Below are 72,089 nucleotides of genomic sequence, written 5' to 3' on the forward strand. Positions count from 1 at the left end.
CGCTCCCTCCCCCCCCCCCTGCCCGGCGATTGCTCCTCCCACTGCCTGGCACTCCATTTCCGCTAACTGGCACTCCCTCTGTGTAACCCGGCCCCTGTTGCCCAGCGCTCCCTTTCTGTTGCCCGGTGCTCAGTGGCGGGCTGGGCCAGGGGGCAGGGTGCCATGTGCCCCCCGGCCAGTGCAGTTATGCAGCACTGGGACCACTATTAAGACCTTATGAAATGGTAAGCAGATAATGTACCATTTATGCATTTGCTTGTTTCTGACCATTGTCTTCAGTGGTATATTCTGATTTCATGCACCGTTGATATCTAAGCACAATACCATCAAAGTAGAGTAAGTTTGGTCTTAATATATGCATATACACAGCAATTTAAATTCAGTCAGTGAACTATTTTTACTTGCGTTGTGAGATTTTAATTATAGTTGACTTCTCAATTGTGCACAAGACTATTACATTATGTCACTGAATAAATGGAGAAACAGTTTGTAACTTTCGGTTGTGGAAAATACAGGGGGGGCACAGGAAACTTCTTTGGCTTGGGGGAGCAAATTTTATAGTTACGCCACTGCTGTTACAAACTCCCCTGAGTTAAAGAGAAGCCAAATTTGACAGGTGATTGCACTGGACACAAGATTATGTTTATTGCAGCCAACACAGGAAACAGATGTGCAGACAGACCAGTGATATGGAATTATTTATACTTGACAAAGAAGGTGATCACGGGAGCAGGTATACTTGAAATTCAGATACTGATATTATAGAAGACTTGTATACACTGTAGAATCAGCAAGTCCAGAATCACAGCAGAATGCAAAACAAGCTTGATCATGAAAGGATATAAAATTCTGATAAACAGGAGTCCTAGGCAAACAAATAGGAATAATGATTTATTTTGTTCATCTTTAATCCTTCTAATTTTACAGTAACGTAACCAGGCTAATATGGTTTATATAAATACAGTGTTACGATATTACAGAAAACCTATTCTTCTGATTTAATTGTTGATTATTAATTAACCACACTGGGGTTTGTGATAAATGTGTCTATTTTATTGAATAGTATTTATTTATTTGAACATACAGTACCTCATTGTTCCATTTCAAAACTAGATAAAGCATGTAAATCTTATAATGTAGAAAGGGTGCTTGTTCTTTGGAAGTGATAACCATTGCTTTGTTTTATGGCTGCTAAGCAACCTTGTTATTTACATGCTAACTTTTGCCTTCTGCAATAATGTTCCCCTCATGTGCTGAACTCCTTCTGTGCCCCATCTCCGGAGTTTTATTAATTCATTTTTTTTGTAGAAAGGGATGATGTTAGAGATCACATACTGTATGAGTGAGCAAATGTGATTGGTTTATTATTGACTGCTTATTATAAAGTACTGTAATAAATATTGTTTAAGTAAATAAAAAAAGAATATCTCTAAGTGCTTTTTGGCAGAGCTGTTTCTAGGTTTTGCTGTCTGCATTAAAAAGAGAAACAGAAAGGTCGATATTTCTTTGAATAAAATGCACAGTATAAGATTTACAGTAGGTTGGCAAGTGCTAAAAGAAGTTATTGCTAATGATTGTATAATGCCTGTAAAAGTATCCAGCAGAAAACATTCTGACTAGGACAATACATATCCATAAACCATTCAGTCTGCACAATGGCTTCGACTTTATTATGATGTTCAATATTTGTTAACATTATATATATATATATATATATATATATATATATATATATATACAGATGGAGCCAGGCTCTTCTTTGCAGGGGATGGCTATGGTGACACCATCCACCATCCCCCGCCACCCGCCATCTGTATCTGTGAGCGTGCGTCCCCTTCCGACGGCTTCCCCCCGGGTCCCTGCCGGCTTTCCGGCGGTCACCCGGGGTCGCCACTGCCTCCCCGCACCCCCCCTAACCCTAACCCTGTCCGTCTCCCTAAAGCGGAGACGGACAGGGTTTTGCCGCCGCCCAGAAACTGAGACTCGCGTGTGCGTCTTAGTCAGATGAGAGCTGGGCTTCTGGCGGATCGCCAGCGGTGACGTTCTGGCGATTCGCCAGCAAGAGGGAGCCCGGCTCCATCTGTATATATATCTGGAGTGGCAAAGAAAAAGCAATATCTGAGACTGGATAAAAACAGAAAAACAATAATATGGGCAAAAGAAGTCAGACACTGGACAGAGGAAGATTGGAAAAAAGTGTTATACAGATGAATCAAAGTTTGAGGTGTTTGGATCACACAGAAGAACATTTGTGAGATGCAAAACAAGTGAAAAGATGCTGGAAGAGTGCCTGACGCCATCTGTCGAGCATGGTGGAGGTAATGTGATGGTCTGGGACATCTTTAGTGCTGGTAAATTGGGAAAGTTGTACAAGGTAAAAGGGATTTTGAATAAGGAAGACTGTCACTCCATTTTGCAATGACATGACATACCCTGTGGACAGCGTTTGACTTTGCCAATTTCCTCCTCGAACAGGATAATGACCCAAAGCACACCTCCAAATTATGCAAGAACTATTTAGGGGAGAAGCAGGCAGCTGGTATTCTATCTGTAATAGATTGGCCAGCGCAGTCACCAGATCTCTACCCCATTGAGCTGTTGTTTTAGCAGCTTGACCGTATGGTATGCAAGAAGTGCCCATCAAACCAATCCAACTTGTGGGATGTGCTTCAGGAAGCATGGGGTGAGATTTATTCAGATTACTTCAACAAATTAACAGCTAGAATGTCAAAGGTCTGCAATGCTGTTATCACTGCAAAAGAAGCATTCTTTGACGAAAGCAAAGTTTGAAGAACAAAATTATTATTAAAAATCATTATTTCAAACCTTGCCAATGTCTTAACTATATGTTCTATTAATTTTGCAGCTCATTTGATAAATAAAAGTCAGTTTTCATGTAAAACATGAAATTATCTGGATGACCCCAAACTTTTGAACGGTAATGTATATAAATGTCTTTTATGTATATTTGTAGTTGAGTATTTGTATATTGAAATTATATCTGATTTAAAATATAAATTGCTGGAATGGTCTAATGTAGACAGTATTATAGAATAATTTACCAAGTGACTTTGAGCTGGTTGCACATTATAATCTCTCTGCCAGCAATCCATTTGACTAGTTGTATTGTATGCATACTGTCCATGCTGTGAGCACTAACTTTTTGCTTAGTAAATGAGTAACTGGAAATAATTATGATGTCATCCATGTTCCATTGAGACCTACTATGGGAATGCCCAGCTTTTTAATGGGAACGCCCAGGAAATTCTGGGAGTTCCCATGGGTGCAACCCATGTCTGCCACTCCACGCCCCTGTCCACACTGCTGCGTGCGAATGGGCCGGTGAATAATCAATTTGCCATGCTGGCTCCTACAAAATGCTTATGCGCATGCACAGTAGCTAAACATCGCTCTCCTGTGCACGGGAGGATGCAAATTAAAATGACCTCCATTGTGTGATAAAGCGGGATACTCTCATTGGGTCGACCCTATTTAGGTCAACAAGCATTGGGTTGACCATTGAATTTCCACAGGCCTTAGGTTGACACCTGAAATAGGTCAACAATGGCAAGGTAGACAGTCAAAAGGTTGACATGAGTTTTCTCCTTTTTTGAGCCGACATGTGCCAACAGGCGGTATATTGTGTCCTACATCCACTGTGGTAAGCGCAGTGAGCTATGCGAGGGGACGCAGTACACTTTGACAGTGTCCATGTCGACTATGTTGAAATTCGAAAATAACAGTGAAAAACTCATGCAGACCTTTTGGCTCCCCCTTTATATTTTGCAATAAGTGCTACTTGTTCCATCTGTTCCTGTGCCCAGTTTTTCTTGTCATTGATTCCTTTTAAAATATTTTATATAATAAAAGTCATTTTTATCCCTTATACTGAGCCATATACACATTTATTGGACACATCAGTGAGTTCTGGAGAACCCAGGATCAGGAGATCCATAAAGAAAACGCTACGGGAGTGACATCATATATATAGAAGCGTAACTTGGGTATGCCCACTTTATCCCTGAATTTTCATATTTACAGTTGATGATATCCGTAATTCATGATAAAAGAAGATAGAACGTATGTGTAGAGGAATCCACTTTTTTGAAGTGTGAGTATGGTACGCATAAAGAACTTCCTACCCGTTATAAAAGATACCGTTATACGTAGTATTTACTCCACCTATGTGTGAGTACGGTACGACAACGAATACACAGTCCTCTCTGCAATAGAATTTTTCAATTATTTAGGACTACTACACCATATTCTCTTTCCTTTTCTTTCCCCTTTATATGTGGACATTCAACTGATATATGGAGAAAGAAGGAAAGAAGAAAGGAGAAATTTCCCTACAGAAAATATAAGGACTGTACAGTATCTACGAGCACTGTTTGGTAATAGTGATCATTTTGTGGTAGTCTTTTGACTGTCGACCTTGCCATTGTCAACCTAATGCTTGTGTTAACCTTCGAACCCTGTAAAACTTAGACATGTCAACCTATTTCAGGTGTTGACCTAAGGCATTAGGATAGAAAAAGATTTTTACTGAACCACCCACAGCGCAATTAGTGATACTCTGCCCAGGAAATACAATAAAGCCTTCACCAAAAAAGCTCAAACAGACATGGAATACAACAAAGTTTTGTAGATCCACTGGCGAGTTTTCACACAAAAAAAGTATATATCCCTTACACAATGGTTAATATACTCAAAAATGGAGTTCTTTTGGATCTAAAAGAAACTCAAATAAGAAAGACGACCATAGTGCATAACCGGGTTTTTAGCTGTATCGCCGCTGAGGACCGCTGGTCGGTCACCTAGAGGGTTATACTAGATGCTCCATGGCACAGTCTGAGGATCCTGTCACCCTGAGGGGTATTTTGCCTGTTTTTATCAACCACATGTGAGTGTAATAAAGAATTGTTAATTTTAATATAAACAAACGGTGTTGCACTATATAATTTTCATTGAGTCCCTAGGGAACATATATGTGGAGGATCATGTTGGAGTGAAAAAAAGAAAAAGAACCATTGATATGCGCATTTTATCCTATGGAATGTGAGTGCACTGAATAAATATTATCATTGCTCCACGTTTAAAACATTGCTGCACTATGGTCGTCTTTCTTGTTTGAGTTTCTTTTAGATCCAAAAGAACTCCATTTTTGAGTATATTAATCATTGTGTAAGTGATATATATGTGTTTTTTTGTGTGAAAACTCGCCAGTGGATCTACAAAACTTTGTTGACCTAAGGCATGTCAACCTTTAGTGGTCAACTCAATTCATGCCAACCTAAATTGGGGCTACCCAATAACCCATACCTGATAAAGCAGCCTGAAAAAATGAAATGAAATGAAAATCCAAAGAAAAAAAACAGGAGCTAAATCCTACAAATCGACCAATCACAATCATATATATATATATGTAACAGTGATGGTTGCCGCCTCTATAAGACAGTATGGGAAAAAAGTAGGATCATAAGATGTAACAAAACATTAAAATAAATAAAATCTCTGCCAACGATTCATTAAACAGTAAATGAAAAGCACATCCTTAAAAAGACAAAGTTAGCAATTCACATGGCTGCTGTAAGTAAAAAAGATCAACAGGGAATTAAAATTATAGTAATAACTGGCACATGGTTATCACCACTTGACCATGAACACTGTATATCACCTTTTTTAGGATTGCAACAAGACATTTTTTAAAAACATTGCACGGGGAGCAATGTTTGGCCTCTGCGCATTTCTGCACATGTGCAGACACCGAGTGTGAACATTTGCACCCACCAGTGTGGGTGGGGGATGTGGGGCAAAAGTGGGTGGAATTTCATGGCTGTTCCCATGAAAATGCTGGGGGTTCCTATGGAAATTCAGCAGTGACGCAGCTGCCGGGGACGGGCAGCTGACATCACCGGATGTCAGCTGCCCACCCTGTTCACGTACAGGGTGCTCGCATAGCTAAGGCACCTGAGAGTATGCTCCAAATCATTCAATAGTTGGTGACCACCGAATGATTTGGTCCCTGAACCTAAGGCTATGAATGGATGTTTAAAAACATAACATCCATTTGCAGCCTACGGGGACCTGGCTAAGCGAGTGTGTGTGTGTGTGTGTGTGTGTGTGTGTGGGGGGGGGGACATTATTGCAAGCAGTGGGTGGCGTTAAAATCACATGCAGCGCTGTGAAATTTGCAGTGCTGCGTTTGGACTAGAACAGCAGTTCTCAAACTGTGGGTCCTGACCCCCAAGTGGTTCCCGACCTTCTCAGTATGGGGTTGCAACTATTCAAAAATCTGTTGAATTGTTTCTTTTAGACTCATCCCATCATTTTATGCCTCCACAATGCTGCCATGCAGGTGCTCTCTGATGACTACACATGTTATGTGATCTTCTGCAGTAACTTTCTGGGGTCCCGTAATTATTTTTATTGTCTGATGAGGTCCCAGAGCAAAATAGTTTGAGGACCCCTGGACTAGAATAACCTCCCTAACCTCAGTATGCCATGAAGCGTCAGATGCTTGGTGCAAGTGAAATGCTAGTTTATATGCAACTCTGCCATCATCGGTCATCCGCTGTATACGGAGCAGAACAGATCTTGAATTGGAAAAAAAGTTGTGGTAGCATTTCCTATGCAGATGCCGAGACTTATTTGCACACAGATGTATTAGTGTGATACTGTATGTCAAATTATTCTGTACAGTCTCCTTGTGCATCCTAGATGCATTGCGTTGCGATGCATTTTTTTAAACAAAAGAAGCAAAAAAGACAATCAATGCTAGAAAATTCTCATGTGACCTTGCATGTCAAGAGGGTTTTTTAGCATGACCGCAGAAAAGAAGAATGAGGACATACTGTATCTGTATTATGGTTCCCAATAAGCCTAAATCACCTTTGTCATGTCAAGAATTGATCTGGGTTTTCATATGTAGTCTCCTCTCCTTTTCGTAGTCTAAAAGCAAAACAATGGCTGTAAATGTCACCACTTTTGGATCCCATGTAACTTGTGTAAGCTAAAATTTTCTTATGGGTTTTAAATACAGATGGAGCCGCACTCATCTGTAGAGTTGCGCACCAGGACAGGGACTCGCATAAGTGTCTCAAATGCAAGCGTTCCTCATTTGCACTGTGGGTGCGCTGGGAGCAGCTCAGGTGAGTGTGGATCCATTTTTACATATTAAACATATTAAAAACTTTTTGTTTTCGACAGAAAGCTATGAACATGTTTGCACATCTAAAATATTAACATTATATATATATATTTATTTCTTTACAGTAATTTCTTCTAAAACGTGTTTTATACATTTAATTCTCAACCCAATCCCAATGTTTTGAAATACAAAACCCTAAGGCAAAAATATAATTGTCCACATGGTGGCGCCCTTTAATCACTTCTCTTTTAACAATAGTACTGCAGACATTCCAGAAATTGAGAAAGTTGAATGTTGTTTAAAAACTTAATTTATGATGCTTATATAATATTGACAGATAAGTTACTTAAACTAGGAATACTTTAAATTTTAGCTAGCTGGTCATTTAAAAAAAAAAATATACATATATTTGGGTAAAAATTAAATAAAAAATAACCCCCATACTGTAAAGTGGTCATTATCGCATGTTAATATATAGTCACAAACACACACATGCATGGACACCTGCACATATGCGTTATATTTTTTATAATATATACATAAAATACCATCATTATCGTCAATCCCCTACTGGTCGTGCCTGAACAATGTGTTAAAATATGTTTATCAAGATAGTTTATTATTTTTCACCTTCTTGTAAATGTCTTTGCAAATATTATTGACTCCGGAACAACATGTTCTAAGCATATTATCTAGGGAGGATCTTGGTGATCTACCCACGTAATTGTGGAGATCTCACGTCATTTTCTGTAAATCAGGGGAAAAAAAAGAAGGATAACCAGAAAGCAATATTTAATGTTCAGGCTGCCTAATAGAGGGATTCCCTAAAGAGTTCCATATAAAGTCAACAGTTGTTCCATAATCTATGTTTATTCTGACACAATACCAATACAATGTATGAAGCCAACCATACTGATGCAGAAAATAAATATATGTGTTATTGAGTTGCAATTTGCTGTACAGCATATATATATATATATATATATATATATATATATATATATATATATATATATATATATAATATTTTTACAAAAAGTAATTGTAATAGATGTATAATGGCTCCTGTATTGTGTGCAATCATACCTAACAGGACAGTTGTCAAATCTATGCAGAAGGTGTGCTACAGTACATTTGGAGCAAATATTCAAATAAAATAATACAGTGCTTTTAACCAGCAGCAGTTCAGCACCACCAAGCGAACAGCTCCTTTAAAGAAACCCTTGAGATTTTCAATACATACAGTAGGTGAAACCTTGTAATACTATTTAGGTTATAGAAAAATAAACATTTAAAGGAAACTGCAGATCTTGATAATGCTTTCCCAGTGTAGTGATTTCATTTAATCATGCCTATTGAATCTTCATACATATATACAGCACATATGTCTATAGAAAGGCTTCAGTATACAATTATTCTAACTGTTCATAAATGTTTTGTCTAATCATCTATGGCTTTGTGGGTTAAACTTTTTTTTATAAATATTTTAATTGGAATATAAAATGAAAACTGAATTGTTTTGCATGTCACCTGTGCTGTCAGAAGTAATTAATGGGAACATTTTGGCAAATGAGAGAAAAAAAAAATGGATGTGTGGTTAGAATTAAGGGAATGTGTATGTCAGAATATTTATGAGAAAACTTATGAGTGTGATCGGATCATCTGTGAGGAAAGATGAGAATTGCTATTATGTTCCTAGAGGAATTGGCTTGATGACGTCTTTTCTGATACCGGATCATTACGTGACTTACACTGTGAAAAAAAAGGAAGCTGTTTGATCCATGGATAAAAATCCGAGCGCCACAGAATCACAAACAATAGCTGCTATTTAAAGGTAATATGCAGACAAACATTTGCAAAGCAACCTCTTCCTAAAGTGGCGTTTGCACCAAATATCTTCACCTATTGCATGTGTGTATATATATAAATATATGTATATACATACAAGAACGGAGGGCTGGTCAACTTGAATTGCAGCACAAGAAGGAGAAGAAAGCAGCCAGAGAAACGCCTCAGGAGAAGTATCTTAGAGAAGATCTGATCTCATTGTCAGCATCTCAGCCCAAGACTCCTAACAGGCTGCACCAGACTCTCGCTGCCTCCCTGGCTCACAGTGTTTTTTTTTCTTTTTCTTTTTTTTTTGTTATCTCACTCCTATCTACTTCACAGCAGTTTCAACTTGTTTTTTTCATTTACTTTTTCAGCTAGGGAGGTTTATATTTTATCCTTCATTTTGCTATTCCCCTGCTTGTTTTCTCACCTCAGCCGGAATCCACCTTTTTTTTCCCCTGGAACTGTGGCTTGCATCAAACTTTTAATCAAAATAGCAGAAACCAGTCAGTCATCGCAACCCCCCAAACTGCCAGGCAAGGCGATGCAGATCACATTCTAACAGAGAAGGTAAACTTGCAAGATACTTGGCTCTAACTTGGAACACAGTATCTCTGTTTCTGTGGCACAGTGGACTTATTTTTTATATGGTAAGAACCTTGTATGCATCCATATGATTACAATATAGTTAAGAATTGTGCCTGCTTTGTAGAAATAAACTAAAGGGATTGAAAACATTGTATTTCCTTAAATATTATGCCTGCTCCACTTGAATATGCATTGATCTAATTAAGGTCAAATCGCACATCGATCTAAGCTAATGAGAAGTGTTTGTTGAAAGTGTTTCCTTCACTTCTCTCACCCGCAGAATGACAATGTACAGGAAAGCACTGCTCGTCTGGCTGTTGGTGTATGGGATAATGCGCTGCACTGTCCACTCCTCACCTACTGCGCTCAAGTACCCGGCACTTAGGTATGTATGAGAGTAAAGGCAAATTATCAGGACAACAATCTGCTGTTATCTGATTCTATTCAACCTCTAGGTATACTGTGCCCTTTTGGACACTTAAAACAATCTGCATTTCTGGATCTCTGCAGTCTGTATTTGCTGTTTTTTTCCTATTATGCCCTGTGTGTATGTTTCCTGATGTACTACAATACAATATACTGTAGCTTCGGAGTGGGGAGTAGGCTAGTTACATATGCATTTATATGCAGTCAGCTTGAATATGATATTGCTCTTTAATAAGATCTAAGTATTCTCCAGTCACTGAGTACAGTTGCTGCAACAGAAATTCATTCTTAAAATCCTGTTCCTGTTCCATCACAATTGTTGCCGTGCTGTGTGATTTCTGGTCACACACACAGAATCTTACACTCTCCTTTAGCTTTATTTTGCTCAATTTATTCCTAAATATTTAGCCCCCTCTTTTCTTGCTTTCAGAAAGCTTCTTTATAGAAATGCTTAAGTATCAATGATAGTTCCGCTTTAAATGACAAAGCATGACAGCTGGGGAAACCCTCAATACTTCATCTCTTTGATGCTTCTCTGGTTGTTACGCTTGCTACAATTAAACAGGAGTTTGTTTTCCATTGTATTATAAAAATGAATCAGTGTTCAAGATGTTTGAAAAATGCTGATTCAACTTTTAAAATAGTTTTTTCTCCTGACAAATGCATTTATTTATTTTCCTCTAGAGCAGAGTTTAGTTTATGGTATCTGTACTGAATAATGGGAAAAGTACAGGGATAAGAATGGAGCTATGCCTTATTGTATTGGCATTACTGCACTTACGTTTCTCTTGAGTATATTTATTCTATCTCTGAGACAGTTGCTTGTGCCTTCAAAAAAGCCGGGGAAAATTCCGCCAGGAGCTCTAGCTTCCGAATTTGTCAGATACAAATGGATAGATTCAGTTATACTGATCTAGTTTAAAGACCAAGATGGTTGGTTTCAGAAATGCAAATTGACTGCTTTGTAGCTAATACTACTGCAGAGATCTCAACTGTTTGAATGTCATCCAGAAAACAAAAATAAAAAACAAAAACTTAAAAATTAAATATAACAAATCTGTTGTCCCAATTGAAAGATTATATAGCAGAAATTATTTAAACCAGATACGAAATTATTCCCCCCTTTTCAAATATGGAATTTTCCGTCAGGATCATAAAAACATAACCTCATTTTATTTTTTGTTTAAAGAATCAATGTCTTTATTGGCTTTGTCAGTCTCATTTTTTTGCTTAGATTTGCTGACTCAATTTCTTAAACAATTTGATTATTGGGTTATAAATAATTCATTGTATATTTTGATGACCTACACCTTTCACTATAATCATTCTTAACCTGAAATTTAAAAAGAAGCATTCTGAAGTGCAATTAAGGCCATTGGAGACTATGACATACCAATTTGCTAACAAAGCAATAGCAATAATTTTATTAAATAATAAACCAAAAGGTGTATTATTTTTTTATGAAATTATTAATATAACAGTAGCGACTTTAAAATTCTATCTAAATCACATTGCATGAAATGGTAAAACATAAATTGCAATTGTGGCTGACCTACAACTCCTATCATTAATGCCATATGTTCATGGGAGTTGTAGTAGAGCAACAGATGAAATGCCAAGAGCTGTTTATGTGTATTATGACTTCAGTGAGAGTGCTAATCAGAGCCTGTTTGGGTGTGCTATCTGTTTGGCTATGTTAATTCATATAATGCTCCAGACCATGTGCCGGTGGTACAGAGATTCTGACACTGCTAAACTGATCCAGATTTAGCAAGAGTAAAACACTTTCAAAACATCTATTATTAATAATGCTGCCAGAGCAAACTGACAAAAATAGCTTACGGTGACCTAGATCCCAGCAGATACAAAGTACTGAAAAAAAAAATTCTTAAGGAGGAACTTGGCATGAAAGCAAGATACACCCGTTAAAAGTCAGGACCTAGTCTGTCCAAATATACCCCTCCTTCTGCAGAGACAATCTGGGTAATGATACTGTTAAGTATTTTGTGGCCAATGCATAGTGCTCTGATTTAATGTTTGGAAGCTGATAGTGTATTTGACGGTGCTGTACTGCCAATAAAGGGAAGTTGGTTCCCTCATCCCCCAACCATTTCTCATCTCCCCCTTCCTCCCCTCCATCTCCTCTCTCCTTTCAGTTCCCTGTACTTAGGATTGTAGGATTTGGCAGCTAGCTTTGGCCCAGCCCCAACCTCAGGTCAGCTCACAGATGGGCTGCTCTTGTTATTTATCTCACGCCCACCTACAGATTGATAGGGTCTCAGGGGGTCTTTTTTCCATCAGCGTCTGGCATCTCATCTCTGAACAATATTCAGAGAAAAAGACCAGTAATATAGACACTAGATATGAACCTCTGCCAAGAATTGCCTTGCTCCAAAAAGGCACTGATCAAGTCATTATGCATTTTTGATTAATTAAGAGGCTTACAATTCATTCTCTTTTGCTTTTCTTTGCTCATTAGGCTTGAAGATGAAGTGTATGATGAGGATGGCAACACTCTTCCAGACTTTGCTTTTGATAACGATCCGATTGGTATTGGAAATCCTGCCTCGGTCTTAGATGATATGTACTCCTTTTATTATCCACCGGAAAAAAGGTGAATTCAGATTTTTCCCTAAATAATCAAATCTAGTTAAACTGATTTGTTGTATAGTCAGAAATAACTAAATAAAATCTGCAAACACAATAACCCTGTTTCTGTTTCATGTCAGACCATATTGCGAGTTCTGCAATATATCCAAATTATTTAACAGGAGGTGCTCATTTAAAGGGAAAATGCAAATTTATGGAGATTAATAACATTCAGTGCGAATTAGGTGGCATCTTGCAATTAAGCAGCATCCTGGGAAATAAATATATATTATATGTACTGTATAATGCAATGCATAAAACCTTGTTATACAGTGACTTCAGCTGCGGGAGGAAGGGATATAGCAGACATAACATGTGAACTAAAGTAAAACATGACCCTGTGACAAATTGGTCTGGGGATAATCAGGAAGCGATAATGGGCAGCTGCACCCACTCCTCCCTACACACATTCCATTGAGAAATGCTTCTTTCTGAAAACAACACATGTTGATGTCAGATTTCCAGGAATCATCTTTCCTTTTCATTTTTTTTCCTTGCTGTTATCAGACATGCTGATGATCTATTAAACAAAGCCTATAGGAATTTACTGGGGCAATTGTCTGCGAGGAAATACCTGCATACTCTGATGGCCAAACGTTTAGGGTAAGGCTGTGATCTTAAAAACCTAGTATTTGTACACATTCCAAACAGCAAACTTGACGTCAGGATGACATTGTAAGCATTATTAATGAAGATCAGACCAGCTTTATATAGAGAAACATATAAAGAATGTGCTGCCAGCATCAACCAGTGTGTATTTCTAATTTATGGAGTTTAAATGTCATGATATTTATTTTTAGCACCCCTTCTTCAATAGAACTTCACAATTTCACCCAAGCAATTCAATTATAATAGGCTGCATTATTTATTTAGCCTGGAATTAGCATTTTAATTTTTTTTGTGTGCTTAGAACCACCTGCTTTATAGTCCAATATGTCAGTGCTCTACCTCTGAAAAATATAGCAGTTGTGTACCCTAATGCAGTATAGATTTCTGGGTTGGATAGCATTTTAATAACGCTCAGGGGAATGCATCACATCATCATAATGAATAATTCATGTGATGAATATATTGTCTCCAAAACTGTCATCTTAAATTATCTGACTTTAACGTCACAGTATGTGAATTCCTTTTAGTTAGTAAAACCTGTGACTTCCTGTGTCAGAGCTGTTATATGTGTTGATTTTGTTAAATTGGCCTTCAATTTACCTATGGATGCAGTAAAAGTTGGGAATACAATTTAGAGTCCTCCATGGGTGGGGGCCATCTTTGACAGAAATGTAGTTTATTCCTAAAAGTTGATTTCTATCCATAACTATTTAAAGTCTCCATATTTAATTATATAAAAATATTTTAGAGTGCAGTAGTTAATAAAATTGTAAGTCAATTTTAGAACACCAGATGGGTTAAGCTCTTATGTAATTGCAATAGAATACAACAGACACAACCAACTACACATCCCAGCATGCCCTGCAACAGTTTTAGCATGGCAAAATGGCAAAACTGTTGCAATGCATTCTGGGAGGTGTAGTTCAACAACAGCTGGAGTGCCAAGGTTCCCCATCACTGCACTAGACCAATGTAGCATTATATATCATAAATAAAGACTTTTTCAATGACAATTTACTGCTCAGTTGGTTACAATAAACATTGTAAAAATATAATGCAATGTGTGCAATGATTGGGGCACTAGGAAGCCACAGCTCATCTTGTCCCAATCTCAGCATAGCACTATTGTACTAGAAATTTCATTAGAGCACATAACTATTTTCCTGTTGTTGACAGAAAGCCTCTAGGGACAACTATGGTAGCGAAAGGCAGGACAGCCCTGTAGTGATTGGTAATGAGATAGAGACTCTTGGGAGTTGTCTAACATGAAGATCAAGGCATAGGGTTGCCTAATAGAGCTTGGGTAAAAACCGTGGAAGATGTTTGTACCCTTTGTGCTGATCTTACAGAGCAATAATTGGGTTTGACATTAAGATTTTTTTTTGCCACCTAAAAGTGATAAGATTTAAATATGTACAAAAATAAATAAAAAAGCTGCTGCAATACACTGCTGATATTTTGACAAATACTTTACTACTGTACATTTAGGTGCTAGAGGTGATGACACAGAATCCTTTTATGATAATTGATAGCCTCTGTGTTCATAGCTGAGACATTTTCATAGTGATGCACATCTGTTTTAGGCTAATCTAAATCAGATTATAAACCTGATATATGTAGCAAATTACAAAACAAGCCTCTCTGTGGTAAGCTTTAATTATGGATTCACAGTATAACAGCAAGAGAACAGCTGATCCCCTCAAAGTGTCTGACAAAGGATACAAAGTCATTTTACATTCACAACGCAAGATATCACTTGCTCATGTGTTTAATGTAAAAAATGCAATGTACGGGATAAAAACGTTCTGCCCCATACCAAAAACTTGTAAATGTTACGGTTACGAAAATGGAAATAATATTCCATGTCCAGTGGCGCAGATGCTTTTAGGGGTGTCTTATAGTTGAATATAGAATAAGTATTACATAGATCATGTGGAAATAAGCCTGCCGCACCTTATTATTTATATGGGATTGACATGCCTGCAATTGTGGCACTACTGAAGTGCAGCAATTCACAGGCAGAATGGGATTCCATAAAGGAAAGGATGACGACTTATTTATGTTCTATAATTTACTTTCCCAATGATGCATTCAAGTCTTGTACAGTAACACTGGTCACTTTTATGTTTTACATATTATGATGAACAAGTTCAGAGTGATTTACTTTTATTTGTCTTTATTGAATGTTCAAACCTATTTTAAAACTGATAATAGGGAAATGGGTACTTATGTATTATCTGGACTCCCATGTTAAATGCACCCCATTTTTTCATACCCCTACTATCCAACTACGCATGGAGTTGATTTTATATAGTGTGGCGAGCGCAGCGAGCCACCGTGCCCGAAGCGTGGCGAGCGCAGCGAACCCCGCGAGGGGACGCGGTCTCATAAGAAAAACGGGAGTCCAGATATTACATAAGTACCGGGAAATGTATTAAACCTTTGAAAGTGATAGAGCAGAGAGAGAGAGAGAGGAGAGAGAGAGGGCCAGATGCACTAAGCTTCGAAAGTGATAAACTGGAGAGTGATTAACAGCCAGCCAATCAGCTCTTACTTGCCATGACACAGGCTGTGTTTGAAAAATGTCAGGCAGGAGCTGATTGCGTGGTTGTTTATCACTCTCCATTTTATCACTTTTGAAGCTTAGTGCATCTGGGCCAGAGAGAGAGAGAGAGATGAAGGGTCCAAACTCAGACCCATTTTCGATGGTGGGGGGGGGCCTGCATATTGCAAACCCCCTAGACGTCTGCCTTTGGTGAATATCATGCTCTTTGAGGTGTTTGCATAGTAAGGTGTGGGTGGGGGTGGCAGAGGGTAGCATGGGAACACTCAGTGTTTTATGGATGTCCCCATAAAAATGCGTACAGATAGGGGCAGGTGGGTGACATCACATGACATCACTGCCCACCCCGAATTTAGACTGCCACGGCCATCGGTATTGACTTACTGTTCAGACCGAAGGACACAATTATCTGGTGGCCACATGCAAGGGGATGTCTTTGCATACACATCCCCTTGCATGCTAGCGTTGGTGATTCGGGTGGCGCGTGCGCGGGGGGGAGGGACAGGCATTTGTTGGTGTGGCAGGTGGTGCGAACCTATTTGATATGGTGCGAGTTTACACAACCTAGCAAACAGGTCTGAATCAGGCCCAAAGTACCATCCAATCAACTCTCAACTGCTATTACGTAATGTTTTTTTTTTTTAAATGACAGGATTGGTTGGCTGGTACTTTATCTCTCTAAATTGTATCACTCTCCAAGGCTTAATACATGTGTCCCAATGTTTGGAGGTGGAGGGGCTTATAGTACAATGTGAACTCTAATCCAGTGCTATTGTGGTACACATGTACAAAGTGTAGAACTGTATAGAAAAGCAACACTGAGTAGACAGGGTCATTTAATAGCCACATTACTTCCTGTCTGCTAATTTAAAGGAAAACAATAGCTCCACAGGTGGTTCAGCTCTTGGTAAGGCTGTGTTACAGGTTTTTAAAGGTCAATGAACATAGTCATTTCTGTGTAAGTGTCGGTGCAGCATGCTCATTATCTTCAACCAGATATTTTAGATGCTGACCCTGCTTAAGAAAACCATGGGTAGATGCAGTGTAGTTTGCAACTCTTGCTTTTTGCCATTGCAGTGCAGTGAGTAGCAGCCTGGAAGATGACTCGGAACCACTATCAAAACGGCATTCAGATGGCATCTTCACTGACAGCTACAGTCGCTACAGAAAACAAATGGCTGTCAAGAAATACTTGGCAGCAGTCCTGGGGAAAAGGTATAAACAGAGAATTAAAAATAAAGGACGACGAGTAGCATACTTGTAGCGATGAGACACCAGCCACCCTGTGTATACAACCCCCAACAAAACAAAACAAAAAGTCATCTCCAAACTGACTGAACAATCATCGCTCCTGTGTTATCTAAAAACATGTATTTATGTATGAAGTAAAGCCATTAAATGAATATTTTGATAATAATATTGTTTTTCTTTTGTACAAAAGCACTAGAGAATGCACATATCTACTTTGTGGACCAATCAATAAGTTATATATATTTAAATATATATAAGTGATAGAGAACAAGTATAATGTGTGCACAAACTTATAATTCGCACGAGCTGTTTGTGTTTTTATATAAAAAGAAATAGAAAAAAGACAATCATTATTTTGAATATTTTTGCTCCTATTTTTGTAACTTGAAATTAAATGGATAGTATTTTTAGCCGCAACAGGGTTGAAGATATTCATTTTAACCTTTTGCTGATGGACATAGAGAAACATTAGTACAAGGGGATTCAGTTGCTAATGATTTGGCAGAATCACTGCAAGAGATTCTGTCATTGGTTTGATCAGAAGCCCCTTAAAACTTTGTAGGGTTGCTGACCCTCTTGTTAGATTTTCCAAATGTTGTTCTGTCTTAAATTCCACTTTTATATGTATTTATGTCTTCTTAAAATAGTTTCTTATAGACCCAACAGCTCTACAAAATTAACGGACTCTTTAATTCATCCCTCTTTGGGAGGAGTTCCAAATGCCCCATTAAATTGTTATTCTTCTTACTGATTGGACCAGGCCACATAGCAAATAAACCCGGGCAATAAATATCTGCCAGTAGGGTGACACTATGAACACTGGACATTGGTACAGCACAGTGTAAAAGGAACTGCCCAAAATGAAGTACATGGTTGTGGATCTGTCTTTAACAATGGGAAGTAAAAATGAATACAAGTCCCTTTGTAGGTCCATTACCCAACTGACAATGGGCAGCTTGGTATTGGAACGTGATACAAAGTACATTGTGTTTCTCTCCAGTGCTGTCCATGCTTCTCATCCTGTGAATCTACCAAAAAATATTTTCTTCAGCTCTAACTTTAAGTATTTCTTTTTTTGGCTGTCTTCTTGTAGGATTTTGCCCCTTCTACCCTGTCCTTCACCATTTTAGTCCTGTCATTCCTTAAGTCATTTATTTTACAAATTGTAAACAAAAATCTTGTTATGTTTATGCAAGCTCTAATTGTAAAGTTAGGAACTCCTGTTGTAGCTATTACTAAATAATTATGCACTACTACTAAAGTTTTGTTCTTTGTTTTTTGAGTCTTTAAAGGTAAAATGTATTTTTCTACATTATGGCTTATTGCTTAGTAAAAGTTCTTTCATAAAACAAAGTTTTGTCATAATCTAATGTGTAGCATTGAAAGAGTATTTATGATCAAATGTAATAAAAAAAAACAAAAAAAATCACAAGCAAGGAAACAGGTCTCTCCTGACATGCCGTACAGTACTTCTTTCTCATTACCATGCCTACTGTATGTCTACAGAGATGTCTAGAAATTGTAAATACTTTTTTTTCCTTTTGACCTAAAATTATCTAAAGAGAAACTTCATCTGAGTCACCAATGTCTAAGTCAAGAGCAAGACTGCCGCTAGAGAAAGTGTACCAAACCTTTCAGCTTTTTCTTCCACTCAGTCTGATCAGATAAAGGAAATGGATCAAAGGAGCTAGACTTCAGTTCTTTCTGTGGCTCATCACTGCCAGCTGATCCTATTGTATGCAGTAGCTGCACATAGGAGTTTGGTCTGCATCAACCTTCCTATTATTTTGCATATTCCTCAGGCAATGTGACACAGGATGCAGTTTGCAGCTTTTGTGCCTTCCCTCGCCTTTTAAATTGCCACGAAATCACAGATGGCTTTTTAGTGGCCCTACAATGCTGCAACACATCAGCTTGTATTTTAGTCTCATCTCTGTGTTCGTTTGTAGTGGCCAGGATTATTATATTGTGTGTTAGCTGTAAAGTTAATGTAGGGTTTCAGTTGCTTTTCAAGTTGAATATAATAGTTATCGCATCATCTACAGTAGTTAGTATCCAATCCTTTGTACGATTTACAGCAAAGCCAACAGCCTTACTAAATTAAGTAGATCTGTTATAAAACAATCTGCAGAGATGTAAGTCTATATTTTATGTGCAACATATTATTAATTAATATAAAAGTGAATATTATTACACAACTATCTAGAACTAAAAAATTGATTAATGTTATATAAAGTGTGCAAAGCTTGTGTTAATAAATTTTTGTAACCAATGCAATGTTGTCTAATGTTTGGAAAATAAGATACATGCATTAACTTAAAGCTTTAGTTCAATTAATTTTATTGTTATAAGTAATTTATTTTTATCTTAAACGTTGGAACAATAACATGTATTTGTGTGCACAGAATTATTGGTAGATATTTTGTATTTGTTAAAACTTAAATGATTTTGGGATATTGTAAATATTAGTAATTAATACTAAACAGATCTGTTAAAATACATTATGCCAAAGCAATCATTAAATATGCAGTTGCTAATCTTGATTTAAGACTTCCCCTGGTTCCACTACAGACACTTTATTAGTGGAGTTTTTGTGTGAAGTAGTATTGTGTGAATTTACAGTGTATCAGGTTACGTAAATTGGTATTTTTGTAATGTTACTACAGTATATGCTTGCATTTAAATCATAGTACATTCAATAATACTTATTGAAATAACAATTTTAAGTGATGTACAGGAATGTTTTTTTTTAATGTTTCTAAATATAAAGACGGTCATTGGAAAAGGTTTTCACAAAGATTCTAAAAGTTCCATCTTAACTGTCCTACATGACTTTATACAGTACTGGCAGTCATGTATCTGAAGATGGAAGCGGAATGACGTAGACTATGTATCTCTTCTCAAGCAAGACTCATGCAATTGCATATTATAGTTGAGTGATAATGGAAATATTAGATTCCATTTTTAGACTCCAAAGTCTACTGGGAAAAAGAGAAAGGCTGTCTGAGTAATCCTTGTGGGTTTAATGGACAAAACAATGCATGGACAGTCATATTTCCTCTCTCATCATCTTAATGATAATAAATGACCTAACTAGAAGCATGTCATACAGTAATTACATGTTAAGTAATCTTACATTTAACAAAATTAAAATAATTCTACACTATTTCACATTTATTCTAAATAGACATAAAGTGGCCACAATAATTTAAAAAATATATATAGTTTAACTCAATACAAATCTCAGATGAAGGATTAGATAGATTTATGACCTACACCTATACATGTATTGAAAAAAAAGACTTTCAAAATCATCTTGCAAAGCACAACCAGACGAGTTGCAGAGATTATAAAATATGTATGTGTTGTATGTAATGCATACTGTGTGCCTGCTTTCTTTTATAGTCAATTATTATGTTATTAAATTATTTTTCTAATTAAATGGTCACTTTCATCAAGAAGGTACATATATTTCAAACAGACACATTTTAACCTTTAACCATCTCTACATCTCACTAACACACATAAACTCTGGTAGCACCCACCATATTTAGTTATTTTTTAAAATGTTTCCACACTAATCTTTTGACACTTAGCAAGCAGTAGGGATCATGGAGAGCAATGTTGGTTAGGGGTGTCACAGAAAAGCTGGTCGGTACTTCTTTACTTTCACGGCGCCAGCATGGCGCCGCGCGTACTTCCGGGTTACGCTCGCCACTAATTAAGTAAAATAAACTAAGTTAACGCCATGCCAACATGGATAGTTCATACCTCCACTATCCATGTTGGCATGGAGTTGATTTTAATTAGCGTGGCGAGCGTAGCGAGCCACCGAGCCCGCAGCGTGGGCGAGCAAAGCGAGCCCCGCAAGGGGACTCTGACGCGCGGCGCCATGCTGGCGCCGTGAAAGTAAAGAAGTACCGCTGGTCTATACTGTATATTTAAGGTGTCCATATACTGGTTATAAGAAAACTGACAGCATTGAGGTTAGAGCCTGATAGTACAAGCAATCAATACACAGACATACTGTATAACAATCATATATGTGAGGATTATCCTATAGATTTTGATCTGATCTTTCTAGGGCATTGTGTTTTTTTGGCTAAGAACAATTTGGGAGACATTGTAATGTGTCAGCTGTACAATAAAAAGTTAGATTTACTTTACACAGTAAATCAAATTATTATCTCTTACAAACTAGTGTAATAAACTTGACTTAATAATGTAGTTGGCATTTAATCTCAGAACCCTAGGCTACATTCTAATCCACAAATCTACTTCCAATGTAATTTTCTATTTAGGGACTGATTAAACAAAAAAAAAAAACATCCTAAAATTACACGATTTGTAATACTTAAAACATTAATATTTAAATAATCTCACTGCAATATACAATATAGAAGGTGCTTTAAATTTAAAATCATAAAATTATGTTAAATATTTTGATGACTATTTCACTTTTATCATTTCTACTTATTTCTACTTATTGTTAGCTATTCTTAAAATAATAATATATTTATTACTTACATTTAACAAAATATTCTAAATAACCTTAGATTTAAAGTTGTGTGATTAACATGAACATGTACTGTATCATAAGGTCTGATTTATATAATTTCAAGTTCTGATTTCACATAATTACCAAATTGAAATCATTTTAGTACATTTCTGTGGCAAATTTGCTTTTAGATATTTCAACTTAAATGTCAGTATGACTTTCTTATGTAGTTTTTCCAAAAACCATGGTTCGTGTACAGAAAAGTGGTTTCAATCACTTCCACTACTGATAAGTGTCTGATTTGTTACATATACCAGGATTTCCCAAACACTGTCCTCAAGAGACCCAAACAGTCCAGGTTGTAAGGATATCCATGTTTGTGCACAGATATACAGATACAGGTATAATCAAACTGACTGAGGTACTGTACTAATGAAGTTGTTTGTGCATAAGCAAAGATATTGTAAAACCTTTATGGTTAGGGTGCCTTGAGAACCAAGTTTGGGAACCAAAGAAGTATCCTATAGCATAGACATTATTTGTTATGGTTAGTATATGTTCCATACAGAACATTTATACCTTTTTCTATCACAGATTTATATAAAAAGTATTGAAAAGAAAGTTATACAGTATAATACAGCTTTAAATATATCTGTGAATTATGATGATATTGCTGCAAAAATATATCAATGAGTGATATAGATTTCCTGGCAGGATACTCGAGTAAACATAGAGGATTTCTGGAACTATACTTTATAGGTACGGTGAGGGATAGAGGGAAAACTAATTGGAATGTATGAGAACAATTACACTTTTACACAAATTGAATGGACTTGAAGAATTCTAAAGATCAAGCAAACTAAACAGACCTTTATCACAGATGAGATGTATTGTGTCCAAAATAAACCGGTAGATATGAGCAATATTTAAAACAAACAATAATCTGTTGTACAGAAAATTCCACTTGAGGTCATACAATTTACACAAGTCTCAAGAAGAATTTGATAAGACATGTTACCCCCACATATTCTGATGAGGTCATGGGATTCCCCTGGCTGTTCTGGCTGGTGTTCATGGAATTTGACCAAATGTTGTGCCTACAGTTCACAGAATTCTCCCAGACAGTATATGTTCTGATTGGAGTTCAAGGGATTCTCTCACATGTTCTGACTGGAGTTCAAGGGATTCTCTCACATGTTCTGACTGGAGTTGATGGGATTCTCCCACATGATCTAACTGAAGTTCAAGGGATTCTCTCACATGTTCTGACTGGAGTTCTATCTATCTTATATCAATCTATAACACAAATTATTTTAATGTATATAGAAACTTTGTCTTTAAAAATACTGAGGGCCTAAAGAACAGTTAGACATAAACATCTTTATTTACTTAAAATACATATTTTTGCACCAAGCACGTGTACATAACATTTTAGGTGTTTACAGAAAGAGTCACATACAGGGGGTAGAGGTTCATCGCAGAACAGGGGGTAGAGGTTCCTTCCCCATTCTCAGAGATGGATGACGCAAATATAGGTCAGTCAAAATTGACTTATATTTCTGAACGGGGAAAATCATTTGATGGTCTGCGACCATTGAATGATTTTGCGCCGTACGCTACCAGTGCAAATGGATGTGCCCGCTCCAATAGTCAAATATAAGGCAGGGGGGGGGAAATGCAGCACTCCAGGCGTCTTTGTAAAAAACACTCTTAGGCCATCCTTATGGACAACGTTTCATTGCTTTTTTAATAAGCAATTTCTTCAGGTCATGGTATCAAAAGAACAATGTACATGTCTTACCTTATATCACCCTGGTGTGGCTCAGCGTCTTCCGGAAGCGGGACTGCACGCCCGGCCCTTCGGCGCTGTGTGATGACGTCACTAACGTGTATGTCCTAGTTGTGCTCACGTCACCATAGCAACCTGTAAACAGAAGGGCGCAGCGTTCCGTGCGCAGCCTTAACAATAATAACAACCACAGTTGCCGTCTTTCTTAATGCTTGTCTCAGTTATAATACAAAGCACTGGCTTCATATAAAACAGGAGAAGGGGTGAGAAATACATTAATAGCACAGACATTAATACAATAAGTGCCCTAGCGTGTGTCATAAATATCCAATTACCTCTGGATACACATATTTGTAATAACCTATAATATCAGACTGAAATAGGCCATAATAATAAAGAGGGATATATTTAGCAGAGAAGATACAGATTAGAAAATACCATACATACAGAAGTCATACATACAGAAGTCATATATAATGTATTTCTCACCACTTCTCCTGTTTTATATGACGGTATGTATGGTTTCCCTCTATTCTACTCTGCTAAATTCTCTAATCTTTTTGTATGGTTGTGACTTGTATGAGTGAATTTTTCCTCACTAACGTCTTCTCTGCTATATATATCCCACTATTTCCCATACTGTTCCGCTACTTGCCATGAACACACATGCCAGTGCTTTGTATTATAACTGAGACAAGCATTAAGAAAGATGTCAACTGTGGTTGTTATTATTGTTAAGGCTGCGCACGGAACGCTGCGCCTTTCTGTTTACAGGTTGCTATGGTGACGGGAGCACAACTAGGACGTACACGTTAGTGATGTCATCACACAGCGCCGACGGGCCGGGCGTGCGGTCCCGCTTCCGGAAGACGCTGAGCCACACCAGGGTGATATAAGGTAAGACATGTACATTGTTCTTTTTATACCATGACCTGAAGAAATTGCTTATTAAAAAAGCAATGAAACGTTATCCATAAGGATGGCCTAAGAGTGTTTTTTACAAAGACGACTGGAGTGCTGCATTTCCCCCCTGCCTTATATTTGACTATTGGAGTGGGCACCCGACGCAGCCATACCTGCTACAGGGAGAGCCGGATCCCCACCACAAAAAAAAAAAAAAAAAATATATATATATATATATATATATATATATATATAAAGATGCGGGATAACCGGCACTCCTAGATGCTGTGCTGGATCTGAATTGCCCCGGTGCCTTCTTGACACGGAAGGTGCATGTATACAGGGGAACAGAGAGGCTGCACTCGGAGACGATAGTAAACAGAAAAAACCTCCAAAGGTGGTTTAATGTGACATTTCAGCAACGTTTCGGGGCTGCGCCCCTTTCTCAAGCAAAGTCAAACAACATAGGCATTAGATGGCTTGCTAAGCAGCAAATTTACACTACTTAGAGAGTCGACCGGAATCAGGCCCAATGTGGGGGTTTCATTCCAATGCGACTGATGGAGACACTCTCTGCATTTCCTGTTCTGCCCGGGGGAAAGGGGGGGGGGTTTCAACCATAAAAGTGTGGTGTAACCTCCAAAAACGGCAATTATCAGCGAATACTGTATCTGCAGCAAACTTTCGACACTACAAACCCCATAAAATTGGATGTTTTACCACTGGTGGAAATACTCATCGATGACAATGAACACTAACAGCAAATTTAATTAGCTGAGTATCTCTTGATCCAACCCGCTTACACTACCCTGCTTATACTATATAAATCCGGGGTCCTCAAACTTTTTAAATAGGGGGCCAGTTCACTGTCCCTCAGACTGTTGGAGGGCCGGACTATGAACAAATTCCTATGCACGCTGCATATATCTTATTTTAAAGTGAAGAAACAAAATGGGAACAAATACAATATTTAAAATGAAGTAAAGTTAAATTCTCCCCCCTGTATAATAACAGGACCCCCACAGGCTGCTCTCCCTGTATAACAGGACACCACAGGCTGCTCCCCCTGTATAATAATGCAGCCTGTGGTGTCATAGCATTATTATTATACAGGGGGAGCAGCCTGTGGTGTCATGGCATTACTTATATTATACAGGGAGAGCGGCCTTTGGTGTCATGGCATTATTATATGGCATTATTATTACTATTGCCATGACATCACAGGCTGCTTCCCCTGCATAATAACAGGAGGACACAACAGGCTGCTCCCCGATAACACATTTAAAGAAGGACACCTCAGGAAACAGCAGAATTCTTTTTTTTGTGAGTTTGATCCTCACCTGCTACTGCGGCTCCCAGCTTGCTTGATGCTTCATGCGGCAGCGGTCCCCGACTCCCCGTCAACCCGTCCAACAGCCTGCTGCTCCTACTTGCTTCACAGACGCATGGGTGGGCGGCGTCATCGTCATGACGTCCACACCCAGTGTCTGAGGCATTAGAGGGAACCTCCATCACATAGACCTGGAGGCCGTCAGCCATGTTCCTGTAGCCGCGGGCATGTTTTAAAAGCCTACAGGAACATGGCCGCCGACAATGGAGGAGAAGGTGAGGGACCGCGGCCCGCAGCACTCCTTTTAGAGCTGCTTCCAGTCTGATTTTGCCATAACCCGGCGGGCCGCATAAACGTCCTCAGTGGGCCGCATCTGGCCCGCGGGCCGTAGTTTGAGGACCCCTGATATAAATCATTAGTGTGGATGCTGTGGTGTATTCACATTATTTAATGGATATCTGCAATTACTGTAATCTAGATGAAAGCCTATTTCTATTTAATATTTAAAGGGGATGATAATTGATTTTTTTTTTTATTTAGTCATTATCACTTACATCAGGCTGGGGCATGAATGCAGTGGTAGGGGGTCAAGCCTAGGGATGTAGCCAGTCTCCAGGATGGTTTGGTTAGTCACTATACAGGCTTGGCTTATTATTAGAGAGTGCATGGTCTAGGCCCTTTATAAATAATGGTACTGCATACATGATAATGTGCCTGGTTAATAATAGCAATGTTATCAATTAGTTCTGGGCAGTATAATCTTAAATATAAAGTTATTTGGAAATTGACTGGTCTTTTTATTTGTATGTCTGGTTATGCATTGACACACCTGTGCACTGATTAGGGTGAACCCAATGCAAGGTTGTCCAGTTGGATTCTGGCCAGATTTTAGGGGGTTTAGGGTTAAAGCCAGACCTTCCGATCTTGTACTCTGGGCAAAGCTTTGACCGAGGAAGCATGTTCTCTGCCTTCCCAATGGCCCTTTCTAGGCCTTTCACAGAATGGATTTGGATAAAAACTTTAATGAACTGTAATAATTGAAAGAAATAAACATAATTCAATGACCCGAAATAACTCACTGAAATAACCATAAATCATTGAACCAAAATAACTAATACAAATTGAGGTGTGTACCCAAAAGACTTGAAATAGCAACATTGATAACAAAAGGAAAATTTTAAAAGCTATGATTTAATCATGGGCAATGCCGGGTACTTCCGCTGGTGTATTACATGCATAATTAGTGCATAATCCGGAACACGATCCCTAGAGGATGAGGGGATCCATCAAGCAGTGGAGGTCGAGGACGATCATAAAGGTATGTAGTTAGTACAAACTTGCCTACTCTTCTGGAAGTTTTGGGAAATACCCAAAAGAGTAGGCTGCTCTGTAAGTAATGTTATACTCCTGAGTTTTTGAGTCAAAATGCATCCAACACTATTGTACATCAGCACTTCAGTTTTATGTAATTGCTTTAGCGTTCAATAAGAAATGTGTTATAGAGATCCAAGTACCCACAGCAGAAAACTATACAGTTGTTATAAATCAGCCTCAGATTTCTTACACTTGTACAAAAACACTTGGCCTTCAGCCAATCTATCTATCACTTTATATTGACATACTGTATTTTTCATATGATTTTAGTAGAGTTGATATCTGTAGAAAATGATATAAGTGTAGCTGCTGCACGAATACTGCAATATGCAATATGTGAGAGAGATTAAATTTATTCATAAAACACTGACATTTTATTTGCTAAACTCCTACTCACAAATATGACATTTGGAGCCCCCGATAAAGCAACAGGTGTTCACAATGTATCAGGGACACTTGGTGCTGTAAGTGGGACAGTGTGTGGTTCAATAGCCATATGTTAGGTGGCTGCATATCATAGTGATGTGACTAATTGCTCAATAGTAAAGGCTAATGTGCATATATACGGTGGTACAGTATGTTACAGAACACATGCCCAGTACTTTATCTAGGGGGTTAACATAGGTTTTCTTCCTCATGCTGTTTTTAAAACATATGCAACATTCAGGAGACAAGTCCTGGTTACATGTGGCAGAACCATGTTCTTCAGTGGAGTAACAAGGGAAATTGCACTCTATTCTAGTATTCTACGCAATGTTTCAGGGAAGCTATGCTAAAAAAGCAGATCATGGCATATTCCATAGTGTATATATATATATATATATATATATATATATATATATATATATATATATATATAATTACCACTGGACCAATATTTGTCTTCATTTGGCTCAAGGTGCGCTCTTTCTTCATTCTTTTAAGTTACCTCTGAAATGGTACTGTCCTTCCTGAGAGCTGCACACTGTAAGGATTTCCATTATATATATATATATATATATATATATATATATATATACTGTATTTTTCCAATGCACTCACGGTTTGGTATACTTTTTTCCGGAGGTGCTCCCGCCATTCTCACAAGCAAAGCTTATGGTCCAAATGCAAAGTCTCATAGAATCAGGGCACTCACCAAGCAGCTGTAAGGCAATGCTTCTTTTATTCTATTTCATAGCAAACAACAGATATGCCTACGTTTCGGACCTAACAAGGTCCTTAATCATGGCATCCTGAGTCCCACAAAAGAGCAACTGTTGCTCTTTTGTGGGACTCAGGACGCCATGATTAAGGGCCTTGTTAGGTCCGAAACGTCAGCTTATCTGTTGTTGGCTATGGAATAATAAAAAAAGCATTGCCTTATCGCTGCTTGGTGAGTGCCCTGATTCTATGTGACTTTATATATATATATATATATATATATATAAAGTCCAATGTAAAGAGCACTCACCAGTCTTCCAATCTTAATGCCAATAAAAGTTTAATACATCACCAGAGTTTCACAGCAGAATGTCGACGTTTCGAGCCACTGCGGGCCCTTTGTCAAGACAGTGCTGGATGGGTCACAGCCCCAGAAGTACAAATCACCATAGGAATCTACACAGTATAAATACACACCCGAAGCAGGAAGTGCCTGCCCATCGCCAGTTAATCAATTATCTATCTCTTCTACACTTTAGGATAGTGTCCACCCCTCACTCAGTATCTACATCAGTGCCATATTTGATACAATACACACGTTTATAATTTTTACCTCATATTTGAATCTCCATAGCGCTTTACTATCAGCCTTCTCCGGCGTGCGTTCCACCGCTTTGGAACGCAAGAGCCGGAAAGAGAACACCGCGCGCGTCATCTTCAGATGACGTGCACCTGAAATTGGCATGTGCGCTATCAGTATAGGTCCCCGGCAAGCGGCAGCAGGGATATGAAGTTCCTACCCATCAGAAGTCCCGCACTGAGGTTATAGGGGGTATAGCGGCGTTACACGATCTGGCTGTGAAACGCACAGCCATTTTGGATCGTTTGGAACGCATACAGACAAACCTTATGTCATTCACTGGTTTACTCATATACTGCTTCACATGTATAGCGCTTACTAGGAGGGGGGACAGTATCCCACAAACAGTACAGAACTGTAATTAGAAAAAAAACTATAATTAGAAAGAAACTATAATTAGAAAAAAACATATAAATGTCCCCAAGGACCTACTTGAAAAAAAAAAAAAAAAAATATACTCTGCAAAAAAATATATTTTGCTGGCGAGAGGGCATTCTCACTCACTGCCTCTGGTTTACAAAGTATCACAACTTAGGAATGTATCAAAACAGGACGAACAACATATACACACATATTAAAAATTACAGAGTGGAGTCAGGGTGCCACACATCTGGCTATGAAGCAGCCTAGATCGGGGCACACAGACTCCCACTCCCCATTTAAAAACAAATACCAATTAGGTCCCATTGATATTGCTTTTAGGCTCTGATTTCAGAACATATTTGCTATAGAACTTTTTTGTAAACAAGTCAATAGATGCCAGTTGTCCATAGATGACTACTCTATTATGTACCATGTGCAGTCATAAAAAATCTTTCAGCTCTAATACCAATGACTACAACTATTGTGCTGTCATTGGAAATTATTGCCATCAGTTACATGTCTCCTCACAAAAAGATACTCATATGGGTCTTCTCATTAAGTCCTCGAGGCCATACAGTGTCCAACCGATGGATCCACTGCGCCTCTTTTTTTAGAAGCATAAGCCCCCTATCACCTCCACGTGGTGGGGGAGGGATCCAGTCTATTGCCATATATCGCAGAGTGGACAGTTGATGTTTTTCTTTCACAAAATGTGCTGCCACGGGCTTATCAGTGGCCCCGGTAGAGTAGGCCAATCGAATCGAGGATCTATGTTGATTAATTCTTTCGCGTAGGGTTCGAATTGTTTTTCCCACGTATACTAAGCCACAAGGGCAGATCAGATAGTAGACCACATGATCTAATTGGCAGTATAAACGATGTTTCAAGTATATTTTTGTGCCATTGTGTGGATGGCAAAAGAATGTGCCAGTAATTAGTGCCCGGCAGGTGGCACACCCGAGACACTTATAGCATCCATTCTTTTTAGTCAGCCATCGGTCTTGATCTGCTTTTACTGGTTTCATGTATGGTCTCAAGAGGTGATCTTTAAGGTTGGGTCCCCTGTTCACACTAAGCAGTGGGGGGGCCTTGCCCATTTTCTTAAATGCTTGATCTGAAGTGATCATCGACCATTGTGATTTAATGACACGCTGTGTGTTCTTGAAATTGGCGTCACAGTGAGTATTGATGATCATTCTTGCATTCTGGGTTACACCTTTAGGGATCAAACTCTGTTCTTGAAACCTTCTTTTGGCTTTGGTGAGGCACTTATCAATAGTTTTGAGACTGTACCCCCTATCCAGTAATCTCTGTTTACACTCAGACAGTTGTTTTGTTGTTGCAGACTCTTCAGAGTTGTTACGCATAACCCGAAGGAATTGCGAAATGGGTAAATTGGACTTGAGAGAGTCCGGATGATGACTGGTAGCCCAAAGGAGAGTGTTCCTGTCTGTTACTTTCTGGTAGAGGGTATATCCCAAAAATGCTCCGTTTCTCAGGACAGTTATGTCAAGAAAGTTCATAGAACTAGGATCACATGCATAAGTAAATCTCACAGGAGAGGATAGACAATTCAGCGTATTGACCATCTCAACAAAGGATGCTTCGTCACCTAACCATATGAGAAAGACATCATCGATGTATCTTTTTAAATATTTGATCTGCCTAGAGTAATGCGGAAAAATAGATTTTTGTTCATATGCATGCATAAACAGGTTGGCGAAGGCCGGGGCCACATTGGACCCCATAGCGGTCCCCGCCAGCTGCATATAGTATTTCTCTTGGTATAAGAAATGATTATACTTTAATACTAAATCCAACGCATTTAGCACAAATTCAATGGGTGGACCCCCATAAGGCCCTTCCAAGAGTGCAGCTCTCACTGCCTCACTTCCCTCTTTGTGCGGAATAATTGTGTACAATGAATTAACATCCATTGTACACAGTAGACATTCGGGTTCCAGAACACCTATCCCTCTAATATCCTCAAGGAACTGTGAGGTATCCCTGAGGTATGTGGGGGTGACCTGAACAAGTGGTTGAAGATAGTGGTCCAACCATTTTGCAAGTGGCTGCAAAAGAGAACCCCTTGCTGAAATGATCGGACGGCCAGGTGGATTGACGAGGGACTTGTGGATCTTAGGCAACGTATATAGAATCGGACACACCGGATGTTCCACTGTTAAGTAATCCCTTGTCTCCTCGTCAATCCACCCTTGCGTCAAACCCATCCTCAGCAGTTCATCAATTCTATATTTAATTGCACTCATTGGGTTAGCGGTTAATTCAAGGTAAGTTATTTTGTCACCCAGTTGTCTCTTAATCTCGTGGTCATAGTCAGAAAAATCCTGTAGTACGATCGAGCCGCCTTTATCGGCGCTACGTATAACCACCGAGGTATCATCCTGTAACCCCTTCAGCGCTGTTCTCTCTGCTGCAGATAAGTTATCAAAAGCTCTGTTCTGTTTAGCTTGTTCTTTACAGTCTTTATCCACTACCCGTAAGAACATTTTTAAACTCGCATTGGTACTGATGGGATCAAAGGTACTTGGTTTTTTAAAAATCTTTTTGGGAGCCATATTGGGGTTTGTCATTGAAGTTTGTATTGGTTTATTATCAAAATGCTCTCGAAGGCGGAGCTTCCTCCCCATTTTATAGTGGTCAATTGACCACTGGAATGAATCAAATTTATATGTGGGTATGAAGTTCAAACCCTTCGAGAGTAAAGTATGCTCTGGCTGTGACAGGTTTTTGGATGAGAGGTTGAAAATCAATTCCTGTACCCCCTGTACCTTCCTGTTTGCCCTCTGTCTGGATTTCCCACCCCTCCGCGGGTGCGGTCTTTTGCACGTCGACTTAGGACGTCTCTGCGGGTGGGTCTGTTTCTTTGTTCTAAAAAAGATGAGGACGCTTGTTGATATGAGGAGCCCCGAGGGGGGGGTAAACTGTCACCTGTATCTGTCTCAGATGAAGAGTTAGAGATCTGGGATTCTGGTTCTCTGAAGCGTGGTTGCCGTGAGCGATACCCTCCTCGGTGTCTGTACCCTGATGGCTGTGTGGAACCTTCTCCCATCAACCACCTGTACACACCGTGTCTCTGGTAGTCACCCTCAACGGTTTCCAATTTCTTTCTTTTGAAGGCTATTAAGTCTGCTTTATATTTATCAATTTGGGATTGTATTCGACCCAACCAATCCTCAGTCTTATCAGCCTTCAAAATACTCAGTGATTCTTTTTCATACTCAGAGATTTCAACCTTAATTTTCTTTAGTTCTACACCAACCTCCTCCACAACCAGAGCTATCAAATCAAGAGAACATTTATTAAGTACTCCACACCATCGGACGCAAAAGGCAGGATTGCGGCGACCGATGGTGGGAGTATTACTAATTCTAAATCCTCTCGGAATACGTTTTTTTCTATAGTACTCAGAGAGGAATTGACCATGTAGCATTAAATCAATTTCCCTCCGTTTTAATCTGTGCAATTTATGGAAATGATCAACAGATGTTGCAGAGGGCAATTGAGCAAAATCCAACTCTGTGAACAAAATTTTATCAATTTCATCATCAGTTAAACTGATTTGAATATTTTCCGCATCACTCAAGGCAATTTCATCCAGTCCCAAAAGGCTTGTCGCCATTTAAGGAACACGCTACACACTCTTAATTGGTACACAATATTTCTGGCAGAGCTAAACACTTAAGTAAGCACAAACAATATCACTTGCAATATATCTTTCCGAATACAGAACCAAAAGACAATCACAATCTATACCTATAGGTAATATTTAGCCACTTCAGGAGTATACCACATGCACGTGTCACAAAATTTTTTGTAAAGCAGGCGATAAAAAAGTAGTCTCCAATCTCCAGTAGTTCACAACTTTTTCACAGTTATATCAAATGGGTGCATAGTCCAGGAAATGTTACCTTAGCAGGTGAATCTCCATATATAAATTTCTGTAGGGCCAGCACACGCAAATTTCAATTAGCAACTGCTGGGGTGCCAACTTAGGCTTGTGATCCCGGGGGTACAGCCAAATATAAAGTCCAATGTAAAGAGCACTCACCAGTCTTCCAATCTTAATGCCAATAAAAGTTTAATACATCACCAGAGTTTCACAGCAGAATGTCGACGTTTCGAGCCACTGCGGGCCCTTTGTCAAGACAGTGGTGGATGGGTCACAGCCCCAGAAGTACAAATCACCATAGGAATCTACACAGTATAAATACACACCCGAAGCAGGAAGTGCCTGCCCATCGCCAGTTAATCAATTATCTATCTCTTCTACACTTTAGGATAGTGTCCACCCCTCACTCAGTATCTACATCAGTGCCATATTTGATACAATACACACGTTTATAATTTTTACCTCATATTTGAATCTCCATAGCGCTTTACTATCAGCCTTCTCCGGCGTGCGTTCCACCGCTTTGGAACGCAAGAGCCGGAAAGAGAACACCGCGCGCGTCATCTTCAGATGACGTGCACCTGAAATTGGCATGTGCGCTATCAGTATAGGTCCCCGGCAAGCGGCAGCAGGGATATGAAGTTCCTACCCATCAGAAGTCCCGCACTGAGGTTATAGGGGGTATAGCGGCGTTACACGATCTGGCTGTGAAACGCACAGCCATTTTGGATCGTTTGGAACGCATACAGACAAACCTTATGTCATTCACTGGTTTACTCATATACTGCTTCACATGTATAGCGCTTACTAGGAGGGGGGACAGTATCCCACAAACAGTACAGAACTGTAATTAGAAAAAAAACTATAATTAGAAAGAAACTATAATTAGAAAAAAACATATAAATGTCCCCAAGGACCTACTTGAAAAAAAAAAAAAAAAAAATATACTCTGCAAAAAAATATATTTTGCTGGCGAGAGGGCATTCTCACTCACTGCCTCTGGTTTACAAAGTATCACAACTTAGGAATGTATCAAAACAGGACGAACAACATATACACACATATTAAAAATTACAGAGTGGAGTCAGGGTGCCACACATCTGGCTATGAAGCAGCCTAGATCGGGGCACACAGACTCCCACCCCCCATTTAAAAACAAATACCAATTAGGTCCCATTGATATTGCTTTTAGGCTCTGATTTCAGAACATATTTGCTATAGAACTTTTTTGTAAACAAGTCAATAGATGCCAGTTGTCCATAGATGACTACTCTATTATGTACCATGTGCAGTCATAAAAAATCTTTCAGCTCTAATACCAATGACTACAACTATTGTGCTGTCATTGGAAATTATTGCCATCAGTTACATGTCTCCTCACAAAAAGATACTCATATGGGTCTTCTCATTAAGTCCTCGAGGCCATACAGTGTCCAACCGATGGATCCACTGCGCCTCTTTTTTTAGAAGCATAAGCCCCCTATCACCTCCACGTGGTGGGGGAGGGATCCAGTCTATTGCCATATATCGCAGAGTGGACAGTTGATGTTTTTCTTTCACAAAATGTGCTGCCACGGGCTTATCAGTGGCCCCGGTAGAGTAGGCCAATCGAATCGAGGATCTATGTTGATTAATTCTTTCGCGTAGGGTTCGAATTGTTTTTCCCACGTATACTAAGCCACAAGGGCAGATTAGATAGTAGACCACATGATCTAATTGGCAGTATAAACGATGTTTCAAGTATATTTTTGTGCCATTGTGTGGATGGCAAAAGAATGTGCCAGTAATTAGTGCCCGGCAGGTGGCACACCCGAGACACTTATAGCATCCATTCTTTTTAGTCAGCCATCGGTCTTGATCTGCTTTTACTGGTTTCATGTATGGTCTCAAGAGGTGATCTTTAAGGTTGGGTCCCCTGTTCACACTAAGCAGTGGGGGGGCCTTGCCCATTTTCTTAAATGCTTGATCTGAAGTGATCATCGACCATTGTGATTTAATGACACGCTGTGTGTTCTTGAAATTGGTGTCACAGTGAGTATTGATGATCATTCTTGCATTCTGGGTTACACCTTTAGGGATCAAACTCTGTTCTTGAAACCTTCTTTTGGCTTTGGTGAGGCTCTTATCAATAGTTTTGAGACTGTACCCCCTATCCAGGAATCTCTGTTTACACTCAGACAGTTGTTTTGTTGTTGCAGACTCTTCAGAGTTGTTACGCATAACCCGAAGGAATTGCGAAATGGGTAAATTGGACTTGAGAGAGTCCGGATGATGACTGGTAGCCCAAAGGAGAGTGTTCCTGTCTGTTACTTTCTGGTAGAGGGTATATCCCAAAAATGCTCCGTTTCTCAGGACAGTTATGTCAAGAAAGTTCATAGAACTAGGATCACATGCATAAGTAAATCTCACAGGAGAGGATAGACAATTCAGCGTATTGACCATCTCAACAAAGGATGCTTCGTCACCTAACCATATGAGAAAGACATCATCGATGTATCTTTTTAAATATTTGATCTGCCTAGAGTAATGCGGAAAAATAGATTTTTGTTCATATGCATGCATAAACAGGTTGGCGAAGGCCGGGGCCACATTGGACCCCATAGCGGTCCCCGCCAGCTGCATATAGTATTTCTCTTGGTATAAGAAATGATTATACTTTAATACTAAATCCAACGCATTTAGCACAAATTCAATGGGTGGACCCCCATAAGGCCCTTCCAAGAGTGCAGCTCTCACTGCCTCACTTCCCTCTTTGTGCGGAATAATTGTGTACAATGAATTAACATCCATTGTACACAGTAGACATTCGGGTTCCAGAACACCTATCCCTCTAATATCCTCAAGGAACTGTGAGGTATCCCTGAGGTATGTGGGGGTGACCTGAACAAGTGGTTGAAGATAGTGGTCCAACCATTTTGCAAGTGGCTGCAAAAGAGAACCCCTTGCTGAAATGATCGGACGGCCAGGTGGATTGACGAGGGACTTGTGGATCTTAGGCAACGTATATAGAATCGGACACACCGGATGTTCCACTGTTAAGTAATCCCTTGTCTCCTCGTCAATCCACCCTTGCGTCAAACCCATCCTCAGCAGTTCATCAATTCTATATTTAATTGCACTCATTGGGTTAGCGGTTAATTCAAGGTAAGTTATTTTGTCACCCAGTTGTCTCTTAATCTCGTGGTCATAGTCAGAAAAATCCTGTAGTACGATCGAGCCGCCTTTATCGGCGCTACGTATAACCACCGAGGTATCATCCTGTAACCCCTTCAGCGCTGTTCTCTCTGCTGCAGATAAGTTATCAAAAGCTCTGTTCTGTTTAGCTTGTTCTTTACAGTCTTTATCCACTACCCGTAAGAACGTTTTTAAACTCGCATTGGTACTGATGGGATCAAAGGTACTTGGTTTTTTAAAAATCTTTTTGGGAGCCATATTGGGGTTTGTCATTGAAGTTTGTATTGGTTTATTATCAAAATGCTCTCGAAGGCGGAGCTTCCTCCCCATTTTATAGTGGTCAATTGACCACTGGAATGAATCAAATTTATATGTGGGTATGAAGTTCAAACCCTTCGAGAGTAAAGTATGCTCTGGCTGTGACAGGTTTTTGGATGAGAGGTTGAAAATCAATTCCTGTACCCCCTGTACCTTCCTGTTTGCCCTCTGTCTGGATTTCCCACCCCTCCGCGGGTGCGGTCTTTTGCACGTCGACTTAGGACGTCTCTGCGGGTGGGTCTGTTTCTTTGTTCTAAAAAAGATGAGGACGCTTGTTGATATGAGGAGCCCCGAGGGGGGGGTAAACTGTCACCTGTATCTGTCTCAGATGAAGAGTTAGAGATCTGGGATTCTGGTTCTCTGAAGCGTGGTTGCCGTGAGCGATACCCTCCTCGGTGTCTGTACCCTGATGGCTGTGTGGAACCTTCTCCCATCAACCACCTGTACACACCGTGTCTCTGGTAGTCACCCTCAACGGTTTCCAATTTCTTTCTTTTGAAGGCTATTAAGTCTGCTTTATATTTATCAATTTGGGATTGTATTCGACCCAACCAATCCTCAGTCTTATCAGCCTTCAAAATACTCAGTGATTCTTTTTCATACTCAGAGATTTCAACCTAAATTTTCTTTAGTTCTACACCAACCTCCTCCACAACCAGAGCTATCAAATCAAGAGAACATTTATTAAGTACTCCACACCATCGGACGCAAAAGGCAGGATTGCGGCGACCGATGGTGGGAGTATTACTAATTCTAAATCCTCTCGGAATACGTTTTTTTCTATAGTACTCAGAGAGGAATTGACCATGTAGCATTAAATCAATTTCCCTCCGTTTTAATCTGTGCAATTTATGGAAATGATCAACAGATGTTGCAGAGGGCAATTGAGCAAAATCCAACTCTGTGAACAAAATTTTATCAATTTCATCATCAGTTAAACTGATTTGAATATTTTCCGCATCACTCAAGGCAATTTCATCCAGTCCCAAAAGGCTTGTCGCCATTTAAGGAACACGCTACACACTCTTAATTGGTACACAATATTTCTGGCAGAGCTAAACACTTAAGTAAGCACAAACAATATCACTTGCAATATATCTTTCCGAATACAGAACCAAAAGACAATCACAATCTATACCTATAGGTGATATTTAGCCACTTCAGGAGTATACCACATGCACGTGTCACAAAATTTTTTGTAAAGCAGGCGATAAACAAGTAGTCTCCAATCTCCAGTAGTTCACAACTTTTTCACAGTTATATCCAATGGGTGCATAGTCCAGGAAATGTTACCTTAGCAGGTGAATCTCCATATATAAATTTCTGTAGGGCCAGCACACGCAAATTTCAATTAGCAACTGCTGGGGTGCCAACTTAGGCTTGTGATCCCGGGGGTACAGCCAAATATAAAGTCCAATGTAAAGAGCACTCACCAGTCTTCCAATCTTAATGCCAATAAAAGTTTAATACATCACCAGAGTTTCACAGCAGAATGTCGACGTTTCGAGCCACTGCGGGCCCTTTGTCAAGACAGTGGTGGATGGGTCACAGCCCCAGAAGTACAAATCACCATAGGAATCTACACAGTATAAATACACACCCGAAGCAGGAAGTGCCTGCCCATCGCCAGTTAATCAATTATCTATCTCTTCTACACTTTAGGATAGTGTCCACCCCTCACTCAGTATCTACATCAGTGCCATATTTGATACAATACACACGTTTATAATTTTTACCTCATATTTGAATCTCCATAGCGCTTTACTATCAGCCTTCTCCGGCGTGCGTTTCACCGCTTTGGAACGCAAGAGCCGGAAAGAGAACACCGCGCGCGTCATCTTCAGATGACGTGCACCTGAAATTGGCATGTGCGCTATCAGTATAGGTCCCCGGCAAGCGGCAGCAGGAATATGAAGTTCCTACCCATCAGAAGTCCCGCACTGAGGTTATAGGGGGTATAGCGGCGTTACACGATCTGGCTGTGAAACGCACAGCCATTTTGGATCGTTTGGAACGCATACAGACAAACCTTATGTCATTCACTGGTTTACTCATATACTGCTTCACATGTATAGCGCTTACTAGGAGGGGGGACAGTATCCCACAAACAGTACAGAACTGTAATTAGAAAAAAAACTATAATTAGAAAGAAACTATAATTAGAAAAAAAACATATAAATGTCCCCAAGGACCTACTTGAAAAAAAAAAAAAAAAAATATACTCTGCAAAAAAATAGCCGATAAAGGCGGCTCGATCGTACTACAGGATTTTTCTGACTATGACCACGAGATTAAGAGACAACTGGGTGACAAAATAACTTACCTTGAATTAACCGCTAACCCAATGAGTGCAATTAAATATAGAATTGATGAACTGCTGAGGATGGGTTTGACGCAAGGGTGGATTGACGAGGAGACAAGGGATTACTTAACAGTGGAACATCCGGTGTGTCCGATTCTATATACGTTGCCTAAGATCCACAAGTCCCTCGTCAATCCACCTGGCCGTCCGATCATTTCAGCAAGGGGTTCTCTTTTGCAGCCACTTGCAAAATGGTTGGACCACTATCTTCAACCACTTGTTCAGGCCACCCCCACATACCTCAGGGATACCTCACAGTTCCTTGAGGATATTAGAGGGATAGGTGTTCTGGAACCCGAATGTCTACTGTGTACAATGGATGTTAATTCATTGTACACAATTATTCCGCACAAAGAGGGAAGTGAGGCAGTGAGAGCTGCACTCTTGGAAGGGCCTTATGGGGGTCCACCCATTGAATTTGTGCTAAATGCGTTGGATTTAGTATTAAAGTATAATCATTTCTTATACCAAGAGAAATACTATATGCAGCTGGCGGGGACCGCTATGGGGTCCAATGTGGCCCCGGCCTTCGCCAACCTGTTTATGCATGCATATGAACAAAAATCTATTTTTCCGCATTACTCTAGGCAGATCAAATATTTAAAAAGATACATCGATGATGTCTTTCTCATATGGTTAGGTGACGAAGCATCCTTTGTTGAGATGGTCAATACGCTGAATTGTCTATCCTCTCCTGTGAGATTTACTTATGCATGTGATCCTAGTTCTATGAACTTTCTTGACATAACTGTCCTGAGAAACGGAGCATTTTTGGGATATACCCTCTACCAGAAAGTAACAGACAGGAACACTCTCCTTTGGGCTACCAGTCATCATCCGGACTCTCTCAAGTCCAATTTACCCATTTCGCAATTCCTTCGGGTTATGCGTAACAACTCTGAAGAGTCTGCAACAACAAAACAACTGTCTGAGTGTAAACAGAGATTCCTGGATAGGGGGTACAGTCTCAAAACTATTGATAAGAGCCTCACCAAAGCCAAAAGAAGGTTTTAAGAACAGAGTTTGATCCCTAAAGGTGTAACCCAGAATGCAAGAATGATCATCAATACTCACTGTGACACCAATTTCAAGAACACACAGCGTGTCATTAAATCACAATGGTCGATGATCACTTCAGATCAAGCATTTAAGAAAATGGGCAAGGCCCCCCCACTGCTTAGTGTGAACAGGGGACCCAACCTTAAAGATCACCTCTTGAGACCATACATGAAACCAGTAAAAGCAGATCAAGACCGATGGCTGACTAAAAAGAATGGATGCTATAAGTGTCTCGGGTGTGCCACCTGCCGGGCACTAATTACTGGCACATTCTTTTGCCATCCACACAATGGCACAAAAATATACTTGAAACATCGTTTATACTGCCAATTAGATCATGTGGTCTACTATCTGATCTGCCCTTGTGGCTTAGTATACGTGGGAAAAACAATTCGAACCCTACGCGAAAGAATTAATCAACATAGATCCTCGATTCGATTGGCCTACTCTACCGGGGCCACTGATAAGCCCGTGGCAGCACATTTTGTGAAAGAAAAACATCAACTGTCCACTCTGCGATATATGGCAATAGACTGGATCCCTCCCCCACCACGTGGAGGTGATAGGGGGCTTATGCTTCTAAAAAAAGAGGCGCAGTGGATCCATCGGTTGGACACTGTATGGCCTCGAGGACTTAATGAGAAGACCCATATGAGTATCTTTTTGTGAGGAGACATGTAACTGATGGCAATAATTTCCAATGACAGCACAATAGTTGTAGTCATTGGTATTAGAGCTGAAAGATTTTTTATGACTGCACATGGTACATAATAGAGTAGTCATCTATGGACAACTGGCATCTATTGACTTGTTTACAAAAAAGTTCTATAGCAAATATGTTCTGAAATCAGAGCCTAAAAGCAATATCAATGGGACCTAATTGGTATTTGTTTTTAAATGGGGGGTGGGAGTCTGTGTGCCCCGATCTAGGCTGCTTCATAGCCAGATGTGTGGCACCCTGACTCCACTCTGTAATTTTTAATATGTGTGTATATGTTGTTCGTCCTGTTTTGATACATTCCTAAGTTGTGATACTTTGTAAACCAGAGGCAGTGAGTGAGAATGCCCTCTCGCCAGCAAAATATATTTTTTTGCAGAGTATATTTTTTTTTTTTTTTTTTTCAAGTAGGTCCTTGGGGACATTTATATGTTTTTTTCTAATTATAGTTTCTTTCTAATTATAGTTTTTTTTCTAATTACAGTTCTGTACTGTTTGTGGGATACTGTTCCCCCTCCTAGTAAGCGCTATACATGTGAAGCAGTATATGAGTAAACCAGTGAATGACATAAGGTTTGTCTGTATGCGTTCCAAACGATCCAAAATGGCTGTGCGTTTCACAGCCAGATCGTGTAACGCCGCTATACCCCCTATAACCTCAGTGCGGGACTTCTGATGGGTAGGAACTTCATATCCCTGCTGCCGCTTGCCGGGGACCTATACTGATAGCGCACATGCCAATTTCAGGTGCACGTCATCTGAAGATGACGCGCGCGGTGTTCTCTTTCCGGCTCTTGCGTTCCAAAGCGGTGGAACGCACACCGGAGAAGGCTGATAGTAAAGCGCTATGGAGATTCAAATATGAGGTAAAAATTATAAACGTGTGTATTGTATCAAATATGGCACTGATGTAGATACTGAGTGAGGGGTGGACACTATCCTAAAGTGTAGAAGAGATAGATAATTGATTAACTGGCGATGGGCAGGCACTTCCTGCTTCGGGTGTGTATTTATACTGTGTAGATTCCTATGGTGATTTGTACTTCTGGGGCTGTGACCCATCCACCACTGTCTTGACAAAGGGCCCGCAGTGGCTCGAAACGTCGACATTCTGCTGTGAAACTCTGGTGATGTATTAAACTTTTATTGGCATTAAGATTGGAAGACTGGTGAGTGCTCTTTACATTGGACTTTATATTTGGCTGTACCCCCGGGATCACAAGCCTAAGTTGGCACCCCAGCAGTTGCTAATTGAAATTTGCGTGTGCTGGCCCTACAGAAATTTATATATGGAGATTCACCTGCTAAGGTAACATTTCCTGGACTATGCACCCATTGGATATAACTGTGAAAAAGTTGTGAACTACTGGAGATTGGAGACTACTTTTTTATCGCCTGCTTTACAAAAAATTTTGTGACACGTGCATGTGGTATACTCCTGAAGTGGCTAAATATCACCTATAGGTATAGATTGTGATTGTCTTTTGGTTCTGTATTCGGAAAGATATATTGCAAGTGATATTGTTTGTGCTTACTTAAGTGTTTAGCTCTGCCAGAAATATTGTGTACCAATTAAGAGTGTGTAGCGTGTTCCTTAAATGGCGACAAGCCTTTTGGGACTGGATGAAATTGCCTTGAGTGATGCGGAAAATATTCAAATCAGTTTAACTGATGATGAAATTGATAAAATTTTGTTCACAGAGTTGGATTTTGCTCAATTGCCCTCTGCAACATCTGTTGATCATTTCCATAAATTGCACAGATTAAAACGGAGGGAAATTGATTTAATGCTACATGGTCAATTCCTCTCTGAGTACTATAGAAAAAAACGTATTCCGAGAGGATTTAGAATTAGTAATACTCCCACCATCGGTCGCCGCAATCCTGCCTTTTGCGTCCGATGGTGTGGAGTACTTAATAAATGTTCTCTTGATTTGATAGCTCTGGTTGTGGAGGAGGTTGGTGTAGAACTAAAGAAAATTTAGGTTGAAATCTCTGAGTATGAAAAAGAATCACTGAGTATTTTGAAGGCTGATAAGACTGAGGATTGGTTGGGTCGAATACAATCCCAAATTGATAAATATAAAGCAGACTTAATAGCCTTCAAAAGAAAGAAATTGGAAACCGTTGAGGGTGACTACCAGAGACACGGTGTGTACAGGTGGTTGATGGGAGAAGGTTCCACACAGCCATCAGGGTACAGACACCGAGGAGGGTATCGCTCACGGCAACCACGCTTCAGAGAACCAGAATCCCAGATCTCTAACTCTTCATCTGAGACAGATACAGGTGACAGTTTACCCCCCCCTCGGGGCTCCTCATATCAACAAGCGTCCTCATCTTTTTTAGAACAAAGAAACAGACCCACCCGCAGAGACGTCCTAAGTCGACGTGCAAAAGACCGCACCCGCGGAGGGGTGGGAAATCCAGACAGAGGGCAAACAGGAAGGTACAGGGGGTACAGGAATTGATTTTCAACCTCTCATCCAAAAACCTGTCACAGCCAGAGCATACTTTACTCTCGAAGGGTTTGAACTTCATACCCACATATAAATTTGATTCATTCCAGTGGTCAATTGACCACTATAAAATGGGGAGGAAGCTCCGCCTTCGAGAGCATTTTGATAATAAACCAATACAAACTTCAATGACAAACCCCAATATGGCTCCCAAAAAGATTTTTAAAAAACCAAGTACCTTTGATCCCATCAGTACCAATGCGAGTTTAAAAACGTTCTTACGGGTAGTGGATAAAGACTGTAAAGAACAAGCTAAACAGAACAGAGCTTTTGATAACTTATCTGCAGCAGAGAGAACAGCGCTGAAGGGGTTACAGGATGATACCTCGGTGGTTATACGTAGCGCCGATAAAGGCGGCTCGATCGTACTACAGGATTTTTCTGACTATGACCACGAGATTAAGAGACAACTGGGTGACAAAATAACTTACCTTGAATCAACCGCTAACCCAATGAGTGCAATTAAATATAGAATTGATGAACTGCTGAGGATGGGTTTGACGCAAGGGTGGATTGACGAGGAGACAAGGGATTACTTAACAGTGGAACATCCGGTGTGTCCGATTCTATATACGTTGCCTAAGATCCACAAGTCCCTCGTCAATCCACCTGGCCGTCCGATCATTTCAGCAAGGGGTTCTCTTTTGCAGCCACTTGCAAAATGGTTGGACCACTATCTTCAACCACTTGTTCAGGCCACCCCCACATACCTCAGGGATACCTCACAGTTCCTTGAGGATATTAGAGGGATAGGTGTTCTGGAACCCGAATGTCTACTGTGGACAATGGATGTTAATTCATTGTACACAATTATTCCGCACAAAGAGGGAAGTGAGGCAGTGAGAGCTGCACTCTTGGAAGGGCCTTATGGGGGTCCACCCATTGAATTTGTGCTAAATGCGTTGGATTTAGTATTAAAGTATAATCATTTCTTATACCAAGAGAAATACTATATGCAGCTGGCGGGGACCGCTATGGGGTCCAATGTGGCCCCGGCCTTCGCCAACCTGTTTATGCATGCATATGAACAAAAATCTATTTTTCCGCATTACTCTAGGCAGATCAAATATTTAAAAAGATACATCGATGATGTCTTTCTCATATGGTTAGGTGACGAAGCATCCTTTGTTGAGATGGTCAATACGCTGAATTGTCTATCCTCTCCTGTGAGATTTACTTATGCATGTGATCCTAGTTCTATGAACTTTCTTGACATAACTGTCCTGAGAAACGGAGCATTTTTGGGATATACCCTCTACCAGAAAGTAACAGACAGGAACACTCTCCTTTGGGCTACCAGTCATCATCCGGACTCTCTCAAGTCCAATTTACCCATTTCGCAATTCCTTCGGGTTATGCGTAACAACTCTGAAGAGTCTGCAACAACAAAACAACTGTCTGAGTGTAAACAGAGATTCCTGGATAGGGGGTACAGTCTCAAAACTATTGATAAGAGCCTCACCAAAGCCAAAAGAAGGTTTCAAGAACAGAGTTTGATCCCTAAAGGTGTAACCCAGAATGCAAGAATGATCATCAAAACTCACTGTGACACCAATTTCAAGAACACACAGCGTGTCATTAAATCACAATGGTCGATGATCACTTCAGATCAAGCATTTAAGAAAATGGGCAAGGCCCCCCCACTGCTTAGTGTGAACAGGGGACCCAACCTTAAAGATCACCTCTTGAGACCATACATGAAACCAGTAAAAGCAGATCAAGACCGATGGCTGACTAAAAAGAATGGATGCTATAAGTGTCTCGGGTGTGCCACCTGCCGGGCACTAATTACTGGCACATTCTTTTGCCATCCACACAATGGCACAAAAATATACTTGAAACATCGTTTATACTGCCAATTAGATCATGTGGTCTACTATCTGATCTGCCCTTGTGGCTTAGTATACGTGGGAAAAACAATTCGAACCCTACGTGAAAGAATTAATCAACATAGATCCTCGATTCGATTGGCCTACTCTACCGGGGCCACTGATAAGCCCGTGGCAGCACATTTTGTGAAAGAAAAACATCAACTGTCCACTCTGCGATATATGGCAATAGACTGGATCCCTCCCCCACCACGTGGAGGTGATAGGGGGCTTATGCTTCTAAAAAAAGAGGCGCAGTGGATCCATCGGTTGGACACTGTATGGCCTCGAGGACTTAATGAGAAGACCCATATGAGTATCTTTTTGTGAGGAGACATGTAACTGATGGCAATAATTTCCAATGACAGCACAATAGTTGTAGTCATTGGTATTAGAGCAGAAAGATTTTTTATGACTGCACATGGTACATAATAGAGTAGTCATCTATGGACAACTGGCATCTATTGACTTGTTTACAAAAAAGTTCTATAGCAAATATGTTCTGAAATCAGAGCCTAAAAGCAATATCAATGGGACCTAATTGGTATTTGTTTTTAAATGGGGGGTGGGAGTCTGTGTGCCCCGATCTAGGCTGCTTCATAGCCAGATGTGTGGCACCCTGACTCCACTCTGTAATTTTTAATATGTGTGTATATGTTGTTCGTCCTGTTTTGATACATTCCTAAGTTGTGATACTTTGTAAACCAGAGGCAGTGAGTGAGAATGCCCTCTCGCCAGCAAAATATATTTTTTTGCAGAGTATATTTTTTTTTTTTCAAGTAGGTCCTTGGGGACATTTATATGTTTTTTTCTAATTATAGTTTCTTTCTAATTATAGTTTTTTTTCTAATTACAGTTCTGTACTGTTTGTGGGATACTGTTCCCCCTCCTAGTAAGCGCTATACATGTGAAGCAGTATATGAGTAAACCAGTGAATGACATAAGGTTTGTCTGTATGCGTTCCAAACGATCCAAAATGGCTGTGCGTTTCACAGCCAGATCGTGTAACGCCGCTATACCCCCTATAACCTCAGTGCGGGACTTCTGATGGGTAGGAACTTCATATCCCTGCTGCCGCTTGCCGGGGACCTATACTGATAGCGCACATGCCAATTTCAGGTGCACGTCATCTGAAGATGACGCGCGCGGTGTTCTCTTTCCGGCTCTTGCGTTCCAAAGCGGTGGAACGCACGCCGGAGAAGGCTGATAGTAAAGCGCTATGGAGATTCAAATATGAGGTAAAAATTATAAACGTGTGTATTGTATCAAATATGGCACTGATGTAGATACTGAGTGAGGGGTGGACACTATCCTAAAGTGTAGAAGAGATAGATAATTGATTAACTGGCGATGGGCAGGCACTTCCTGCTTCGGGTGTGTATTTATACTGTGTAGATTCCTATGGTGATTTGTACTTCTGGGGCTGTGACCCATCCACCACTGTCTTGACAAAGGGCCCGCAGTGGCTCGAAACGTCGACATTCTGCTGTGAAACTCTGGTGATGTATTAAACTTTTATTGGCATTAAGATTGGAAGACTGGTGAGTGCTCTTTACATTGGACTTTATATTTGGCTGTACCCCCGGGATCACAAGCCTAAGTTGGCACCCCAGCAGTTGCTAATTGAAATTTGCGTGTGCTGGCCCTACAGAAATTTATATATATATATATATATATATATATATATATATATATGGGCAGGTGTGGTGCAGCACTCTCGGCGTAATAAGACACACTTAGTCAGCTTGTGGTCAAAATATATATATAAATCTTGTAAAAGTCCGCACTCAGGTAAACATCCTTTGTTAGGGGGGTGCTCCCACAGATGATCAAAACATCATGGTATATGGTAGAAGGAAAGGGCACTCACCATTGCAGTAAAATTTCAACTGGATTTTATTCCATATTAGCAAATATAAGCTGACATACCATCGACGTGACGTTACGTTTCGGTCCCAAGTGGACCATCATCAGGATATAGTACAGCCATTTTTCAAGTCCATCAGACAACCAACCTGGCATCCATCCCAAACAGGAGACACACCTGTACTGCCTCACCGGGCCAGCTTAAGTACCTGTCTACAGGAAGTGACCTGATCACTCCCTGTCACCTAACACAGGCTATGCAATCACATCTAAATCGCTCCAGGATTACTCACAAGAGTCATATTCAAACTATAACACGGCATCAAAGTAAAACAAAGCATACAGCAACCAAGTGCATAACATATCTAAGTTATATCACCTTCAAGGGTGTAGAATCCACGCTGCTCCGAACCCGGAAGTGCTCACAACAGGAAGTGCGTCATGCGCTCCATCTGTGCGTTCCACAGTGAACAAATTTTAAATAAGATAAAAACCACCAAAAAATATATATCTTTTCCAGATAATCTGATTAACATGTGACCCATGTTGCTTTACCAATGATGACGCTAATTATTGGTTTAGTTAAGATGATTTATTTATTTATCTTGATATTATTTTGAACACGGTTTATTTGTATATATGTTTTTTAATATGACCTATGCCAGTATGAGTGCTGCCACTCGAGCTGGCTTTTGTACCATCCCGGGCTATGCAACATTCATCCTCCACAGTGTTAGGATACTTATTTTTGATATGTGGAACAAAGTACAACCATGATGCTTGTTGGGACATACATACAGCTTGTATTATCAACATGTGGAATGCATATTCAAACATGGCGCCCACTGTGACACGCAAGCAGATAGTGCTTGCGCAGATGGATCAGGTGACTTTAGTAAGAACGGCTCCTTTAGCATTGTTTGGACGTGCTCGACACGCCCCTATGTTAATTCTATGCGCTCCCTGTTTACTGTGGAACGCACAGATGGAGCGCATGACGCACTTCCTGTTGTGCACACTTCCGGGTTCGGAGCAGCGTGGATTCTACACCCTTGAAGGTGATATAACTTAGATATGTTATGCACTTGGTTGCTGTATGCTTTGTTTTACTTTGATGCCATGTTATAGTTTGAATAGGACTCTTGTGAGTAATCCTGGAGTGATTTAGATGTGATTGCATAGCCTGTGTTAGGTGACAGGGAGTGATCAGGTCACTTCCTGTAGACAGGTACTTAAGCTGGCCCAGTGAGGCAGTACAGGTGTGTCTCCTGTTTGGGATGGATGCCAGGTTGGTTGTCTGATGGACTTGAAAAATGGCTGTACTATATCCTGATGATGGTCCACTTGGGACCGAAACGTAACGTCACGTCGATGGTATGTCAGCTTATATTTGCTAATATGGAATAAAATCCAGTTGAAATTTTACTGCAATGGTGAGTGCCCTTTCCTTCTACCATATATATATATATATATATATATATATATATATATATATATATATATATATATATATATTTTTTTTTTTTTTTACTTATAAAGTGCTAACACCATGATAAAAATTATGCTCAGTGAGGTTTGAATGTAAATAATCATATATAGAATGTGGGGAGAACATTAGACAAATATGAACTATAACCCATAAAATAAACGGGTGAAAAATATCGCGAAAAACTGCAAAAAAAATGTGGAAAAACACAACCCAGTGGATTGGGGGTTAATATATAGTAAGGTTTCTAAAAAAAAAAATCTGAGATTGTGTGCAGCTGCTCATGAACAATGTGCCAATATGTGAGTGCCTCTATGGTAAGTGTTAAAAGGTGCTAGAAATATGAAACCTGTATTATGGCTTTGGCTAATTACAGTATATATAAGTATATAAAAGAATATGAGATGGCTATTCGGAATAGTTCCTCTGTTATTGGCAATACATTGTAACAATTAAGTATTTTTGGCTGATATAGAGTGTATCTCACTGCTGGAGGAATTCGCAGTTGGCAGTTGATATGTGAGTCCTCTCCATTTTGCGGATGATGGTACTGTCTGCTGGAGTCTGCTCACATGGCATTGCAGAATGGAGTGATAGCCTTTCTTATTCAAAATCCCTTGTACAATGTCCAAATCTCCCACTTTATCATCACCAAAGCAGTCTCAGACTATCACATTACCTCTACCATGCTCGACAGAGGGTGTCAGGTGTCTCACAAATGTGCTTCTGTGTGATCCAAACACCTCAAACCTCGATTTGTCTGTTCATAACACTTTTTTTTTTCAATCTTCCTCTATCCAATGTCTGTGTTCTTTTGCCCATATGAATCTTTTCCTTTTAGTGGCCAGTCTCAGATATGGCTTTTTCTTTATCATTCTGCCTAGAAGGCAAGCATTCCGGCATCGCCTCTTCACTGTAGACGTTGACACTGGCATTTTGCGGGTACTATTTCATGAAGCTGCCAGTTGAGGGCCTGTGAGGTGTCTATTTCTCAAACTAGAGTCTCTAATGTACTTGTCTTCTTGCTCAGTTGTGCCTCCAACTTCTCATTCTACTGTGGTTAGAGCCTGTTTGTGCCGTTCGCTGAAGGGAGTAGTACACACCATTTTAGGAAATGTTCAGTTTCTTGGTAATTTCTGAAATGGAATTCAAATGGAATAAACTGTTGAGTTTCACATTAAAGTTATCTTTTTCTGGCCATTTTGATAGTATAATCAAACCCACAAATGTGATGCTCCAGATACACAACTAGCTCAAGGAAGGGCAGTTATATAACGTCTCTAACAAGCAAACACATTGTCATCTGTACTGACATAATTGCACAAGGGTTTACAATGGTTTTGTAATCATCCATTAGTCTTTTAACGCGATTAGCAAACACAGTGTACCATTAGAACACTGGAGTGATGGTTGCTGGAAATGGGCCTCTATACACCTAGTATAGTCATTTACCACATAAACAATGTATAGAGTATATTTCTGATTCATTTAATGTTATTTTCATTGAAAAAAAACAGTGCTTTTCTTCCAAAAATGTTTAAGTTACTCCTACTACAACGGTAATGTGTTTATATATATTTATCTAGCTAACAAATCAGAATGAGTATTAGTGGCATGAAATAACAAATGTAATAAAACAAACACAGTATTGCCCAATATAAATTAAACATATATATTAAGCATAAAACATATCATATACTAGTAAGCCCACTCACAGTAAATGCTTGGAAAGCTAGTCTGCTACCTTCTGTGTTTGTGCATGTGTGAGAAAGAGATGTAGTTTCACTCTCTGCCAGCAGATGGCAGTGTTTCGGAGACTCACAGAAAATATATATATATATATATATATATATATATATATATATATATATATATATATATATATATATATAGCAAAGATGGTTGTTCGGCACTCTGGATGATCAAGAAGAACTGCGGTGCCTTCCTCCCCAAAGGTGTATAGTAGAGAGACCTTTGGATTTGTGGCAGGGCCTGCAGGAATGAGGCGGCACTCCACAGATTTTGTATAAATGAAAAGTTTTTTATATTTCAAAAAACAAACATCGTTGTCGTCAACGTTTCAAGGTCACATGGGCCTTTTCATTAGGAGGTGCAATTTAGTGCATAAAGTGAAGTGCAAAAAAAAATGCGCTTAGCTCTATGTTACCTATATGTAGCCTCCACGTGCAGTGCAAACCTCTCTGTGTCTGCCCACAATGACGTGCGGCTGTCACTAGGCAACCCTAGACGCTTGGCTCCCGTGTTCACCCAGATGGCAGAGAGCAAAAATCATTAGGACCAACATACACACCGCTGGATAAAATGTGGTACAAATTTAGTGCAATATAAAACAAGGCTACTTATTACTCGTAAGTGGATTAGAAAAAAGTTTTTTTAAAAGGTGGATTAAAACAGATAATCTACTGTGGGGGCAGAATTCAGCAAATACATTTGATAATAGCAGCACTATGTGGACTCTATTGCACCATTAATAAGTATTAACATGTTATGCATAATCATATTAAAAACCACTGATGTAACACATGAATGAACTGCTGTTAAGATAAAAGAACTTTCAGTCTTTAAATGAAAGCATTCCATACCATTTTATCATTCATCCCTGCTGGTGCTAGGGTGTTTAACCTAAAAATCCATTCAGCTTCCCGCTGTGTTAACAGTTTTTGTCAATCACCTCCCCTACAGAGGGGGGAATATGGTCAATAATTTAGCATCTGAGGCTCGTAGGTGTGTGGCCATCCTCTTTGAAATGTCTAATGACCAGTTGGTCAATGCTTTTTCCTTGTAAGGTGGCTGTTATGGAGGAACGGTGCATGGCCATATGCTCTCTAAGACTTCTAATTGTTTGTCCCACAAATATTTGCCGCATAGGCATATGATGATATAGATGAGGTAAGACATCCTACAGTTTAGAACGTGTTTAATCTTAAAACGTTGGCCCATTTGTGGATGTTTAAAATCATGTCCCGCTTCCATATAGCTGCAAGTTGTGCAGGAAGGGCACTTATAGCAGCCTGGTTTCTTGTATTGGAAATTGAACAGTGTGGAGGGAGTTTTTTTTATATATAAGTTTTAACTGAGTCTCGTAAATTCTTGCCTCTTTTAAAGCTGGGCATGATGGATTTTTGTTTTAAGCAGGGGAGCTGTTTGTCACCTGTCATAATCGGTCAGACTGCCTTTAGTGCTTTTAGGTCTGATAACAAACAGCATGTTATCAGAAAATAATCATCAGCCTGAAAGCTGCGCATGGGACGTACTTGGACGTTCCAACATGACAATGATCCAAAAAAACAAGGCCAAGTCGACCTGTCATTGGCTACAGCAGAATAAAGTGAAGGTTCTGGAGTGATGATCTCAGTCTCCTGACCTCAATATCATTGAACAACTCTTGGGAGATCTCAAACATGTGGTTCATGCAAGATAGCCAAAGAATTTACAGGAACTGGAGGCTATTTGCCAAGAAGAATGGGCAGCTTTACTATCGGAGAAAATAAAGAGCCTCATCCACAACTACCACAAAAGAATTCAAGCTGTCATTGATGTTAAATACCCTGATGCCCTCCTCTTGAAATGATCCTGTTTGTATTGGTCTGTTATGTATGTACACTGTGCGGGGGCAGTGGTTATCGGAAACAAATTCCCTGTATATTATGTATGCTGTACATTGATATACTTGGCAATAAAGTGATTCTGATTCTGATTCTGAAAGGGGGCAATACACGATATTAAGAACTGGGGTATGTAAAGTTTTGATCAGGGTCATTTGGGTAGTTTCTGTTGTCATTATGATTTAAAAAGAGTAAACACAATTGTTTGACAATAAATGGCTTCACCCAACCACTAACCATGAGTGAAAGAAAAGTTTGTGAGTTAACATTCATATGCTCTGACAAATGGCCAGCAAGGCAAAAGTAGGTCTTCTAGGCTCCCAGGGGTGTCCCCGGCTACTGGTGCTGTCCTATTTTGTGGTTTTATCATGGATTGCCTCACCAGTCCCGGGTATCAATTCTGGCCAATAGAATGAAAGTCCATTCCCAGGAGGTTTCCATATCGACTGTGTTGACATTTGGGCCAAAAAAAAAAAACAATGTAGACCATTTGACTGTTGAGCTTTCCAACCTCAACCTAATGTTCTGTCGACCTTTTGACCCTGTTGACCTTAGGCATGTAAACCTTTTTCATGTGTCAACTTAAGGCCAGTTGACCTTAAGTGGTTGACCCAATGTATGTTGACCATAGTAATGTTGACCCAACGACCCATACCTGTTTTTCTGTGTTTATGGTAAATACTGGATGGGTTTGCATGTAGCCCATAGCTTTATTTTTACACTGCTTTTTATATTTCAGTTTGAACACACCCTGCTTTGGGAAACATCTCCATTTGTAAAAATTGGCACTTTATTAAATAAACCCCTTAGAGATAAACATTCAAAAATAAAGAAGCACAGAACCTGAGAATCAAATATAAATGAGGGTACTACACAAGACTGCCACTATTTCTGAATATTAGCAGCATTTGACAATAGATAAATACACGAATAATTATAAATAAGCAGTAGGCTGGTTGTAAACCATATGCATTTGTTATGATAGGTACACATTCCCACATTAGGCTTAATGCACATCTGTCAATGCAGTATAACCGCAGCTGTTTAAACGTCATGCTTCTGAAAGCAGGATTTAAACACTTGATTTACATAATTCCCCTATAGTGTGGGAATCTGTGTCTCTGTGGACATTTTGCAATTACTATAACCCTTTGCTGGAAAGCTGCTTTACATGCACCTACATTTACAGGGAAGTAGAAGGATTATTGGATAAACAATTGTAGTGTCTGGAAATGTGTGTTTTTTGTCTGTGTAATTTGGTCAAAATTGCTGACTCTCTTGGAGTATCCAGGGAGGCCATAGAAGTAGTGATCCACTATGAAGGAAACACTGGGGAAACAGTAAAGTAATGACTGTGAAGTACATGTGTGTGCGGAGACTGGGATTTAACCCACTTTTCCATTTCTCTCCAACCAGCTATCTGTCAAACCAATTATTCACAGGATGTCTTCCGATAGGTATGCTAGAGATTGGTGTGGTAACTAAGAGGATCCATCCCTTTTGCCTACTCAAGTGTTTTGTTCCAGGTAACCATCTGGGTCTAGCTTAAAAAAGTGTTTTAGTACCCAGGGAATTTTGCACTTCCCCATGCATTGCATAACATGAGGAAACAATAGAACCATAATAACATTTAAAAAGTTTTAGATTTTACACTCTTTAGCATAACTTACTGAAGAACCAGCCGCCTGTGCCACATCCCTGCTTACAAAGCTGCGGCTTTGGAGTAAGAGTTGGGGCATACAAAGGCAGCAGGAAGAAAGGTTGTTTACCTTCAGGACCTCAGATGCAGCCAGCAGTGGGGATCGCAGCAGAGGCCTCTATACACAGTCCTTGATACATCCTTCTCTGTCTCTGCAGACAGGTCCCTGAGAGACACAGACCCCTATTCTATAAAAAGTGGGGAAGGCTCCTCCTATGGTATGTCTAAAATTTAAGGAAAAATATATAAAAACTATTTGGCCTTAAAATTACAATCCCCTTTTCTCCATTCATACTTAATTGAATTCGATAAATGAGGTACCATTTTAAAGATTAAGTTCCCCGCTGAACACTTCAGTATCTTCCTGCGTGTAGGCCACTTAAGATGATCAGTTTTGCTTGGCTACTCCAAATACCTACAATTGAACCAGTTCTTCTTTCATCCTACTACAAACCATCAATCTCGCTATAAAATTATTCCTATTTTCTTTCATCCAAAATTTTTGCACGTGTCACCTAGTTATCATAAATACTGTAGTTCCTAATACTTTACCATTGGAATGTGCACATGGAACCCATAGAACTACTGCTTTTCTGTGCAGACGAGCAATGAACAGACATACCTACAATAACCATACTGCTTGGAGACTGCTTTAGTTCCAATAGTGCCAGCAGAAACTCAAATCAAAATTTCCTTACTTACTGTATATCGGAATGGTTGGTATGTATGTTTTATGTTTTCCATCTTAGATATTGACAGATCTGTCCTCATAAACCTAGAGAGGGGTTGTGTACAATTTTTCTTAAAATTTAGCATCTAAGACACAACAAAACACATCATAGAGGTACAGATGCACAAAAAGTATTTTATTTACAAACAAAGCGAACATTAGATTTTTTTATTAAACTATTCACTAGACTAATCTTTGCAAAGTTGTACTGTATGTGCTAAAACCACTTGATGATGCAGGTGGACCAGTCTGCAGCCGGTACTGTACGTCTTTTACATGCTGGATGAAGATCTCAACCGCAGCTTCCGGTGACTCTTAAATAATTCCATGCATCTAGCTTTTGATTTGATCATGGGCCAGAAAATACACTATTTTCCTGGATTTGTGGGCAAGTGCATTGCTTTGACGGAGAAGGACATCACAAGTACTTGGATGACATCTGGAAATGGTTTGCCATGCTGTGCTCCAGTTGAAACTTCTACGGTGGTCTCATAGTCAGAACTGTACATTCAGGATTAATCACCAATAAATCTCCCAGATTTCGAGCAACCGCAATCACACCTGGTTAGTATCTTGCATCAGTTTAATAGGCAGTGAAAAAATCTTGCTCAGGCCAGGCTTTTTTTTGGAGTATCAAGCAGGTGGATCCTGACTAGATGAATAACTCCACTAGTTCTTGAACTGGGCCACAGTCAACCTGGTGTCCAACTGAACTATGGCCGGCACAGCAGCAATGTGGTTATCATTGATGGTCAGCACAGGTTGCTGCATTGCTCCTCTTCTTATGCTGAAATTCTGCAAATCACTCAGACACAGTGCTTCCTACTTAAAAGCAGTTTGCAGATGGTCTAAACTCTCCTGCTGTGGCAGACCATACTTGTCCATACTTGTCTTTGTATAAGATCAGGGCTCTTCAGTGGCCTCTGTTCCATGATGAGTTCAGGAAGGAAGTGAATGTGCTGATGTCTTTAGTGTGCAGTGCTGCTTACACACAGTTCTGTGCCTTGACATTTATATTTGATATTTGATGTAATTTGATATTCAGATATTACATTTCAAAACCATTCAGTCAGATTGTGTCTACTCTACCTATGCACTGCACACACTCCTCATATATATATATATATATATATATATATATATATATATATATCAAAATTTCTGGGGAAAACGCAGGGTTTTCGTGAGGGGGTTTCTGCCAACACTCTCATCAAAAACGCACTCTCATCAAAAACGCATTATCGTAGTTCTGAAATTAAATCATACATACATACATACATACATACATACATACAGTCGACGTACATAGTACACATAAACACAGCCAACACACATATAGAAAACATACAGACAGCTGACACACACACACAAACACTAGTATACATGCAAACAGCTGAGAACACACATAGTATACAAAAAAGCTGACAAAAACACACAAATGGTATACACACAGTTGTCACGTGCAATGGTATACAGACATACAGCCTACACACAAATACACAGTATACATACACACAGATGACACGCACACGGTATACAGACACACAGCCTACACACAAACACACAGATGACACACACACATGGTATACAGACACACAGCCTACACACACATGTACACTATACACACAAACAGATGAAACACATACATGGTATACAGTCACACAGCCTACACACACATGCACAGTATACATACACATAAGTAACACACACACACACACCTGTTTCAAATAAAAATAAAAACCAGCATCATTTATTACAGCACATAAATCTCCTGACTTCCAGAGCCCAGAGATAAAGTCATGGAGAGGGCTCACTGGGCCAGCCCAGCAGGATTTATTATAGATTACAACCTCAAATCCCCCAGCATCAACAAATACCTGGAGTGGCAATCGCTGCCTCACCCGGCCAGTGCATAGTGCAGATCCAGTAATGCCAGAGGAGGTGTACCCTGGTGCTCCCCCTACAGGCAGCCCAGCCTCAGTCTGTGTAACAGAAAGCAGGAAGTGACGCGGCTCTGCCAGTGATGTGACTGCAGCCAGTCTGCCCTAAATGCCGGTAAACTGTGCCGATAGATCAGCGGGCAGGGGGGTTTCCAGATACTCAGAAACCCCCGCTGCGTGCGTGCCTGAATATCACACATCAAATTGACCATTGTAATCTAGTAGAATAGTTTTGTCACTTAAAATTGTTTTATTCATGTGAATGAGATGTACATTTTGAGAAATAAAGACACTGAATGTGCTCTTAGCCTACAGTACACCTCGTGTACCTGTAGGTCAGCCTACACCTGGCACACCAAAATGGCTTGTTTGTCATGCCTGAAGCCACAGAGGACACATGTGTAGCCAAAATTATGTTAGCTAGTGATGATACTACTAAATTACATTATTATTATTATTATCATTATTACTATTATTAGTAACAAGAATTAGTATAGTACAGTAACAATAAAAAAGTAAGACAAGTGTTAGTAAGAGAACATTAATAAAGCAATTTTTTTGTAAGATGTTAGTCACACACAATAGTTCTCAATTATACACTTTACTTTATAATTTTACACAAATTACTTTTATAATACAATTTAATAACAAAATAATTTATTATATTGTTTTTATTAACAATTTTTCAATTTTATACAGTACAATGTTTATTGTGATGTTAGAATTCCCCCCCCCCCCCCAAAAAAAAAAAAATAATAATACAAACTTGCTTCACTCGAGTTTGGAAAATTGATTATTTTAGCAATGCAAAAGGAGTGAAGTTAAGCCAGTAACTTTTGCAATGTATTGACAACTTGGCACATAACTGATGAATCAGTACATAAATTAACATTTTATTGAATGTTGAATAAACAGTGCCCAACCCCCTGACAATTTACCATGGAATACATTTCTGGATCAGTATATTTTGTTCTATGGCTTAGGAGTCCACGCCTTATAATAAAACAGATTGTGTTGGCAATTCTGTACTACAGATTTTGGAAAATGTATTCTCAATTAGTGTTGTCCTCTCTGGTGAAATTCAGAACTGACAGATACTGTACTTGACGGGATGTTCTCTACATACATTTATTTAAAAGACTACATTTACTAAAGCTTCTATACATTAAAAGTGGTGGTGTTGTCCATAGCAACAAATTAGATTCTGTAATTTTCTGAAAGACTATAGAGAAATTATAGCTTGAATCTGATGTGTAATTTGCAATTAAGTCTGGATGATACAGTGAATCAGTGTATCGAGTGCCATATAAAACGGCTCTGATGTCCCCTGTGCCTGCTCCACCCCATAAATGCATGGACATGTTGTTGCAGCCGCACAGAAAGGGCAAAGCCATCTGTACCAGTGCACTATGGCCCTTATTCAGATCTGATTGCAGAACAAATTTGTTTGGAAAATGGGCAAAACCATGTGCACTGCAAGTGGGACAGATGTAACATGTGCAGAGAGAGTTAAATTTGGGTGGGGTGTGTTGAAACTGAAATCTAATTTGCAGTATAAAAATAATGCAGCCAGTATTTACCATGCACAGAAAAAAAATAACTAACACAAATGTAACTCTCTCTGCACATGTTACATCTGCCCACCTGCAGTGCACATGGTTTTCCCATTTTCTAAATAAATTTGTACTGTGATCAGATCTGAATAAGGGCCTACAGTATATGTAGCAATGCGCTGAGCATCATGAAGATGCTCTGAGCAGCTACAGTATATAGATGGCACAACGGATGCCCAGAGCATCCAAAGGACACTCCAGGTGGCACTGATGCAGCAGTTTGGGCTGCAGGGTGCCAGTTGAAGCACCATACGATTCAGAAGCACAGGACTGCAATGGTGCTGATAGGAGGAACCTATGCTCAATGTGGCAGCACTGCTTGCACATAGCTAGTTATAGGCTTGAGTGTAGGGATTTGCGTTGTAGATAAGAACTTTTAAGGGAAGATTGCAGTTTACCAAGCGCCTCAGATGCCACCCGAATGCCCGCCCCCCGGCCAATTCCCCTCGTTAACATGTGAGGGCATGTTTAACAAAGGCACATCCGATGCACCTGGCAATTAGCTTGGTGAGCAGAGCGATCCATACAAGTGTACATGATGCACTTATTGGGGGGTCAGTGTGCTGAATTTTACAAATTGACACAAAAAACATGGTCATATATCGACCATTTCCATGTCAACATTTTTTCCATGTTGACCTTGTGCATGTCAATCTTTTGATTTGACCATACGATCCATGCCTGGTGAGAAGTGGGGGAGTGGGGGGAACTGGACTGGGGGCATTGGAACATTGACCTAGAGATGCTGCACTTTTCAAGGAGATGGTTTTCCTGTCCTTGAACACCAACTCCAGCACTGCATACACTGAAATCAGCCTCCTGAGCAGCCATGCAATCTGGTGTGTCCTGGACTCATGGACTATGGCCATTGAGGGATCTCTGGTAGCCTACTATAGTCTGTAATATGCTGAGATGTAAGCAACTGGCCTCCCTCCAGCTCACTATATAGCTCATCCCTCTTAGCGAATCAGTGGTGAGGAAATAGCATGCCCACATAGGGTGGTACCCTTGAGTGGCTACTTAGGTGGAACATGTCTAGAGCTGAATGACACCTTGATGAAGGCTAACAGAGTGAAGGGTTCTTAGAAAGTGCTGAATGGGTTACCTGTGCCAATTGTCTTGGATACATGTGCTACTTTTCATATATTCTTTTCCTATGTGCTGTCTCCTATTTGAAGATGATCATTTAATAATTATACACTGGAATTCAGATGCTACTCAATTTGTTGCCTAGCTTTTAGATAACTACTTACCAGTGGTCATTTTTTTTTTTTTTTTTTGCTTCAGTGGTTTCTAGTTGTGCTCTTGGAAATTAGTTCATCATATTGATTATTTGTGTTTGAACTTGACTTTGTTTCTTGAGTATGATTATATGCTGTCAGTCCTGACCTTTGGAATTGTATTTCACTTTGCTACTTGGTTTAACCCTTATGTGAAATTAATTTAATCTATTACTTTGAGGTTACTACTTGAACCAGTGTTTGTATTATTGATTCTATATTATGTGCAATTACCTTCAGTTTTGATTACGATCAGTTCTGTTTCCTTTATATGCTTTATTTAATTGCCAGTTGTTCTATTTATACTTACTATAAACCTTGGCAGAGTATTACTGTAGTTGTACTATTGGGGGACCTTTCCCAAGTACTCATTGTGTTCCATCAGTTACATTGTCATATTCAATTATGTATACAAGGTTCTAAATGCCCAGTAACATTTGATTGGTTTTTTATCATTTTGTTTTTATTGAGTTACTTAAATTTACAGCACCAGCTACACCAATATCCTCATCTGGTGTACTTTTACAGTGACATCTTTAATGTCAATATCAGCAACTGGACTGTTGATGCTCCTCCGAGTACTTGCAGAGGGCATGCAAATTGTGGAACGAGCTTCCTCTTCCCATCTTCGGAAGGTCAGGCTTAGACATTGCAACCGCCAACATGTTTGCTGTGCTTTAGCCACCTTAATTTTTTTAGAGGGAGGAGGGCTTCCATCTGCATGAAAACTGAACTAGTCATAAACATAGGCTAAGACCTTAAGGCCCCCATACACTAAGCGATTTGAGCCAGATTTCACCCGATTCTGGAGGATCGGGACGAGAAATTGGGTGAAATATGCCCAAATTGTGAAGTGTATGACATCCAATATGATCCGATGCGCGGTCCTGTGCGTATCGGATCAGATCCGGAGGTCGGACAGTCGGCACATAAGTTACATTTTTGTGCAGGGTCCAGGGTAGCGGCGAGCGGCAGGATAGTAGAAAAAAAAAGAATCCTATTCAAAAGACATTGATTGGCTGAGAGATCAGCGGCCGCCCAGTCTTTTGAATAGGATTTTTTCTATTCCCCCCCGGCTCACCGCTAACCTGGACCCTGCTCTCCGGTCCCCGCTCCCCCTGCTGCTACCCTGGACCCTGCTCTCCTACCACTATCCTGCCTGCAGCTCCCATGGGTTACATGTGATAAATCACATCCGATTTATCACATCAAGTGCCAACTCTTATCAAGCTCTCCTAGGGGAGCTCCGGGGAAGTCACAGCAGACTTAGGACAGTTTAGGACAATTCGTGTCGTGAATGGCATATTGGCAATTCTACTTTTCTCATCAGATAGTTATATTTTTTGGGAGTTATCAATTTTAACTTCTTGGGTTTTACATGCCTTCTATGACATTGGGCATCAGCCTTAGCAGACAATGTTGATGGAACTGCATTGTCATTGCCATGACTAGTGGAAGCAGCTTCAGCACTAGGAAGTGGTTCCTGATCTTTAAATTGTATGTCCTCCTCCTCCATTTCAGTATCAATGCGCACCACCACTGTAGTTATACAGCAGCACTGCTGGACTTCTATAGCGCACCTCTGACAGCACAGGCCAGCAGCACCTCTTTACAGCATAGGACAGCACCCCTTTATTTTTTCAGCAAACAGGGCAGCACTGCTTTACTTTTTTAGAACAGGGTACCTTTATATTTACAGCACACAGGGCAGTGGCACTTTATTTTTTCAGGAGAGGGCATCGTCCATTATTTTTACAGCACACAGGACAACCCCCTTTTATTTACTCAGCACACAGGACAGCACCGCTTTATTTTTTCAGGACAGGGCAGTGCTCCTTTATTTTTACAGCACACATGGCAGTGCCCCTTTACAGCAACAGCACACAAGGAAGCAACCCTTTATTATTTCTAAGAAACAAACAAGGCAGCACCCCTTTATTTTTTCAATGCACAGGAAAGCACCCTAGCACAGGACAGTACAGGAGGACAGCACAACACAACTAACCACCCCTACACACAGCAGAGGCCAGCACAGGAGGACAGAAGCACCCTGTACAGCACAGGAAAGCACCCCAAGACAGCACCCAGCATCCACCACATAACACCCGCAGACAAACTGCAAGAGGTCTGTCCTCTACCCTCTTCATACTGAAGTGAAGATGGTGACGATCGGCAGTGTCTTATATAAGATCCAAAACCCTGCAAGAATCCGACAGTGAGATGATGACATTTTGGGGGAAATTTACTAAAGGAAATTTGTAAAAAATAGGTGTATTTATATTTAGAAATACACTTATTTTTGACAAATACAGCAATTCGTATTCGTATTGCTAGCACATCAATACGAATTGCCGTATTTTCGGGATAGTAAATGTCAAAAATAAGTGTATTTCTAAATACAAATACACCTATTTTTTTTACAAATTTACTTTAGTAAATTTCCCCCTTTGCTTCTATCTGGGATCTGAGATCTGAGTCTGTCGGGAAAACCCAAGCCAGACTTGGCTCATCAATAATTTTGATAAATATTGTACTATTTCATCTATATTAAAGTGTTCCATGAGAATTTACGTACACTTTTAATCATAAGCTCAAAAGATTTTCTTCCATTTAGGAAGTAAAAGATAACCCTACAGTGCCCTCACATTACTGTTGTTTCATTGATCTTCAGCGGATCAACTGTTCATTTACATTGGCTGCAGAGGATCTCCTCCAGCACAGAACAGTAGGCATCCTCTTTCTTGATTTCTCCACATCTATATATGAAAAAGTACATCCCGAGGGCGAGGCCAATCTGTTGCCATTAGAGAAAAGTGGACTCCATCTATGTCTGACTAAAACAAAAAACCCAACAAAGGAAGTGTTTGTATACTTCATTCTCTTCACTCCACTGCTACTATTATTTTCATCTCTCATCTTTCTTGGTATATACAAGGGAAGCACCTCTTTCAGTATACTATCTTTTCCTATACATACAGTAGTATCTTTATCGTTAGGGTCAGACTCTTCAGCATCACCGTGAAGCAGCCTCCTTGGAGTGCTTCAATTACAGTACCCTTTATTACTTAATATCTGTGGGCCATCTGGATACCTGCAGTAATGTTAGGCAGTACACTATCTTTGGAGTAATTATTAGGCTAATTAAGCTATTTGGCAACTTCCAGCTGCATAATTAGTCATATGGGGGTGCCCAAGGGGTTCAGTAGCAAGATCAAACAAATTTTCTTTAAAATACTAATTTTAGGAAAAACTCTGGGCGTGGGGAAAAAAAAGAAAGAAAAAAAAAGGCTGCATTAATTGCTATATAAATTACGGCAGATCATTTTCTTGTAGGCAATTGAATAGGAAAAATCTTGCAGTTGCTGGAAAACCATGTTACTTGTAGTTTTCAAAAATCCCCCCTGCAAAATCCCCCCTGCTGCACCCTGCACCTAGATATAGCGCTAGGGACCCCCAATATACAGAGAAGCCTTGACATGGCTTGGGGGCATATCATACACCTGCGCAGGTATATGTAACCAATATCTCTGAATTCTATTATCATGTAGTGTTCAAGATTGGTTACTAACACCATTCAGTGAGCTGGGGGAACCAAAGTCTTGTTTTACTTAGTCAGTATTAACCCCTTCCTCATGCACCTGAGCGGTATTACTGAACTAATTGAGCATCTACCACTATCTGTATGTTTGTCCTCTAGTCTAGTTTGGTGGATATGGACATTTAGATTAGTTGGGGGGGGGGGAGGAGTTAATCAGACCTGATCACTGCTCTGCAAAATTGCAGAGAGCTGCAATCAGATAGCTGCTGTCGTCCAGTCAGACTAAAAGCCTGTGCAATCATGCAAATGGGTTACAAAGAATCATGTCAGTGAATTGCTGCAAGTCCATTCGCTATGCACTCACCATAAAATAATCCCAGTCTGTGCAGTTTGTGTGTAAACCAGGACCTACTGTGCAATAGAAACAGGCTGATCGAGGCCAGAGCTAACCTCACATATCCTCCCTGAAAATGCCTGGGCATCCCTGTGTTTTTTCTGACACTCCTAGAAAACAGCCGGTTAACCCCCACAACCACGGGCTTCCTGTCAATCAAGAAAAGACGCTGGATTTTTTTGCTGAATGGCCTTGTGCATGCGCTCTATTATCTGTATGCATGCACAGTAGATCAATAATTATCTGCCTTGCAAATCAGGTCTTAACCCCCCCCCCCTTATGCTTTGAGAACCACATCCAATCAAGAACAATGCAAAACGGCTTTCATTCATTCTAATCCAATGTGCTGAGGGCTAATAGCTATTCTATTGCTTTGTACACTTATCCACGTGATATCCAGTCCTACAGTATGTTTACATGTTAGAATGTAACAACCATTTGGCTCATTAACTAAATTATTATTATATATGACATTGTTGCCTAATGTGATTGTGTATGGAAGACTTGTCACGCATCATGCCACTAATATACAGTAAAGTGGAATGCAGGGGGGGGGGAGACATTACATGCATTCCATTTCTAGCTACGACTATGGTAGTCAGGTTGCCAAGTAGGGTCACGTTGTTTGGCTGTTGATATTGGGATTGCATTTGCTTTGATTGGATTGTTCAGGTGATGGACGGCTAATGGAAAGAAGCTTCTTGTGGATCTGGACGTTTTGGCAGGGACAGACCTGAACCGTCTTCCGTGTGGTAGGATGTCGAACAGGTTGTGACCGGGATGCAGCTTGTCTTTCGTGATCTTCTCAGCGTGTTTCCTTACCCTGGATGAGAACAGATCCCTTATCGGGGGGAGGTTGGTCCCTATGATGAAGGCAACCAAATTAAATTGCTTGGGAAATGATTTTGCTGAACAATTGATAGTAGTAAAAGCTATTTCCCCTGGTGCAGAAACATGTTTTTGCATCTGTATCTGCATTTAGAGTTACCAAAATGGATATTGGATGGTTACAAAGAACCTGGTAACTTACAAGTGTTGTTGGCAGCTCCATCTTTCCAATGGTGTCTTTGGGAAGATGTCATCAGCACACAAAATAAAATTTCCAGCAGATATTCGAGGGCCGCACTCCAGAAATACTGAGTGTGGTGACTCAAAAGGGTGTGTGTCTTTAAATGTATTGTAGCACACCATATATCACTTTTAGACATTATGCAACACAATAGTAGGCCCCTTATACTTGCCTCTTACATATTATGCCGCACAGATTGAGCCAAAAGTCACATTATGCCACACGGAATGAGTGAAATTTCACCAATGAAGTAGTAAAAAATCACATTATTCTATGTCCCTCATATATCCACACACCTGCCCCCATTAGTAATGCAACATACCTGCCCCCATTAGTAATGCCACAAACCTGCCGCTCTTTAGATATTCCAAAAACCTGCATGCCAGCCTTGAAAAATTACGCCGATTGCAGCCCTATGCAGTCACGGTGACTCACCCATCCTCGGAGGTGGCTGTATTGACATACGGGAGGCAGGCGGCTCGGCGCTGCTGTATGTGTGTCCGATGGCAGCTGTGTGTGCACTGCGTAGTCCTGCGGCCTTTTGCACATGTGCCGGGCCATGCCTGGCACCTGGTACACACAGGATAAGCGTCGGCTACACAGAACTACGCAATGCGCAGTGCGCACACACAGCTGCCATCGGACACACGTACAGCAGCACTGAGTGGTGCCAGCGGTAGGCCAATCAGGAGCTGTTTGTGGGCCGCATGTGGCCTGTGGCCCGCCTGTTGCCCACCCCTGGTCTAGTCTGTCTTTTGAATCTGATCCATCTTGTCGAAGATATTGAAAAAAATATATTTTTTTACTTAATAGACATTATTATTCTACAATGATGTGTAAATAATGTACAAAACTAGACACTAAGGATCCAACTTCTATCTTAAAATCCTAAGACACATTTATTGGTATCTTTTTAAGTTTATTTGTAAAGTTTTGTTAAACAATTCTGTATTGTAGTAGTGGTTGTAGTGTAAAATACGCTGTTTACATATTTGAACTGTTCTTTATTACATCTTGAACTGCGGCATCTTCCTGTAATAAATATCCCCCTTGGAGTAAAATAAATAACACAATGAGAATACTCAGTTACCCAGTCCAAAACTCAATGGACTCCAGTGACGTTATTTCCACAATGAAGACCTTAGAACTTGATATATAGAAAAGCGTCACACTGGCTTCTATTTTTGGTTCTCTGTGATAAATGTCTTTCAGTCTATTCTGCAGCAATATTATAAGGTTACACTGTTTGAACTGAAGCCACAGTCACTGCAGTATAATGGGAAAGCCTACGCAGAGAATAGATTAGGTACATTTCTTTACCACATAGTAAGTAACATACTAAATGACTTTTCCAATTGAATAGTGAACTCTTTAATATCTTGTCATCCTAAGAGTGAGCTCTTTAGTTATATGCCGGGGTAACAGTACATCAGTTTTCTAAATATATTAAAACTTTTTAGTTTACTGTAAATCAAATTGTAAATTGCATTAATAATCATTGTTTTACATTAATTTATTATAAGCATGAATAATATACCTTTCTGTGCCCATCACCAGCAACCACAATTCATAAAATGTAGCCTTTCAATTTACTAGGAACTTGTTTGTTACAGGGAGTAACAAATAACTCTATCTATTCCAACAATGCAATAAAAACCACTCTGGGGCTTAGCTTAGTTCCAAAACAAAATCATATAACAAAAAACATTATCAGAGGGCATGTCAGAACAGGGTGCACAAGCATCTCATGCACACACGCCCATTTCCAGCAGATGGCGGCTCTGACGGGAGCTACTCCATCTGTATAATGTCCTCTTGTTCAACTTAGTGTCCAATTTAGTATTGGTCTTTTCACCCACTATGCATTCATTACTATGTACAGTTATCATTATGTTTCCTTTTTGGTATTTTGTGTAAGTTTTCAGTTTGTAACTGTTTTTGGTCTGTGCACCTATGCTCCCCCCTCCTCTTTTACCCACTACATGTTCTGTAATTCCACACTCCCTTTCCTTCTCATTTCTATTTTAGTTTTATTCTTTAAACTACAATAAAAAAAAAGGCCAAGGTAACAGGTTCGGACACACATACAGTATATAAAGTAGCATTACAGCTTTAATAAATTTGATTCCTTTTACTAAAGTACATTTTAGAAGATGTATTGGGTTTTTCAAATACTTTATGTTGTGTATCTCTGCAAGGTTGATGTGAAAATAATGAACAGTGAATTGAAGAAAGAGACCTGTGTTTATTGACTTGTTTCCAATATTAAGTTCTATAAACCCAGTTCTATACAGTATCATTGCTTTACTCGTCTGCAATCTGTCCTTTCCTGCTTAACCGGCTACAGACAATGAAGACAGTAATGTAAAAATAGCATTGATATTACATCTCTTCCAAACATGATCTACAGTAGTATTTCTAAACAAACCGGAAACCTTATCAATCACTAGTGTTTAGATGTTTTTATATTATAGTTTCAATTTGTTTATTTTACATTTAGATAATTACTTGGCTGCAATAAATTAACTGAAACAATCCTGCAATTAGGCATTTTGTTGCCATAGTACTAATTAAAACAGCTGTATACTGTGCCTTGAAGTGCACCCACTTTTTACTTTTAATTTATTGTATACTAGCAAGCCCACTCAAAGCAAATACTTTGAAAGCTAGTAAATGTAGTTTCACTTGTTGCCAACAGATGACAGTGTTTCGGGACCACACAGACACTAGACGCACCCTGTTCTGACCGAGACCCCCTCCACTGTCCACCACCTCCATGGTCCCCATCGCTGGTCCCCACCATTGCCCTGAATCCCCCCTCTAACCCTGCCCATCTCCTTGAAGTCGAGACGGGCAGGTCATGCCACCCAGCTGCCGAGTGACGGGGACATGTGTGCTAGCGAGGACGTTCTGGCAAACCCCGGCAATGAAAGAGAGGGGCTCCATCTGTACTATCGAATGATTTTTCCTTGCTCGCAGATGAAAGGTAGCCTAAAACTTAACTTTCAGCTGCACAGTCTTCTTTGAATTGGGGCGGACACTGACATCATGTGGTGTCAGACGCCCACCCCAAGTAGGCGGGGGAATGTCTGTGTTCCCTGGGTCCTGTCCAGCATTTCTTAGGGCGCGACCACTATTTTTGTGGGCATAACTATGAAACGCTGGGTATCCAACCCTGAGACAACCCCTGCCTGTTGTGTAATTAAAAATATTGCCGAAGGCATTAGCCCCTATGCACATACACCGACCCCACCTTCGACAGAGGGGCCAAATTCATTGCTCTACAAATGAATCGGGCCCATAGAGTATGTTATAAATACTGTATCAAATACAAATATGTGCCAAAGCCCAATCTGTATCTGTGATCAGCATAAGTAAAGGTAATTGCAGCAAACTGACATTTAGTGATAAAATATTTACAAGAAATAATGTAAAAGAATCAAGATCCATAAATGTTATAAAAATGTGTACAAGTAATGATATTATGTTGCTATGGCAGCAGAACATCTCTAGATGAATTTGGTTACTTAGAAAAAAATGTGACAGAACCCCAAAATCTGTCAGATATTCCTTAAGCGAAATATGTATTACGGGAGCAAAAAAAAAAAATCAACAATATTAAAAATAAAAATAGCACAGCATTTCTGTTTGTCTGTGGCGTTGTTCTCTGGGCTAAATACCTCAGATTTTAATTAGTGTACAGTACAAGTACTGCAATAAAAACATTTATATATAGCAAATGTTACTTCATTGTTTTAAGGAGAGAAAAGGATCAGCTCACTGATTAAGAGAAATGGTAGCAGATAATGGTCATGGAATAATCGCTACAGTTCATGGTTCAAATTTCAGTTCAACTCTTCGTGACCTTGGACAAGTAGATTTTCTCCTGGTGTCCCGAGCATCCAAATTAAATTGTAGGCTACATTAGACAGAGGACTGTTCCTGATAAATTCTGTGCACAGTACTAAGGGTATTTTCCGAGGCATGTAATGAGTTAATAATAAAATAAAAAAATAAAGAATAATCTGATACCTTGACAGTCACAACTGTAAAATCTACAACATAATAAAATACTCTCCATTGCATAAAACATAAACATGTACTGTTTGCCTACATTACCAAACACTGTCATCAAACACTTTTTAGACTTTTGTGAATTTGCACGTTTTCCGGAAATCACACATGTACGATGCGAATTGCATGAAAAATCGTATTTTTGCCACAAAAATACACATTTTCACCTGTCGATCACATAATTAAATTTGCATCCAGATGTGTTTCCATTATAAAGTATACAACTCACAAATGTAATAGGGTGCAATTTGTGGTAAACGTTCCCAAGAATTGCAACAAAAATAGTCTAGGTTCTGAATGGCGAATTTGACAGAACGATACACAGAACATTGAGAATTGTACAAGGTTGAACGGACTGCTGACAAGCTCACTGTCATACTGCTCCTGAATCTGGTCTGCCGTTTTTCAGCCTGGCGGGGGGGGGGGGGGGGGGGGCAAACCTCTAATCAGATTGCTCAGGTACCCCATCTGGGCTGACCAGATTTTGCGCATGGTACGGCTGGGGGACCTTACGTAAAAAGTGTCCCCCCCAGCTGTGGTATGACACTGTGATGGGCTGTTGGAGCTCAGTGCTGGTCCCAAAATATGGGGGATCCCCAGGTTTTTAATACCCCTTTTTTTGGAACCAGGAGCGGTCCAAGAGGCCGGGGTTGGTTTCAGAAATACAGGGGACCCCAACGCTTTTTGTACCCTGTATTTTTTTAGACATTTTTATGTCTAAAAAAAATCATACAATATCAATACTAAAAATCATATATTTTGTTACAAAAAATTCAGTTTTTCCTTAATAAAAATTGCACTAAATCGCATGCGAATTCTGACTTTGTCTAAAAATTGGCACCCTTTTACATTTGTTATTTTATAAAAAATGTGCGAGTTTTAGACATGTGATTTACTGTTTTTATATAAAAATCGCACCCTATTACATTTCACCCACATTTTTATAGTTTTTCTCAGTTATTTAGACATGGAGGGCCTCACTATTGATCATAAAAACGCCAGATAAAGGGGATTGTATCTGCTTTCACCTTTTTACAAGAGAAATACTGCAGGCAAATCACTACTATGGTGTATAGTCAATCACAACTGTGGTGTAAATTAAATACAATGGGAACTACACAAGTAGCGATTCTAAGCGATCTGACTTGGTTTGACACACATCGCTGTGTGTGTAGGGCACATAGTCATAGCGATACGTAGCCCCATATGTCGATATCACCAGTAGATATAGATCATGCATGCAGAATAAATCTAATCAGATTGCTTAGCAAAAGACTGCACATCGCCCGTGTTTTCTGAAACGAGCAGTAGTGATCAGTGATCTACGTTTTTCCCTTGCTCAACTGAAATCACCTATGCTTTATCGCTTAGCACAGTCGGTGGCGCACATCACCAAACTTTCTGAGCAATCTACATTCCGGAAAGCTCAAGGGAAATCGCCCTTGCTAAATCGCTGGTCAAAATCGCTGTCGCAAATTGCTACATGTGTAGGCCACATAACAAGCAGTAAAAAGCAAATTTTTCTACAGCTAAGTAATCTATACCTGACAATGTGTGAACTGCAAAGCCAGAGAGGGTTTGCGGGATCCAGCCTCATTGTACATACATGGTCACTGCACACAGTTCTAGAGGCCTCTGCTCTAGAATCCTTCAAAAACAAGACTCAAGACTTTCTTATTTACTTATGCATTTCACGAATGTCCCCTTAATATCTCCATACTGCATATTATGAAAAGCTTCTCTTTAATTCATAATGATTTGTGTACTGTGTTATCTGTTAAGCATCTCAAGTCCTATTGGGGAAACAGCACTATATAAAATTAATTATATTAATTAATTATATTAATTATATTATCTGAGCTTTTTGTCTCAGGCTAGAAATAAGGTGATATCATCCAACAGCACCATAGTTGCTATGGCCTCAGTAATTTACTTTGCGCCTGGGTAACTGCTCTCATCTTCCTTGTTCCTTGTAAAAGTAAATAGTATTCCAAAAAATAATTATTTTCCCACCAAGTGTAGTTACTGTCCAGTGATACTGCAGTTAAAATCCAGGGATACTGCAGTTAAAGTCCAGTCCAGTGATACTGCTGCCGTTAATGTCCAGTCCAGTCCAGTGATCCTGCTGTATATAAGTACACCCCAGAGATGCTGCCTTTAAAGTCCAGTGACACTGCTGCAGTTCCAGTCCGGAGATAGTGCTATTAATAAGTCCAGTCCAGTGGTGCAGCCATTAAAGTCCTTTGGTACTACCATAAAAATCCAGTGGTACTGCCATTAAAGTCCAGTGATAATGCTGTTAAAGTCCAGGCCAGTGATACTGCTGCATAAGTCCAGTCCAGTGGTACTGCCATTAAAGTCCAGTCCAGTGATACTGCTGTAGAATTCCCATCCAGTGATACTGCTGTAGAATTCCCAGCCAGTGTTAATGCGATGGGAGGCATGTTACAAATTAATAACTTGCAGGGGGTCACAGAACACGGAGTCTAGCACAAACCCTGGGGGCAATAGAGACAAAGTACCAGCAAAATGGTCAGAACAGCATTCATTCACATTCATCAACATGGGAATTTTTTACTCGCACTCCATAGAGTTGTATTTGGCCAATCGCCGTACAGCCCACCAAGGAGAGCTAGAAGTCACAATATTTAAAAACAATTGAATTAAGTTTTTTTTATACCATAATCATCCTGCATAAGTTTCAAAACAGACTCATATTACGTCTCCCTAAAGCTAAAAATATGCTGGCATGTTACATTATTCTGTTTGGGTAATTTAGCCTAATTGTCCACTTGCACATAGCAAGGAGCATGCTTCCAGCATAATTTGGAACTGTCCCCATATAATCATTCTGCTCGACCTTTTGTGGGTTTTTAGGTCCAGCTGGAAAAGCACATGGTGGAAAGAGTAAAGATCTTTTTGACAAGGTTTTTAATTAATAACAGTTTGTAGACATTTATGATTAAATTAGATTAAAATGGCATACGTATCTAAAATGATAAAAGTAATAAAGTGTTTTATGTAAGATGATAAATTAATATGTTTATCATGGTTAATCTAACAATTAAAAAAGGACAAAAAACAATCAACACCAATTGGACATAGCAAAAACCTAGACAATTCAGACACTGCACAACAGACCACTAACATTCTTGGATTGCACACATGTTATAGCCTGCGAGACACCAGAGGTGCAGGACTTTGTGCTAGAATGCCTATATTTTTAAAGCGGCAATCAATTACAAGGCAGAACCCTAATGGTTTTGATTGTAAATATTTTCCACTTTAAAAATTCCAGCAACTCGAAGGCTACTACATATACATATAGCCTACAAACTTGACTGAAAAATTGTGTATTCCCTTCTCCCATCGCTAACTTTTGTCAGCATTCTCTTAAGCACGATTACTTTCTCATTGATGACCCAATGGGGGCAATTTACTAAGATGTATGTTCTACTTCACATGTGATGTTGCTATGGGTAACCAATCAGAATCTACTTATTTATTTAGCACCCTCTAGAAGATAGTAGACAGGATCTGATTGGTTGCCCATAGCAACATCACATGTGAAGTAAAATACACATCTTAGTAAATTTCCCCAAATGTACTGTACTCCTACACCTCCAGCTTTATCCTATCAGTGCTTCACCACAAGCTTAATTTCCTATTAAACCATCACAAGCTTCCATCATTCTCCCTTCGCTTTAAAAGAATCACACTTGGGGTAGTTGTGAGAAACG

The 72,089-nt window shown here is 39.8% G+C and overlaps 1 protein-coding gene across 4 annotated transcripts; it reads left to right on the top strand.

Moving 5' to 3' along the window:
* Positions 1 to 8,297: 8,297 nt before the first annotated feature.
* Positions 8,298 to 19,609, top strand: ADCYAP1 (adenylate cyclase activating polypeptide 1). 4 transcript variants are annotated; one of them, XM_083187557.1, is made up of 5 exons: positions 8,298 to 8,394; positions 9,849 to 9,953; positions 12,474 to 12,608; positions 13,151 to 13,246; positions 16,893 to 19,609. In XM_083187557.1, the coding sequence occupies exons 2-5, from the start codon at positions 9,850 to 9,852 to the stop codon at positions 17,077 to 17,079; spliced, it is 522 nt and encodes a 173-aa protein (XP_083043683.1). In that variant the 5' UTR covers positions 8,298 to 8,394; position 9,849; the 3' UTR covers positions 17,080 to 19,609. The 4 variants fall into 4 exon arrangements, with proteins under 4 accessions (XP_083043683.1, XP_083043684.1, XP_083043682.1 ...); XM_083187556.1 differs by lacking the exon at positions 8,298 to 8,394 and adding an exon at positions 8,879 to 9,550; XM_083187555.1 differs by lacking the exon at positions 8,298 to 8,394 and adding an exon at positions 8,883 to 9,630.
* The last annotated feature ends 52,480 nt before the right edge of the window (positions 19,610 to 72,089 follow it).

This window comes from Crinia signifera, chromosome 5, assembly GCF_055691185.1.
Source record: "Crinia signifera chromosome 5, ASM5569118v1, whole genome shotgun sequence".
Taxonomy (NCBI): Eukaryota; Metazoa; Chordata; class Amphibia; order Anura; family Myobatrachidae; genus Crinia; species Crinia signifera.

Excerpts from the sequence above, each read along its gene's own strand:
- ADCYAP1 (XM_083187557.1), top strand. The coding sequence starts at position 9,850 with ATGACAATGTACAGGAAAGCACTGCTCGTCTGGCTGTTGGTGTATGGG. Across the intron at positions 9,954-12,473 it reads CTCAAGTACCCGGCACTTAG|GCTTGAAGATGAAGTGTATG; the intron begins GTATGTATGAGA and ends TTTGCTCATTAG. Across the intron at positions 12,609-13,150 it reads TATTATCCACCGGAAAAAAG|ACATGCTGATGATCTATTAA; the intron begins GTGAATTCAGAT and ends TGCTGTTATCAG.